Genomic DNA, 72,089 nt, shown 5'->3' with positions numbered 1-72,089 from the left:
CAAGTATCTCTACACACTGCACACATACAGTAATCTGTATATACCAGACTATATGGAGACATTACACAGGTATCTCTACACACTGCACACATACAGTAATCTGTATATACCAGACTATATGGAGGCATTACACAAGTATCTCTACACACTGCACACATACAGTAATCTGTATACACCAGACTATATGGAGACATTACACAAGTATCTCTACACACTGCGCACATACAGTAATCTGTATACACCAGACTATATGGAGGCATTACACAAGTATCTCTACACACTGCACACATACAGTAATCTGTATACACCAGACTATATGGAGACATTACACAAGTATCTCTACACACTGCGCACATACAGTAATCTGTATACACCAGACTATATGGAGGCATTACACAAGTGTCTCTACACACTGCACACATACAGTAATCTGTATACACCAGACTATATGGAGACATTACACAAGTATCTCTACACACTGCGCACATACAGTAATCTGTATACACCAGACTATATGGAGGCATTACACAAGTATCTCTACACACTGCACACATACAGTAATCTGTATACACCAGACTATATGGAGGCATTACACAAGTATCTCTACACACTGCACACATACAGTAATCTGTATATACCAGACTATATGGAGGCATTACACAAGTGTCTCTACACACTGCGCACATACAGTAATCTGTATACACCAGACTATATGGAGACATTACACAAGTATCTCTACACACTGCGCACATACAGTAATCTGTATACACCAGACTATATGGAGGCATTACACAAGTATCTCTACACACTGCACACATACAGTAATCTGTATACACCAGACTATATGGAGACATTACACAGGTATCTCTACACACTGCACACATACAGTAATCTGTATATACCAGACTATATGGAGACATTACACAAGTGTCTCTACACACTGCACACATACAGTAATCTGTAGACACCAGACTATATGGAGACATTACACAAGTATCTCTATACACTGCACACATACAGTAATCTGTATACACCAGACTATATGGAGACATTACACAAGTATCTCTATACACTGCACACATACAGTAATCTGTATACACCAGACTATATGGAGACATTACACAAGTATCTCTATACACTGCACACATACAGTAATCTGTATATACCAGACTATATGGAGACATTACACAAGTGTCTCTACACACTGCACACATACAGTAATCTGTATACACCAGACTATATGGAGACATTACACAAGTATCTCTACACACTGCACACATACAGTAATCTGTATACACCAGACTATATGGAGACATTACACAAGTGTCTCTACACACTGCACACATACAGTAATCTGTACACACCAGACTATATGGAGACATTACACAAGTATCTCTACACACTGCACACATACAGTAATCTGTATACACCAGACTATATGGAGACATTACACAAGTGTCTCTACACACTGCACACATACAGTAATCTGTATACACCAGACTATATGGAGACATTACTCAAGTATCTCTACACACTGCACACATACAGTAATCTGTATACACCAGACTATATGGAGACATTACACAAGTGTCTCTACACACTGCACACATACAGTAATCTGTATACACCAGACTATATGGAGACATTACACAAGTATCTCTACACACTGCACACATACAGTAATCTGTATATACCAGACTATATGGAGACATTACACAGGTATCTCTACACACTGCACACATACAGTAATCTGTATACACCAGACTATATGGAGACATTACACAAGTGTCTCTACACACTGCACACATACAGTAATCTGTATATACCAGACTATATGGAGACATTACACAAGTGTCTCTACACACTGCACACATACAGTAATCTGTATATACCAGACTATATGGAGACATTACACAAGTGTCTCTACACACTGCACACATACAGTAATCTGTATATACCAGACTATATGGAGACATTACACAAGTATCTCTACACACTGCACACATACAGTAATCTGTATATACCAGACTATATGGAGACATTACACAGGTATCTCTACACACTGCACACATACAGTAATCTGTATATACCAGACTATATGGAGACATTACACAAGTGTCTCTACACACTGCACACATACAGTAATCTGTATATACCAGACTATATGGAGGCATTACACAAGTATCTCTACACACTGCACACATACAGTAATCTGTATACACCAGACTATATGGAGACATTAAACAAGTATCTCTACACACTGCACACATACAGTAATCTGTATACACCAGACTATATGGAGACATTACACAAGTATCTCTACACACTGCACACATACAGTAATCTGTATACACCAGACTATATGGAGACATTACACAAGTATCTCTACACACTGCACACATACAGTAATCTGTATACACCAGACTATATGGAGACATTACACAAGTATCTCTACACACTGCACACATACAGTAATCTATATACACCAGACTATATGGAGACATTACACAAGTGTCTCTACACACTGCACACATACAGTAATCTGTATACACCAGACTATATGGAGACATTACACAAGTGTATCTACACACTGCACACATACAGTAATCTGTATACACCAGACTATATGGAGGCATTACACAAGTGTCTCTACACACTGCACACATACAGTAATCTGTATACACCAGACTATATGGAGGCATTACACAAGTATCTCTTTACACTGCGCACATACAGTAATCTGTAGACACCAGACTATATGGAGGCATTACACAAGTATCTCTACACACTGCACACATACAGTAATCTGTAGACACCAGACTATATGGAGGCATTACACAAGTGTCTCTACACACTGCACACATACAGTAATCTGTATACACCAGACTATATGGAGACATTACACAAGTGTCTCTACACACTGCACACATACAGTAATCTGTATATACCAGACTATATGGAGACATTACACAGGTATCTCTACACACTGCACACATACAGTAATCTGTATATACCAGACTATATGGAGACATTACACAAGTGTCTCTACACACTGCACACATACAGTAATCTGTACACACCAGACTATATGGAGGCATTACACAAGTATCTCTACACACTGCGCACATACAGTAATCTGTATACACCAGACTATATGGAGACATTACACAAGTATCTCTACACACTGCACACATACAGTAATCTGTATATACCAGACTATATGGAGACATTACACAAGTGTCTCTACACACTGCACACATACAGTAATCTGTATACACCAGACTATATGGAGACATTACACAAGTATCTCTACACACTGCGCACATACAGTAATCTGTATATACCAGACTATATGGAGGCATTACACAAGTATCTCTACACACTGCACACATACAGTAATCTGTATACACCAGACTATATGGAGACATTACACAAGTATCTCTACACACTGCGCACATACAGTAATCTGTATACACCAGACTATATGGAGGCATTACACAAGTATCTCTACACACTGCACACATACAGTAATCTGTATACACCAGACTATATGGAGACATTACACAAGTATCTCTACACACTGCGCACATACAGTAATCTGTATACACCAGACTATATGGAGGCATTACACAAGTGTCTCTACACACTGCACACATACAGTAATCTGTATACACCAGACTATATGGAGACATTACACAAGTATCTCTACACACTGCGCACATACAGTAATCTGTATACACCAGACTATATGGAGGCATTACACAAGTGTCTCTACACACTGCGCACATACAGTAATCTGTATACACCAGACTATATGGAGGCATTACACAAGTATCTCTACACACTGCACACATACAGTAATCTGTATACACCAGACTATATGGAGACATTACACAAGTATCTCTACACACTGCACACATACAGTAATCTGTATATACCAGACTATATGGAGACATTACACAAGTGTCTCTACACACTGCACACATACAGTAATCTGTACACACCAGACTATATGGAGGCATTACACAAGTATCTCTACACACTGCGCACATACAGTTATCTGTATACACCAGACTATATGGAGACATTACACAAGTATCTCTACACACTGCACACATACAGTAATCTGTATACACCAGACTATATGGAGACATTACACAAGTATCTCTACACACTGCACACATACAGTAATCTGTATATACCAGACTATATGGAGACATTACACAGGTATCTCTACACACTGCACACATACAGTAATCTGTATATACCAGACTATATGGAGGCATTACACAAGTATCTCTACACACTGCACACATACAGTAATCTGTATACACCAGACTATATGGAGACATTACACAAGTATCTCTACACACTGCGCACATACAGTAATCTGTATACACCAGACTATATGGAGGCATTACACAAGTATCTCTACACACTGCACACATACAGTAATCTGTATACACCAGACTATATGGAGACATTACACAAGTATCTCTACACACTGCGCACATACAGTAATCTGTATACACCAGACTATATGGAGGCATTACACAAGTGTCTCTACACACTGCACACATACAGTAATCTGTATACACCAGACTATATGGAGACATTACACAAGTATCTCTACACACTGCGCACATACAGTAATCTGTATACACCAGACTATATGGAGGCATTACACAAGTATCTCTACACACTGCACACATACAGTAATCTGTATACACCAGACTATATGGAGGCATTACACAAGTATCTCTACACACTGCACACATACAGTAATCTGTATATACCAGACTATATGGAGGCATTACACAAGTGTCTCTACACACTGCGCACATACAGTAATCTGTATACACCAGACTATATGGAGACATTACACAAGTATCTCTACACACTGCGCACATACAGTAATCTGTATACACCAGACTATATGGAGGCATTACACAAGTATCTCTACACACTGCACACATACAGTAATCTGTATACACCAGACTATATGGAGACATTACACAGGTATCTCTACACACTGCACACATACAGTAATCTGTATATACCAGACTATATGGAGACATTACACAAGTGTCTCTACACACTGCACACATACAGTAATCTGTAGACACCAGACTATATGGAGACATTACACAAGTATCTCTATACACTGCACACATACAGTAATCTGTATACACCAGACTATATGGAGACATTACACAAGTATCTCTATACACTGCACACATACAGTAATCTGTATACACCAGACTATATGGAGACATTACACAAGTATCTCTATACACTGCACACATACAGTAATCTGTATATACCAGACTATATGGAGACATTACACAAGTGTCTCTACACACTGCACACATACAGTAATCTGTAGACACCAGACTATATGGAGACATTACACAAGTATCTCTACACACTGCACACATACAGTAATCTGTATACACCAGACTATATGGAGACATTACACAAGTGTCTCTACACACTGCACACATACAGTAATCTGTATACACCAGACTATATGGAGACATTACACAAGTGTCTCTACACACTGCACACATACAGTAATCTGTATACACCAGACTATATGGAGACATTACACAAGTATCTCTACACACTGCACACATACAGTAATCTGTATACACCAGACTATATGGAGACATTACACAAGTGTCTCTACACACTGCACACATACAGTAATCTGTACACACCAGACTATATGGAGACATTACACAAGTATCTCTACACACTGCACACATACAGTAATCTGTATACACCAGACTATATGGAGACATTACACAAGTGTCTCTACACACTGCACACATACAGTAATCTGTATACACCAGACTATATGGAGACATTACTCAAGTATCTCTACACACTGCACACATACAGTAATCTGTATACACCAGACTATATGGAGACATTACACAAGTGTCTCTACACACTGCACACATACAGTAATCTGTATACACCAGACTATATGGAGACATTACACAAGTATCTCTACACACTGCACACATACAGTAATCTGTATATACCAGACTATATGGAGACATTACACAGGTATCTCTACACACTGCACACATACAGTAATCTGTATACACCAGACTATATGGAGACATTACACAAGTGTCTCTACACACTGCACACATACAGTAATCTGTATATACCAGACTATATGGAGACATTACACAAGTGTCTCTACACACTGCACACATACAGTAATCTGTATATACCAGACTATATGGAGACATTACACAAGTGTCTCTACACACTGCACACATACAGTAATCTGTATATACCAGACTATATGGAGACATTACACAAGTATCTCTACACACTGCACACATACAGTAATCTGTATATACCAGACTATATGGAGACATTACACAGGTATCTCTACACACTGCACACATACAGTAATCTGTATATACCAGACTATATGGAGACATTACACAAGTGTCTCTACACACTGCACACATACAGTAATCTGTATATACCAGACTATATGGAGGCATTACACAAGTATCTCTACACACTGCACACATACAGTAATCTGTATACACCAGACTATATGGAGACATTAAACAAGTATCTCTACACACTGCACACATACAGTAATCTGTATACACCAGACTATATGGAGACATTACACAAGTATCTCTACACACTGCACACATACAGTAATCTGTATACACCAGACTATATGGAGACATTACACAAGTATCTCTACACACTGCACACATACAGTAATCTGTATACACCAGACTATATGGAGACATTACACAAGTATCTCTACACACTGCACACATACAGTAATCTATATACACCAGACTATATGGAGACATTACACAAGTGTCTCTACACACTGCACACATACAGTAATCTGTATACACCAGACTATATGGAGACATTACACAAGTGTATCTACACACTGCACACATACAGTAATCTGTATACACCAGACTATATGGAGGCATTACACAAGTGTCTCTACACACTGCACACATACAGTAATCTGTATACACCAGACTATATGGAGGCATTACACAAGTATCTCTTTACACTGCGCACATACAGTAATCTGTAGACACCAGACTATATGGAGGCATTACACAAGTATCTCTTTACACTGCGCACATACAGTAATCTGTAGACACCAGACTATATGGAGGCATTACACAAGTATCTCTACACACTGCACACATACAGTAATCTGTAGACACCAGACTATATGGAGGCATTACACAAGTGTCTCTACACACTGCACACATACAGTAATCTGTATACACCAGACTATATGGAGACATTACACAAGTGTCTCTACACACTGCACACATACAGTAATCTGTATATACCAGACTATATGGAGACATTACACAAGTGTCTCTACACACTGCACACATACAGTAATCTGTATACACCAGACTATATGGAGACATTACACAAGTGTCTCTACACACTGCACACATACAGTAATCTGTATATACCAGACTATATGGAGACATTACACAAGTGTCTCTACACACTGCACACATACAGTAATCTGTATACACCAGACTATATGGAGACATTACACAAGTGTCTCTACACACTGCACACATACAGTAATCTGTATACACCAGACTATATGGAGGCATTACACAAGTGTCTCTACACACTGCACACATACAGTAATCTGTATACACCAGACTATATGGAGACATTACACAAGTGTCTCTACACACTGCACACACACAGTAATCTGTATACACCAGACTATATGGAGGCATTACACAAGTGTCTCTACACACTGCACACATACAGTATTCTGTATACACCAGACTATATGGAGGCATTACACAAGTATCTCTACACACTGCACACATACAGTAATCTGTATACACCAGACTATATGGAGACATTACACAAGTGTCTCTACACACTGCACACATACAGTAATCTGTATACACCAGACTATATGGAGACATTACACAAGTGTCTCTACACACTGCACACATACAGTATTCTGTATACACCAGACTATATGGAGACATTACACAAGTGTCTCTACACACTGCACACATACAGTATTCTGTATACACCAGACTATATGGAGGCATTACACAAGTATCTCTACACACTGCACACATACAGTAATCTGTATACACCAGACTATATGGAGACATTACACAAGTGTCTCTACACACTGCACACATCCAGTAATCTGTATACACCAGACTATATGGAGACATTACACAAGTATCTCTACACACTGCACACATACAGTAATCTGTATATACCAGAGTATATGGAGACATTACACAAGTGTCTCTACACACTGCACACATACAGTAATCTGTATACACCAGACTATATGGAGACATTACACAAGTATCTCTACACACTGCACACATACAGTAATCTGTATACACCAGACTATATGGAGGCATTACACAAGTATCTCTACACACTGCACACATACAGTAATCTGTACACAACAGACTATATGGAGGCATTACACAAGTGTCTCTACACACTGCACACATACAGTAATCTGTATACACCAGACTATATGGAGGCATTACACAAGTATCTCTACACACTGCACACATACAGTAATCTGTATACACCAGACTATATGGAGGCATTACACAAGTGTCTCTACACACTGCACACATACAGTAATCTGTATACACCAGACTATATGGAGACATTACACAAGTGTCTCTACACACTGCACACATACAGTAATCTGTATATACCAGACTATATGGAGGCATTACACAAGTATCTCTACACACTGCACACATACAGTAATCTGTATACACCAGACTATATGGAGACATTACACAAGTATCTCTACACACTGCACATATACAGTAATCTGTATACACCAGACTATATGGAGACATTACACAAGTATCTCTACACACTGCACACATACAGTAATCTGTATACACCAGACTATATGGAGACATTACACAAGTATCTCTACACACTGCACACACACAGTAATCTGTATACACCAGACTATATGGAGGCATTACACAAGTATCTCTACACACTGCGCACATACAGTAATCTGTATACACCAGACTATATGGAGACATTACACAAGTATCTCTACACACTGCGCACATACAGTAATCTGTAGACACCAGACTATATGGAGACATTACACAAGTATCTCTACACACTGCACACATACAGTAATCTGTATACACCAGACTATATGGAGGCATTACACAAGTGTCTCTACACACTGCGCACATACAGTAATCTGTATACACCAGACTATATGGAGGCATTACACAAGTGTCTCTACACACTGCACACATACAGTAATCTGTAGACACCAGACTATATGGAGGCATTACACAAGTATCTCTACACACTGCGCACATACAGTAATCTGTATACACCAGACTATATGGAGGCATTACACAAGTGTCTCTACACACTGCACACATACAGTAATCTGTATACACCAGACTATATGGAGACATTACACAAGTGTCTCTACACACTGCGCACATACAGTAATCTGTATACACCAGACTATATGGAGGCATTACACAAGTACCTCTACACACTGCACACACACAGTAATCTGTATACACCAGACTATATGGAGACATTACACAAGTATCTCTACACACTGCACACATACAGTAATCTGTATACACCAGACTATATGGAGACATTACACAAGTATCTCTACACACTGCACACATACAGTAATCTGTATATACCAGACTATATGGAGACATTACACAAGTGTCTCTACACACTGCACACATACAGTAATCTGTATATACCAGACTATATGGAGACATTACACAAGTGTCTCTACACACTGCACACATACAGTAATCTGTATACACCAGACTATATGGAGACATTACACAAGTATCTCTACACACTGCGCACATACAGTAATCTGTAGACACCAGACTATATGGAGACATTACACAAGTATCTCTACACACTGCGCACATACAGTAATCTGTATACACCAGACTATATGGAGACATTACACAAGTGTCTCTACACACTGCGCACATACAGTAATCTGTATACACCAGACTATATGGAGGCATTACACAAGTGTCTCTACACACTGCACACATACAGTAATCTGTAGACACCAGACTATATGGAGGCATTACACAAGTATCTCTACACACTGCACACATACAGTAATCTGTATACACCAGACTATATGGAGACATTACACAAGTATCTCTACACACTGCACACATACAGTAATCTGTATACACCAGACTATATGGAGACATTACACAAGTATCTCTACACACTGCACACATACAGTAATCTGTATATACCAGACTATATGGAGACATTACACAAGTGTCTCTACACACTGCACACATACAGTAATCTGTATACACCAGACTATATGGAGACATTACACAAGTGTCTCTACACACTGCACACATACAGTAATCTGTATACAGCAGACTATATGGAGGCATTATACAAGTATCTCTACACACTGCACACATACAGTAATCTGTATACAGCAGACTATATGGAGGCATTACACAAGTATCTCTACACACTGCACACATACAGTAATCTGTATATACCAGACTATATGGAGACATTACACAAGTGTCTCTACACACTGCACACATACAGTAATCTGTATACACCAGACTATATGGAGACATTACACAAGTATCTCTACACACTGCACACATACAGTAATCTGTATATACCAGACTATATGGAGACATTACACAAGTGTCTCTACACACTGCACACATACAGTAATCTGTATACACCAGACTATATGGAGACATTACACAAGTATCTCTACACACTGCACACATACAGTAATCTGTATACACCAGACTATATGGAGACATTACACAAGTGTCTCTACACACTGCACACATACAGTAATCTGTATACACCAGACTATATGGAGACATTACACAAGTATCTCTACACACTGCACACATACAGTAATCTGTATACACCAGACTATATGGAGACATTACACAAGTGTCTCTACACACTGCACACATACAGTAATCTGTATACACCAGACTATATGGAGGCATTATACAAGTATCTCTACACACTGCACACATACAGTAATCTGTATACACCAGACTATATGGAGACATTACACAAGTATCTCTACACACTGCGCACATACAGTAATCTGTATACACCAGACTATATGGAGACATTACACAAGTGTCTCTACACACTGCACACATACAGTAATCTGTATACACCAGACTATATGGAGACATTACACAAGTATCTCTACACACTGCGCACATACAGTAATCTGTAGACACCAGACTATATGGAGACATTACACAAGTATCTCTATACACTGCACACATACAGTAATCTGTATACACCAGACTATATGGAGGCATTACACAAGTGTCTCTACACACTGCACACATACAGTAATCTGTATACACCAGACTATATGGAGACATTACACAAGTGTCTCTACACACTGCACACATACAGTAATCTGTATACACCAGACTATATGGAGACATTACACAAGTATCTCTATACACTGCACACATACAGTAATCTGTATACACCAGACTATATGGAGACATTACACAAGTATCTCTACACACTGCGCACATACAGTAATCTGTATACACCAGACTATATGGAGACATTACACAAGTGTCTCTACACACTGCACACATACAGTAATCTGTATACACCAGACTATATGGAGACATTACACAAGTATCTCTACACACTGCGCACATACAGTAATCTGTATACACCAGACTATATGGAGACATTACACAAGTATCTCTACACACTGCACACATACAGTAATCTGTATACACCAGAATATATGGAGACATTACACAAGTATCTCTACACACTGCACACATACAGTAATCTGTATACACCAGACTACATGGAGACATTACACAAGTGTCTCTACACACTGCACACATACAGTAATCTGTATACACCAGACTATATGGAGACATTACACAAGTATCTCTACACACTGCACACATACAGTTATCTGTATACACCAGACTATATGGAGGCATTACACAAGTATCTCTACACACTGCACACATACAGTAATCTGTATACACCAGACTATATGGAGACATTACACAAGTGTCTCTACACACTGCACACATACAGTAATCTGTATACACCAGACTATATGGAGACATTACACAAGTGTCTCTACACACTGCACACATACAGTAATCTGTATACACCAGACTATATGGAGGCATTACACAAGTATCTCTACACACTGCACACATACAGTAATCTGTATACACCAGACTATATGGAGACATTACACAAGTATCTCTACACACTGCACACATACAGTAATCTGTATACACCAGACTACATGGAGACATTACACAAGTGTCTCTACACACTGCACACATACAGTAATCTGTATACACCAGACTATATGGAGACATTACACAAGTATCTCTACACACTGCACACATACAGTAATCTGTATACACCAGACTACATGGAGACATTACACAAGTGTCTCTACACACTGCACACATACAGTAATCTGTATACACCAGACTATATGGAGGCATTACACAAGTATCTCTACACACTGCACACATACAGTAATCTGTATACACCAGACTATATGGAGACATTACACAAGTATCTCTACACACTGCACACATACAGTAATCTGTATACACCAGACTATATGGAGACATTACACAAGTATCTCTACACACTGCACACATACAGTTATCTGTATACACCAGACTATATGGAGGCATTACACAAGTATCTCTACACACTGCACACATACAGTAATCTGTATACACCAGACTATATGGAGACATTACACAAGTGTCTCTACACACTGCACACATACAGTAATCTGTATACACCAGACTATATGGAGACATTACACAAGTGTCTCTACACACTGCACACATACAGTAATCTGTATACACCAGACTATATGGAGACATTACACAAGTATCTCTACACACTGCACACATACAGTTATCTGTATACACCAGACTATATGGAGGCATTACACAAGTATCTCTACACACTGCACACATACAGTAATCTGTATACACCAGACTATATGGAGACATTACACAAGTGTCTCTACACACTGCACACATACAGTAATCTGTATACACCAGACTATATGGAGGCATTACACAAGTGTCTCTACACACTGCACACATACAGTAATCTGTATACACCAGACTATATGGAGACATTACACAAGTGTCTCTACACACTGCACACACACAGTAATCTGTATACACCAGACTATATGGAGGCATTACACAAGTGTCTCTACACACTGCACACATACAGTATTCTGTATACACCAGACTATATGGAGGCATTACACAAGTATCTCTACACACTGCACACATACAGTAATCTGTATACACCAGACTATATGGAGACATTACACAAGTGTCTCTACACACTGCACACATACAGTATTCTGTATACACCAGACTATATGGAGACATTACACAAGTGTCTCTACACACTGCACACATACAGTATTCTGTATACACCAGACTATATGGAGGCATTACACAAGTATCTCTACACACTGCACACATACAGTAATCTGTATACACCAGACTATATGGAGACATTACACAAGTGTCTCTACACACTGCACACATACAGTAATCTGTATACACCAGACTATATGGAGACATTACACAAGTATCTCTACACACTGCACACATACAGTAATCTGTATACACCAGACTATATGGAGACATTACACAAGTGTCTCTACACACTGCACACATACAGTAATCTGTATACACCAGACTATATGGAGACATTACACAAGTGTCTCTACACACTGCACACATACAGTAATCTGTATACACCAGACTATATGGAGACATTACACAAGTATCTCTACACACTGCACACATACAGTAATCTGTATACACCAGACTATATGGAGACATTACACAAGTGTCTCTACACACTGCACACATACAGTAATCTGTATACACCAGACTATATGGAGACATTACACAAGTGTCTCTACACACTGCACACATACAGTAATCTGTATACACCAGACTATATGGAGACATTACACAAGTATCTCTACACACTGCACACATACAGTAATCTGTATACACCAGACTATATGGAGACATTACACAAGTGTCTCTACACACTGCACACATACAGTAATCTGTATACACCAGACTATATGGAGACATTACACAAGTGTCTCTACACACTGCACACATACAGTAATCTGTATACACCAGACTATATGGAGACATTACACAAGTGTCTCTACACACTGCACACATACAGTAATCTGTATATACCAGACTATATGGAGGCATTACACAAGTGTCTCTACACACTGCACACATACAGTAATCTGTAGACACCAGACTATATGGAGACATTACACAAGTATCTCTACACACTGCACATATACAGTAATCTGTATACACCAGACTATATGGAGACATTACACAAGTATCTCTACACACTGCACACATACAGTAATCTGTATACACCAGACTATATGGAGACATTACACAAGTATCTCTACACACTGCACACACACAGTAATCTGTATACACCAGACTATATGGAGGCATTACACAAGTATCTCTACACACTGCGCACATACAGTAATCTGTATACACCAGACTATATGGAGACATTACACAAGTATCTCTACACACTGCGCACATACAGTAATCTGTATACACCAGACTATATGGAGACATTACACAAGTGTCTCTACACACTGCGCACATACAGTAATCTGTATACACCAGACTATATGGAGGCATTACACAAGTATCTCTACACACTGCACACATACAGTAATCTGTATACAGCAGACTATATGGAGGCATTATACAAGTATCTCTACACACTGCACACATACAGTAATCTGTATACAGCAGACTATATGGAGGCATTACACAAGTATCTCTACACACTGCACACATACAGTAATCTGTATATACCAGACTATATGGAGACATTACACAAGTGTCTCTACACACTGCACACATACAGTAATCTGTATACACCAGACTATATGGAGACATTACACAAGTATCTCTACACACTGCACACATACAGTAATCTGTATATACCAGACTATATGGAGACATTACACAAGTGTCTCTACACACTGCACACATACAGTAATCTGTATACACCAGACTATATGGAGACATTACACAAGTATCTCTACACACTGCACACATACAGTAATCTGTATACACCAGACTATATGGAGACATTACACAAGTGTCTCTACACACTGCACACATACAGTAATCTGTATACACCAGACTATATGGAGGCATTATACAAGTATCTCTACACACTGCACACATACAGTAATCTGTATACACCAGACTATATGGAGACATTACACAAGTATCTCTACACACTGCGCACATACAGTAATCTGTATACACCAGACTATATGGAGACATTACACAAGTATCTCTACACACTGCACACATACAGTAATCTGTATACACCAGACTACATGGAGACATTACACAAGTGTCTCTACACACTGCACACATACAGTAATCTGTATACACCAGACTATATGGAGACATTACACAAGTATCTCTACACACTGCACACATACAGTAATCTGTATACACCAGACTATATGGAGACATTACACAAGTATCTCTACACACTGCACACATACAGTAATCTGTATACACCAGACTATATGGAGGCATTACACAAGTATCTCTACACACTGCACACATACAGTAATCTGTATACACCAGACTATATGGAGACATTACACAAGTATCTCTACACACTGCACACATACAGTAATCTGTATACACCAGACTATATGGAGGCATTACACAAGTATCTCTACACACTGCACACATACAGTAATCTGTATACACCAGACTATATGGAGACATTACACAAGTATCTCTACACACTGCACACATACAGTAATCTGTATACACCAGACTATATGGAGACATTACACAAGTATCTCTACACACTGCACACATACAGTAATCTGTATACACCAGACTATATGGAGACATTACACAAGTATCTCTACACACTGCACACATACAGTAATCTGTATACACCAGACTATATGGAGACATTACACAAGTATCTCTACACACTGCACACATACAGTAATCTGTATACACCAGACTACATGGAGACATTACACAAGTGTCTCTACACACTGCACACATACAGTAATCTGTATACACCAGACTATATGGAGACATTACACAAGTATCTCTACACACTGCGCACATACAGTAATCTGTATACACCAGACTATATGGAGGCATTACACAAGTATCTCTACACACTGCACACATACAGTAATCTGTATACACCAGACTATATGGAGACATTACACAAGTATCTCTACACACTGCACACATACAGTTATCTGTATACACCAGACTATATGGAGGCATTACACAAGTATCTCTACACACTGCACACACACAGTAATGTGTATACACCAGACTATATGGAGGCATTACACAAGTATCTCTACACACTGCACACATACAGTTATCTGTATACACCAGACTATATGGAGGCATTACACAAGTATCTCTACACACTGCACACATACAGTAATCTGTATACACCAGACTATATGGAGACATTACACAAGTATCTCTACACACTGCACACATACAGTAATGTGTATACACCAGACTATATGGAGACATTACACAAGTATCTCTACACACTGCGCACATACAGTAATCTGTATACACCAGACTATATGGAGACATTACACAAGTATCTCTACACACTGCACACATACAGTAATCTGTATACACCAGACTATATGGAGACATTACACAAGTATCTCTACACACTGCACACATACAGTAATCTGTATACACCAGACTATATGGAGACATTACACAAGTATCTCTACACACTGCACACATACAGTAATCTGTATACACCAGACTATATGGAGACATTACACAAGTGTCTCTACACACTGCACACATACAGTAATCTATATACACCAGACTATATGGAGACATTACACAAGTGTCTCTACACACTGCACACATACAGTAATCTGTATACACCAGACTACATGGAGACATTACACAAGTATCTCTACACACTGCACACATACAGTAATCTGTATACACCAGACTATATGGAGACATTACACAAGTATCTCTACACACTGCACACATACAGTAATCTGTATACACCAGACTATATGGAGGCATTACACAAGTGTCTCTACACACTGCACATATACAGTAATCTGTATACACCAGACTATATGGAGGCATTACACAAGTGTCTCTACACACTGCACATATACAGTAATCTGTATACACCAGACTATATGGAGACATTACACAAGTATCTCTACACACTGCACATATACAGTAATCTGTATACACCAGACTATATGGAGGCATTACACAAGTGTCTCTACACACTGCACACATACAGTAATCTGTATACACCAGACTATATGGAGACATTACACAAGTATCTCTACACACTGCACATATACAGTAATCTGTATACACCAGACTATATGGAGGCATTACACAAGTATCTCTACACACTGCACACATACAGTAATCTGTATACACCAGACTATATGGAGGCATTACACAAGTGTCTCTACACACTGCACATATACAGTAATCTGTATACACCAGACTATATGGAGGCATTACACAAGTGTCTCTACACACTGCACATATACAGTAATCTGTATACACCAGACTATATGGAGACATTACACAAGTATCTCTATACACTGCACACATACAGTAATCTGTATACACCAGACTATATGGAGGCATTACACAAGTATCTCTACACACTGCACACATACAGTAATCTGTATACACCAGACTATATGGAGGCATTACACAAGTGTCTCTACACACTGCACATATACAGTAATCTGTATACACCAGACTATATGGAGGCATTACACAAGTGTCTCTACACACTGCACATATACAGTAATCTGTATACACCAGACTATATGGAGACATTACACAAGTATCTCTACACACTGCACATATACAGTAATCTGTATACACCAGACTATATGGAGGCATTACACAAGTGTCTCTACACACTGCACACATACAGTAATCTGTATACACCAGACTATATGGAGGCATTACACAAGTATCTCTACACACTGCACACATACAGTAATCTGTATACACCAGACTATATGGAGACATTACACAAGTATCTCTACACACTGCACACATACAGTAATCTGTATACACCAGACTATATGGAGGCATTACACAAGTATCTCTACACACTGCACACATACAGTAATCTGTATACACCAGACTATATGGAGGCATTACACAAGTGTCTCTACACACTGCACACATACAGTAATCTGTATACACCAGACTATATGGAGACATTACACAAGTATCTCTACACACTGCACACATACAGTAATCTGTATACACCAGACTATATGGAGGCATTACACAAGTATCTCTATACACTGCACACATACAGTAATCTGTATACACCAGACTATATGGAGACATTACACAAGTGTCTCTACACACTGCACACATACAGTAATCTGTATACACCAGACTATATGGAGGCATTACACAAGTATCTCTATACACTGCACACATACAGTAATCTGTAGACACCAGACTATATGGAGACATTACACAAGTGTCTCTACACACTGCACACATACAGTAATCTGTATACACCAGACTATATGGAGACATTACACAAGTATCTCTACACACTGCACATATACAGTAATCTGTATACACCAGACTATATGGAGACATTACACAAGTATCTCTACACACTGCACACATACAGTAATCTGTATACACCAGACTATATGGAGGCATTACACAAGTATCTCTACACACTGCACACATACAGTAATCTGTATACACCAGACTATATGGAGACATTACACAAGTATCTCTACACACTGCACATATACAGTAATCTGTATACACCAGACTATATGGAGGCATTACACAAGTATCTCTACACACTGCACACATACAGTAATCTGTATACACCAGACTATATGGAGACATTACACAAGTATCTCTACACACTGCACACATACAGTAATCTGTATACACCAGACTATATGGAGACATTACACAAGTATCTCTACACACTGCACATATACAGTAATCTGTATACACCAGACTATATGGAGACATTACACAAGTATCTCTACACACTGCACACATACAGTAATCTGTATACACCAGACTATATGGAGACATTACACAAGTGTCTCTACACACTGCACACATACAGTAATCTGTATACACCAGACTATATGGAGACATTACACAAGTGTCTCTACACACTGCACATATACAGTAATCTGTATACACCAGACTATATGGAGGCATTACACAAGTATCTCTACACACTGCACATATACAGTAATCTGTATACACCAGACTATATGGAGACATTACACAAGTGTCTCTACACACTGCACACATACAGTAATCTGTATACACCAGACTATATGGAGACATTACACAAGTATCTCTACACACTGCACATATACAGTAATCTGTATACACCAGACTATATGGAGACATTACACAAGTATCTCTACAAACTGCGCACATACAGTAATCTGTATACACCAGACTATATGGAGGCATTACACAAGTATCTCTACACACTGCACACATACAGTAATCTGTATACACCAGACTATATGGAGGCATTACACAAGTATCTCTACACACTGCGCACATACAGTAATCTGTATATACCAGACTATATGGAGACATTACACAAGTGTCTCTACACACTGCACACATACAGTAATCTGTATAAACCAGACTATATGGAGGCATTACACAAGTGTCTCTACACACTGCACACATACAGTAATCTGTATACACCAGACTATATGGAGACATTACACAAGTATCTCTACACACTGCACACATACAGTAATCTGTATAAACCAGACTATATGGAGGCATTACACAAGTGTCTCTACACACTGCACACATACAGTAATCTGTATACACCAGACTATATGGAGACATTACACAAGTGTCTCTACACACTGCACACATACAGTAATCTGTATACACCAGACTATATGGAGACATTACACAAGTATCTCTACACACTGCACACATACAGTAATCTGTATACACCAGACTATATGGAGGCATTACACAAGTGTCTCTACACACTGCACACATACAGTAATCTGTATACACCAGACTATATGGAGGCATTACACAAGTATCTCTACACACTGCACACATACAGTAATCTGTATACACCAGACTATATGGAGACATTACACAAGTGTCTCTACACACTGCACACATACAGTAATCTGTATAAACCAGACTATATGGAGACATTACACAAGTGTCTCTACACACTGCACACATAGAGTAATCTGTATACACCAGACTATATGGAGACATTACACAAGTATCTCTACACACTGCACACATACAGTAATCTGTATACACCAGACTATATGGAGACATTACACAAGTATCTCTACACACTGCACACATACAGTAATCTGTATAAACCAGACTATATGGAGACATTACACAAGTGTCTCTACACACTGCACACATAGAGTAATCTGTATACACTAGACTATATGGAGACATTACACAAGTATCTCTACACACTGCACACATACAGTAATCTGTATACACCAGACTATATGGAGACATTACGCAAGTGTCTATACACACTGCACACATACAGTAATCTGTATACACCAGACTATATGGAGACATTACACAAGTGTCTATACACACTGCACACATACAGTAATCTGTATATACCAGACTATATGGAGACATTACACAAGTGTCTATACACACTGCACACATACAGTAATCTGTATACACCAGACTATATGGAGACATTACACAAGTGTCTATACACACTGCACACATACAGTAATCTGTATACACCAGACTATATGGAGACATTACGCAAGTGTCTCTACACACTGCACACATACAGTAATCTGTATACACCAGACTATATGGAGGCATTACACAAGTGTCTCTACACACTGCACACATACAGTAATCTGTATACACCAGACTATATGGAGACATTACACAAGTGTCTATACACACTGCACACATACAGTAATCTGTATACACCAGACTATATGGAGACATTACACAAGTATCTCTACACACTGCACACATACAGTAATCTGTATACACCAGACTATATGGAGACATTACGCAAGTGTCTCTACACACTGCACACATACAGTAATCTGTATAAACCAGACTATATGGAGACATTACGCAAGTGTCTCTACACACTGCACACATACAGTAATCTGTATATACCAGACTATATGGAGACATTACACAAGTGTCTATACACACTGCACACATACAGTAATCTGTATACACCAGACTATATGGAGACATTACACAAGTGTCTATACACACTGCACACATACAGTAATCTGTATATACCAGACTATATGGAGACATTACACAAGTATCTCTATACACTGCACACATACAGTTATCTGTATACACCAGACTATATGGAGACATTACACAAGTATCTCTACACACTGCACACATACAGTAATCTGTATACACCAGACTATATGGAGACATTACACAAGTATCTCTATACACTGCACACATACAGTAATCTGTATACACCAGACTATATGGAGACATTACACAAGTATCTCTATACACTGCACACATACAGTAATCTGTATACACCAGACTATATGGAGACATTACACAAGTATCTCTACACACTGCACACATACAGTAATCTGTATACACCAGACTATATGGAGACATTACACAAGTATCTCTATACACTGCACACATACAGTAATCTGTATATACCAGACTATATGGAGACATTACACAAGTATCTCTATACACTGCACACATACAGTTATCTGTATACACCAGACTATATGGAGACATTACACAAGTGTCTCTACACACTGCACACATACAGTAATCTGTATACACCAGACTATATGGAGACATTACACAAGTATCTCTACACACTGCACACATACAGTAATCTGTATACACCAGACTATATGGAGACATTACGCAAGTGTCTCTACACACTGCACACATACAGTAATCTGTATATACCAGACTATATGGAGACATTACACAAGTGTCTCTACACACTGCACACATACAGTAATCTGTATACACCAGACTATATGGAGACATTACACAAGTGTCTCTACACACTGCACACATACAGTAATCTGTATAAACCAGACTATATGGAGACATTACACAAGTGTCTCTACACACTGCACACATAGAGTAATCTGTATACACCAGACTATATGGAGACATTACACAAGTATCTCTACACACTGCACACATACAGTAATCTGTATACACCAGACTATATGGAGACATTACACAAGTATCTCTATACACTGCACACATACAGTAATCTGTATACACCAGACTATATGGAGGCATTACACAAGTATCTCTACACACTGCACACATACAGTAATCTGTATTCACCAGAGTATATGGAGGCATTACACAAGTATCTCTACACACTGCACACATACAGTAATCTGTATACACCAGACTATATGGAGACATTACACAAGTATCTCTACACACTGCACACATACAGTAATCTGTAGACACCAGACTATATGGAGGCATTACACAAGTATCTCTACACACTGCACACATACAGTAATCTGTATACACCAGACTATATGGAGACATTACACAAGTGTCTCTACACACTGCACACATACAGTAATCTGTATACACCAGACTATATGGAGACATTACACAAGTATCTCTACACACTGCACACATACAGTAATCTGTAGACACCAGACTATATGGAGACATTACACAAGTATCTCTACACACTGCACACATACAGGATGGCACAGCCGCAGCCTCCTCCCGGCCGCACACTGTGACTCTGTTTTGCAGCTTTGATTATTAAAAGCAAAACTGAAAGTAAAGACAAAAGAGAAAAACAAACTGCAGAAAGAAGACGACGATGGAAAGAAAGGACATAAAAAGAGGTAAGAAATCCCAGAACTAAATAGAAAAATAGAAAAGAAACCTATAACTATATAGTAATCATATAACTGAAGAGAGCAATGCTGTAGCTATACAAATAGCGATCCTATTACTATATAGAGAGGAATCCTATAACAAAACAGAGTGATCCTATAACTATACAAAGAGGATCATATAACTATAGAGTGATCCTATCACTATATAGAGAAGAATCCTACAACTATATAGAGAGTGATCCTGTGACTATATAGAGAGTGATTCTATAACTACATAGAAAGGGATCCTGTAACTATATAAAAAGGGATCCTGTAACTATATAGACATCATATAACTATATAAAGAGGGATCCTATAACTAAATAGAGAGGGATCCTATAACTAAATTGAGAGGGATCCTATAATTATATAGAAAGGGATCCTATAACTATATTGAGAGGTATCATATAACTATATAGCAAGGGATCCTATAACTATATAGAGAGGGATCGTATAACTATATAGAAAGCGATCCTGTAACTATATAGAAAGGGATCCTGTAACTAAATAGAAATCATATAACTATATAGAGAGGGATCCTATAACTAAATAGAGAGGGATCATATAACTATATAGTGAGGGATCATATAACTATATAGAGAGGGATCCTATAAATATATAGAGAGGGATCCTATAACTATATAGTGAGGGATCCTATAAATATATACAGAGGTGTGTAAAAGTGTTCGCCCCCTTCCTGACTTCTTATTCTTTTCCATGTTTGTCACTTAAATGTTTCAGATCACAAAACAAATGTAAATATTAGATAAAGAAATACAAGTAACATTCAGGCTTTGTGCCCACGATGCAGAAATGCTGCATATTTTTTCCGCTTCTCCCCGGCAGGAATAATGCATGCGGATTTTCCATGCGTTTTTCCCGCCAGGTAGAAGCGTTCTTCACATGCATTTCTGGATGCGGGTTATCAAGCGATTTTAGCATCACTTGGAAAGTGCTTGACAACTTGTTCACACTATATAAATCCATGCAACCGGCAACCGGCAGATATAGTGTGACCAAGTTAGTTAAAAAAAAAAGAATAAGAATGGTGAAAAATAAAAAAATAAAGTTTATACTCACCTTCCGATGTTCTCCCGGTATTCTCTCTGCCGCGTCCAGTGTGTTGCGTGGCTCACGGTGGTGTGAAGGACCTGCGGTGACGTCATTGAGTCATGTGATGGGTCACATGACTCAGTGACATCATGGCAGGTCCTTCACAACAGTGCGAACATTGCAAGAGACCGAGCGGCGTGGACAAAACACCGGGAGGACATCGGAAGGTGAGTATAAACTTTATTTTTTATTTTAAATTCTTTTTTTTACAGATTCTATGGTACCCGGGTATGGATGAGAGTCTCCTGTCCTCCAGACCTGGGTACCATCCGCACATAGAAACGCATAATATCCGTGTGTACAAATGTACTGACACGAATATTATGTGTTTCAATGCAAGTCAATGGGGGCGATTACGCTGCGTGTCCGCAAAATTAATGGACATGCTGCGGATTTTTGAGCGTAGCATAAATGCTGCGGAAAAATCCGCAGCATGGGCATTGACATTACGGCTTGTCATTGGGGACCATGGGGGGCGGATTACCAAGCGTTTCCCAAGCATTTACGCTGCGTAAATTCCGCAGCATAAACGCTTGGAAAACGCATAATGGGCACACAGCTAAAGTGCAGTTTATAAATGAAGGTCTTTATTATTAAGGGAAAAAGAAATCCAAACCTACAGGACCCTGTATGAAAAAGTGTTTGCCCCCTAAAACTAATAACTGGTTGGGCCCTTAGCAGCAACAACTGTAATCAAGCATTTGCGATAACAGGCAATGAGTCTTTACAACACTCTGCAGGAATTTTGGCCGCTCATTTTTGCAGAATTGTTGTAATTCAGCCACATTGGAGGGTTTCCGAGCATGAACCGCCTTTCTAAGGTCTGGCCACAGCATCTCTTGCTGGTGTGTTTTGGATCATTGTCCTGCTGCGTAACCCAAGTGCGCTTCAGCTTGAGGTCACTTACAGATGCCCGGATATTCTCCTTTAGAATTTTTTGGTAGACAGCAGAATTCTTGGTTCCATTTACCACAGCAAGTCTTCCAGGTCCTGAAGCAGCAAAACTGCCCCAGATCATCACACTACCACCACCATATTTTACTGTTGGTATGATGTTCCTTTTCTGAAATGCTGTGTTACTTCTGCGCTAGATGTAATGGGACATACACCATCCAAAAAGTTCAACTTTTGTCTCGTCAGTCCACAGAATATTTTTCCAAGAGTCTTGGCGATCATCAAGATGTTTTCTGGCAAAACTGAGACAAGCCTTAATGTACTTTTTGCTCAGCAGTGGGTTTCGTCTTGGAACTCTGTCATGCATGCCATTTTTGCCAAGTCTCTTTCTTATGGAGGAGTCATGAATACTGACCTTAACTGAGGCAAGTAAGGCCTGCAGTTCTTTAGATGTTGTTGTGGGGTCTTTTGTGACCTCTTGAATGAGTTGTTTCCGCGCTCTTGGGATAATTTTGGTCAGCCGGCCACTCCTGGGAAAGTTCACCGATGTTCCATGTTTTCACCATTTGTGGATAATGGCTCTCACTGTGGTTTGCTGAACTCTCAAAGCTTTAGAAATGGTTTGGTTTTAGAACTTCCCAAAGATTTGATTAACTACAGTTAAAACATAAATTAAGGGGGAACAATCACTATTTCACACAGGACCCTGTAGGTTTGGATTTCTTTTTCCCTTAATAGTAAAGACCTTTATTTAAAAACTGCATTTTGTGTTACTTGTGTTATCTTTGTCTAATATTTATCTTTGTTTTGTGATCAGAAACATTTAAGTGACAAACATGTAAAAGAATAAGTAATCAGGAAGGGGGCAAACAATTTTTTCACAAAATTGTAGAGAGGGATCCTATAACTATATAGAGAGGGATCTTATAACTATATAGAGAGGGATACTATAACTATATAGATAGTGATCATATAACTAAATAGAGAAGGATCCTATAACTATATAGCGAGTGACCCTATAACTATATAAAGTGGGATCCCATAACTACATAGAGAGGGATCCTATAACTACATAGAGAGGGATCCTATAACTACATAGAGAGGGATCCTATAACTATATAGAGAGTGATTCTATAACTATACAGAGAGTGATCATATAACTATATAGAGAGGGATCCTATAACTATATAGATAGGGATCATATAACTAAATAGAGAAGGATCCTATAACTATATAGAGAGGAATCCTATACCTACATATAGAGGGATCTTGTAACTACATAGATAGGCATCCTATAACTATATTGAGAGTGATCTTGTAACTATATAGTGACCCTATAACTAAATAGAGAGGGAACATATAACCATATACAGAGGGATCCTATAACTAAATAGAGAGGGATCCTATAACTATATAGTGATCCTATAACTATATAGAGAGTGACCCTCTAACTATATAGTGACCCTATAACTGTATAGAGAGTGACCCTATAACTAAATAGAGAGGGATCCTATAACTATATAGAGAGTGATCCTATAACTATATAGAGAGTGATCCTATAACTATATAGAGAGCGATCCTATAACTATATAGAGAGTGATCCTATAACTATATAGAGAGTGATCCTATAACTATATAGAGAGTGATCCTATAACTATATAGAGAGTGATCCTATATCTATAGAGAGGTGAGATTACAGATTGTTCCTCTGATATTTGATGCACTGGACTTTTTTGGTTTCAGTTTTATGAGCTTCAGAGCAGAAATCTCATCACCCAGATAATTCTCAGCATCTAATCTATATTTTTCATGTCTCATTCTGGGGTGAAGGATCTGAGATGATAAATTTGGAGAGTGAAGAAGAATCAGCAGCAAAACAACCAAAACTCTCAGGTAGGACGTCATCTGCGTGCTTGTTATACAGAAGAGAGTCTAAGGGGGAAAGGTTCTCCTCAAGGGGAGCGCCAAGCTGCTATAACAAAACTTTTAGGCCATGCAATGCTCCTCTGAGAAATTAAAAATGCAAATTGCCTCTTCAGAGAGGAAGAAGACGTGAACTCTAGCTCCTCGTATTTGAAGAAAAAATCCTAACAGTCAATATCGACCCTTTATCAAGCCTTGCCACATGACTTAGGGTAGATGCCAAGCTAGAAACTCCATTTGCAGACATGTTTCATGATGTTTACCCCTCATCAGTGCAAAGCACTCTCCAAAAGCAGAAACGTTCCTCTTTAGAACCTTATTAGAGGCCTTTTATCCAGCCAAATATAGCTTTGCACTGAGGAGGGACTAACACCTCCAAACAAATGTTGACAAATGGAGTGTCTGGTTTGGCTTCTTATTCTTAACTGTGGGTCAAGACTCGTAAAATGGTCAATACTGACTTTTAGGATTCCTATATCCAATAGGTGGCGCTAGAGTTCTAGACCTACTAATCTCTGAAGAGGATATTGGTACACAGAAAAGAGGAATGATCGAAATGCAGGGAAATGATGCTGCTCCTCAGGAGGAGCATAGTGTTCATGCCCCTCCACTGTGTTCTGAGCACCCAGAGGTTACTTGCTGTGTGTCACCGACATGTTCACATTGCATCCACATTTCTTACTGGTTCTCAACATAATGGAAAATGTAATTAATCAGAAGAGACGGCCTTCTATTGCTCCATGGTCCAGGTGTAATCGTCACCTGCTCAATCAAGGTGCCTTTCATGGAGCACAGGAGCCATATGGCATTCTTACGTTATCAATAGAGATCAATGCACCTTGTAAAATGTGAGACAGCTTTGATAAATGATTCCCCAAAGCTTCATTTACTGTGAATCCAGGAAGCTCCGATTGCCCTGGGAAGACTAGTGTAACACTCTTAGGTCTCCTAGGACTGGATACAACCCCTTTCAAGCTTGCAAACATATATATGACTATATGTAAACAGGTAGTAGCTGTTTATCAGTGCTGTGCTGTCATACACCATCTGCAAAGTTTCTTCAGTGTTTTGTGGCCTTCTACCCTACTGCTGAGGTTTGAGCTGTGACATCCACTCACTATCCACGGTCATATAATGGCAGCTGCATTCCCAGCTTTGGCTTTTGTAGAGACCCTGACAGTTCTTTCTGACTATACCATGTGATAGCTGAAAGGCATTATGGGGAAGCTCGCGTGGCCTCATTTGGGGTCATTTAAGCCTTTTCTATGTATTGTATAAGATAGCACTGGACATTTTTAGCTATTCGGACAGATTGAATCACAAATTGTTTGAATTTGTCAGGCCTAGTGAATTTCCAAAGTTTCGACATGAATCAAATTTTCATCGAATAGATTCAATCTTCCCTAATTATCAGTAATTTGGGGTATAGCGACTATTCTGTGGGAATGGACCTGATGCCTTATCTTTCACCACCCACACGTATCAATGAACCTTGGGTGCCCGCGATCCTGACATGGTTCACCTATTGTCATCATTTTTATGACCACATTATGGAGGCACTAATTAAGGATAAGACGTTCTGCCAAAATTTGGATTCTGTAGTTCGTCCAACGTAGGCCGGAAATTCAGTTCGGAAAGAGTTTTTTTTAATTGTGAATTGAATGTACATTATTTTGATTTGAGATCTCTCCGATTGCCGGAATATAATAAACAGGTAAAAAATAATTATATCTACACGGCCCCGGTCCTCATCTGTCCTGCTGCGGCGCCCCGCTCTGGTCCTGTTATCTTCTTCTGCTCGGTCATTGATGTGTTGTCTCCAAAGACATCTTCAGAGTCTGTGGTACTTGGAATTTTCAGTACCTCCAACATGGCGATGCATGATAACTAGTCCTCAAGTGATGGTGTGACATACTTCACGAGGTGCAGTCGACAATGGTGGCATGGAAGATGCCTTTGAAGAGACTGCACAACTGGCTTGACAGAAGAAGACAACAGGACTGGAGAAGGGCTGTGGCATGGGACAGGTGAGGGCCAGGTAAGTAATTCTTTTATATTTTTTAACCATTCTTTCCTCTATACTCCAACAAGATGGCAGCTGAAGACTATATTGCTGAAAAGAATAACTAAAAATTAAAGGCAATTTTTTCTCTTCAAACCCATTCCCTCATCTCCAGCTCTAATAATTGCACATCGGGATTACACCACCAGATCTGCCATGGAATGGGAGAAGAAAACTTACACCATGTCCCCAATGTCCTAGTTGACTGGACCGCAAAATTTGGAGTCGCTCAGATCCTTAAATTTGCGCATTTTTCCTCAACTCCAAGAACTCCTTAGTTTCATCTCCACCCAAGCTTGGACTGACCCACAGGAGAACAGGAGAATCCTCTGATGGGCCCCTGTGCAAGACTGGGCCCCTACCCTCTTATGAGCAGTACTTGGCACAATATACTTGAATCACTATGTACAGACAAAGGCGGAATCTTATTCATCTAACAATCTACCCAGATCATTGTTATATACATTTGTGATTGAGGATAATGTCACATTTGCATATAGCTGAAAAGTGTGGCCCTGGAGTTGGTTACTGGTAGGCTCTTGGCACCCCAGTCCGACACTGTTTCCACCAACCCGACGGGTACCATTGTCACCCGATAATCAGTGTCACTCACTTCACCAGTCAGCGGTATTCTAGTTATGGCTGATGGATGTTTGGACACATTACTTTGTGAAAGTTTTTTTGTGGAACCCTAAATCCCCAAAAGTATATGTAAAGCCTGGATTGTACTCAAGTTTGGCAGCTGCTGATGTCAGGCTTCCTACTCTTCTTTATTTTTTAGAAATTGGAAAGGTGAAAACAGATGAAGATGATTTTGAAGATTTGACTTCAGAATGTCCTGAACGACCAGGTAGGAGATTTCTTACTCAGAATCCTTAGAGCGATGGTTACTGATCATACAGAGCTGTGGGAATCCTAGAATGTTCTCTTGGATGAGACCTACAGGGTCATCTGGTCCAATCCCCTCTCAATGCAGGAGTCACTAAATCATCTCAGACAGATATCTGTCCAGCCTCTGTGTGAAGACGTCCATTGAAGAAGAACTCACCACCTCTCGTGGCCAAATGTTCCACTCATTGATCGCCCTCATTGTCAAAACGTGTCTTCTGATCTGTATCTCCTGCCATTCAGTTTCATTACATTGCTTCTCATGTTTCCATGTGCAAATGAGAATAAAACTGATCTCTCTACAATGTGGTAGCCCTTGAGATATTTGAAGACAGCTATTAAGTCTCCTCTCAGTCTTCTCTTTTACAGCTAAACATTCCCAGATCCTTTACCGTTTCTCGTAGGACATACTTTGCAGTCCTTGTTGCTCTTTTCTGAACTTGCTCCAATTTTTCAATGTCTTTTTTACAATGTGGTGCCCAGAACCGTACACATAGTATTCCAGATGAGGTTTAACCAAAGAGGAGTAGAGGAAGATAATTACTTCACGTTATCTAGACTGTATGCTTCTCTTAATACATCCCAGAACCGTGTTTGCCTTTTTTTCCTGGTGCATCACACTGTTGACTCCTGTGCAGTCTGTCATCTGTTAGTATACCCAAGTCTTTTTAACACGTGCTGTTGCTTAGTTTTATTCCTTCTATTCTGTAGATGTAATTTTCATTTTTCTTGCCCAGATGTAGAATATTGTATTTCTTCCTGTTAAATGCTATTCTGTTAGTCGTTTCCCATTGTTCAAGCTTATCTAGATCCTTCAGAATACTTTCTCTGTCTTCTCTAGTGGTAGCTATCCCTCCTAGCTTTTCACTCTCTGCAAATTTGATTAGTTGACCTTCTGTTCCCTTATCTAGATCATTTATAAAAATGTTGAACAACACTGGGGCTAGGACAGAGCCTTGTGGTCCCCACTTAAAACACTCTTCCAATTGGATGTGCCACCATTTATTACCACTCTTTGAGCACGATCACTGAGCCAGCTGTGAACCCATCTAACCATAGCCTTGTCAATCCCATACTTGGTCATTTTTTCAATAAGGATAGTATGAGATACTTTATCAAATGCTTTGCTGAAGTTGAGAGGATGCTTGCACCGGGGAAAGGGAAACCTACCTCTTTTGAGACATGACATATGGGGGGATGAGCTTGGGACCTCTCAGACTTCGCTGTTACAGACAGTCGTCTTCTGATAGATCATCTGCTCATTGTTTGGTGTCTGTGCCCTGTGAAACCTATTGATTGACTGAACAAAGGGGTTGTGACAGTCATAGAAGCCGTACAGATGTGAAATCTTCAGGGTAGAACTTTGGCCCCTTGGTTTAGTCTTTTATAAGGGCATCAGATCCAAACCTTCCACACATCCCTTCTTCTGACTGTTGTAACAGTGAAATGTGTGGACACGTGGGACATCATATCATGGAACTGGATTCTGGGTATTTCAGTTCTATGTTATTATGAGTGACCTCCATCATGAAGGATATTTCTAGCAGCTGGTGGTCTCTCAGCTCTGTTTGGGGTGTTGCACTGTTTCGTAAGGTGGGGCGGGGGGGCAGTAGGCGGTAGACATGCTCCTACTTGCTGGGTCTTCGTATGAAGGGGTGAAGACTTCTGCCTCCATTATTTGTTAATTTATTTGTTTATTTTACTCTTAGGGCTTGTGCAGACAACAACATTTTCAGTCTGAGTGTGATACGACAAAACATTGGATCATACTTGGACCAGTGTTAGCGTATGTGCACATATCCAATTTTTTCCTTGGACAGAGTTTATCTGAAGAAAAAATTGTGGCGTGCTTGATTTGCATCCATAAATCGGATTGCATGCAAGTCAACGAGCAATGAGTCCATGTAAAAAAAAATAGTTTTGCATTCGGATGACGGGAGAAGGGCGAGTCAGCTCACCGGTGAATAAAGCGATCCTTCGTTGAGAATGATATCGCACGGAGACGCCCTGGTTCGGGTTGGGCAAATGCGCAGGGAAAAAAAAGGAAATGTCCAGCGATAAAATTAAAGTATCTTCCTTCATTGATTCCTTATAAATAATCCTAAGTAGGACAAACCACACCAACACACTACAGCTCGATCGACGCGTTTCGAATTTAGTAAGTCTTAGTCCTCCTACGAAACATGAAGTACGTACAGTATAGAGAAGAACAATCAGTCGTATCTATAAGATTTATCAGATAATATATTTCTCTATTATAGAAAATGTTATAGAAGATCCTCCGCTGCCAGGTAAAATATCTATAAATAAATAGAGTGATTTCACAACTATAAAAGCAGAAATAGTAACAGAATATTCCAGGAGATAACATCTATTTTACTTTATATTTTAGTTTCAGGTGAAGGATCTGAGATGATGAATCTGGAGAGTGAAGAAGAAACATCAGAGAAACAACCAAAACCCAGAGGTAAGAAATCAGCTACTTGTGTGTTCCAGTTGGTATTGTTTTTGCTCAGGGCCACAGTGGTTAACACTCGCCTGTTTTTGTCTGTACCTGGATGACATCTGAGTGCAGACCGATTTCCATGCACTCACAGAATGGAGAAGATGGAGACACATTTTTCTCAAATCTTCTTTTCACACTCTGACCACACTCTGACCACACTCCGACCACACTCTGACCACACTTTGACCACACTCCGACACCACACTCTGACCACACACCGACCACACTCTGACCACACTCTGACCACACTCTGACCACACTCTGACCACACTCTGACCACACTCCGACACCACACTCTGACCACACTCTGACCACACTCTGACCACACTCTGACCACACTCCGACACCACACTCCGACCACACTCTAATCACACTCTGACCTCACTCTGACCACACTTTGACCACACTCCGACACCACACTCTGACCACACTCTGACCACACTCCGACACCACACTCCGACCACACTCTAATCACACTCTGACCACACTCTGACCACACTATGACCACACTCTAATCACACTCTGACCACTCTCTGACCACACTATGAACACACTCTGACCACACTCTGACCACACTCTGACCACACTCTGACCACACTCTGACCACACTCCGACACCACACTCCGACCACACTCTAATCACACTCTGACCTCACTCTGACCACACTTTGACCACACTCCGACACCACACTCTGACCACACTCTGACCACACTCCGACACCACACTCTGACCACACTCCGACACCACACTCTGACCACACTCTGACCACACTCCGACACCACACTCCGACCACACTCTAATCACACTCTGACCTCACTCTGACCACACTTTGACCACACTCCGACACCACACTCTGACCACACTCTGACCACACTCCGACACCACACTCCGACCACACTCTAATCACACTCTGACCACACTCTGACCACACTATGACCACACTCTAATCACACTCTGACCACTCTCTGACCACACTATGAACACACTCTGACCACACTCTGACCACACTCTGACCACACTCTGACCACACTCTGACCACACTCCGACACCACACTCCGACCACACTCTAATCACACTCTGACCTCACTCTGACCACACTTTGACCACACTCCGACACCACACTCTGACCACACTCTGACCACACTCCGACACCACACTCCGACCACACTCTAATCACACTCTGACCACACTCTGACCACACTATGACCACACTCTAATCACACTCTGACCACTCTCTGACCACACTATGAACACACTCTGACCACACTCTGACCACACTCTGACCACACTCTGACCACACTCTGACCACACTCTGACACCACACTCTGACCACACTCCGACCACACTCTAATCACACTCTGACCTCACTCTGACCACACTCTGACCACACTCTGACCACACTCCGACACCACACTCCGACCACACTCTAATCACACTCTGACCACACTCTGACCACACTATGACCACACTCTAATCACACTCTGACCACTCTCTGACCACACTATGAACACACTCTGACCACACTCTGACCACACTCTGACCACACTCTGACACCACACTCTGACCACACTCCGACACCACACTCCGACCACACTCTAATCACACTCTGACCTCACTCTGACCACACTCTGACCACACTCTGACCACACTCCGACACCACACTCCGACCACACTCTAATCACACTCTGACCACACTCTGACCACACTATGACCACACTCTAATCACACTCTGACCACTCTCTGACCACACTATGAACACACTCTGACCACACTCTGACCACACTCTGACCACACTCTGACCACACTCTGACCACACTCCGACACCACACTCCGACCACACTCTAATCACACTCTGACCTCACTCTGACCACACTTTGACCACACTTTGACCACACTCCGACACCACACTCTGACCACACTCTGACCACACTCCGACACCACACTCCGACCACACTCTAATCACACTCTGACCACACTCTGACCACACTATGACCACACTCTAATCACACTCTGACCACTCTCTGACCACACTATGAACACACTCTGACCACACTCTGACCACACTCTGACCACACTCTGACCACACTCTGACCACACTCCGACACCACACTCCGACCACACTCTAATCACACTCTGACCTCACTCTGACCACACTTTGACCACACTCCGACACCACACTCTGACCACACTCTGACCACACTCCGACACCACACTCCGACCACACTCTAATCACACTCTGACCACACTCTGACCACACTATGACCACACTCTAATCACACTCTGACCACTCTCTGACCACACTATGAACACACTCTGACCACACTCTGACCACACTCTGACCACACTCTGACCACACTCTGACCACACTGTGACCACACTATGACCACACTCCGACCACACTCCGACCACACTCTAATCACACTCTGACCTCACTCTGACCACACTCTGACCACACTCTGACCACACTTTGAACACACTCCGACCACACTCCGACCACACTCTAACCACACTCACTCTAATCACACTCTGACCACACTCTGCCCACACATTGACCAGGATGTGAAGTCCATTTTCTTGGAGCAGAGAATCTACAGCCTTGTACACCTGCCCTTTTGACAGGCCATTATTGTCTGATCTGTGGGGGTGTGACACCTGCCGCCTCTGCCAATCAGCTGTCCTCGGCACTGGCGTAGGCCGCAAGTGATAAATTACAAAGTGGAGCAGCACAGCTCCATCAATGGCACAGTTGTGCTCAAAAGTTTACATACCCCGGCAGAATTTTTGCTTTCCTGGCCTTGTTTCAGAGAATATGAATGATAACAAAAAAACTTTTCCTCCACTCATGGTTATTGGTTGGGTGAAGCATTTATTGTCAAACTCCTGTGTTTTCTCTTTTTAAATCTTAATGACAACCAAAAACATCCAAATGATCAGGGCCGGCTCCAGGTTTTTCTGGGCCCCGGGCGAAAGAGTCTCAGTGGCCCCTTTAACACATACCACGATTCATGATGCAGAGATACGGCGGAGAAATATATATATATATCTTACAATGCAAAGATTTCACTTCTTACATTACATGAGTGATATCTATTGTAAATTCCACAATAGCTCAGAAACCGGCGAATCGCTCCACACAGAATACTGGCCCCCATATAAGGCTCCATACGGAATACTGGCCCCCATATAACGCTTCATACGGAATACTGGCCCCCATATAACGCCCCATACGGAATACTGGCCCCCATATAAGGCCCCATAAGGAATACTGGCCCCCATATAAGGCCCCCTTACGGAATACTGGCCCCCATATAAGGCTCCATACGGAATACTGGCCCCCATATAAGGCTCCATACGGAATACTGGCCCCCATATAAGGCCCCATACGGAATACTGGCCCCCATATAAGGCTCCATACGGAATACTGGCCCCCATATAAGGCTCCATACGGAATACTGGCCCCCATATAAGGCTCCATAAGGAATACTGGCCCCAATATAAGGCTCCATACGGAATACTGGCCCCCATATAAGGCTCCATACGGAATACTGGCCCCCATATAAGGCTCCATACAGAATACTGGCCCCCATATAACGCTCCATACAGGATACTGGTCCCCTTATAAAGCTCCATACAGGATACTGGTCCCCTTATAAAACTCCATACAGGATACTGGCCCCCATATAACGCTCCATACAGGATACCGGTCCCCTTATAACGCTCCATACAGGATACTGGCCCCCATATAATGCTCCATGCAGGCTGTTACCCCCCACATAATGCCCCATACAGGCCCCCCCCTTTTAATGCTCCATGCAGGCTGTTACCCCCCACATAATGCCCCATACAGGCTGGCCCCCCCTTATAATGCTCCATGCAGGCTGTTCCCCCCCACATAATGCCCCATACAGGCCCCCCCTTTTAATGCTCCATGCAGGCTGTTACCCCCCACATAATGCCCCATACAGGCTGCCCCCCGTTTATAATGCCCCATGCAGGCTGTTCCCCACCTTATAATGCCCCATGCAGGCTGTCACCCCTCCTCTTTATAATGCCCCATGCAGGATGTCCCCCCCTCTTTATAATGCCCCATGCAGGATGTTCCCCACCTTATAATGCCCCATGCATGCTGTCACCCCTCCTCTTTATAATGCCCCATGCAGGATGTGCCCCCTTCTCTTTATAATGCCCCATGCCTCCATACATTAAAAAAAAAAAATCAAATACTCACCTCCCTTCTCCTCACCTGCTACCTGCTGCCCGCTGCCCGCTGCTCGGGTCCGAACTCCAGCGTTGTCGGTGTCTTCCCGCTCAGCGCTCCCTGTGACGGCTCAGGGGAGGGCGCGGTGTAAAGGCATCACAAGGAGCGCAGAGCAGGAAGACAGCTGATCTGCGGAGGCACGGGGAGAGGTAAGTATCCAGCTGCCGGGGCCCTGAGCAAGCGGCGGAGAAGGGCGGGCACTGACACCGCTCTCCTCCGCCCATAGCCCGGCGGGGTGCGCGACCGCTAGTGGGCCCCTCTGCCTGCTCAGGGCCCCGGCATTTGCCCGGGTGCGCCGGGTGCTGACGCCGGCCCTGCAAATGACCCTGATCAAAAGTTCACATACCCCAGTTCTTAATACCGTGTATTGCCCCCTCTAGCATCAATAACAGCTTGACTTCTTTTGTGGTAGTTGTGGATGAGATTCTCTAATTTCTCAGATACTAAAGCAGCCCACTTCTTGGCAAAAAGCCTCCAGTTCCTGTAAATTCCTGGATTGTCTAGCATGAACTGGCGCTTGAGATCTCCCCAGAATGGCTCAATGATATGGAGGTCAGGAGACTGAGATGGGGCCAGGACAGAGCCTTGTGGTCCCCACTTGAAACACTCTTCCAATTGGATGTGCCACCATTTATTACCACTCTTTGAGTACGATAACTGAGCCAGCTGTGAACCCATCTAACCATAGCCTTGTCAATCCCATACTTGGTCATTTTTTCAATAAGGATAGTATGAGATACTTTATCAAATGCTTTGCTGAGGTTGAGAGGATGCTTCCTCCGGGGGAAAGGGAAACCGACCTCTTTTGAGACATGAGATATGGGGGGATGAGCTTGGGACCTCTCAGACTTTGCTGTTACAGACAGTCATCTTCTGATAGATCATCTGCTCATTGTTTGGTGTCTATGCCCTGTGACACCTATTGATTGACTGAAAAAAGGCGTTGTGACAGTCATAGAAGCCGTACAGATGTGAAATCTTCAGGGTAGAACTTTGGCCCCTTGGTTTAGTCTTTTATAAGGGCATCAGATCCAAACCTTCCACACATCCCTTCTTCTGACTGTTGTAACAGTGAAATGTGTGGACACGTGGGACATCATATCATGGAACTGGATTCTGGGTATTTCAGTTCTATGTTATTATAAGTGACCTCCATCATGAAGGACATTTCTAGCAGCTGGTGGTCTCTCAGTTCTGTTTGGGGTATTGCACTGTTTCGTAAGGTGGGGCGGGGGGGCAGTAGGCGGTAGACATGCTCCTACTTGCTGGGTCTTCGTATGAAGGGGTGAAGACTTCTGCCTCCATTATTTGTTAATTTATTTGTTTATTTTACTCTTAGGGCTTGTGCAGACAACAACATTTTCAGTCTGAGTGTGATACGACAAAACATTGGATCATACTTGGACCAGTGTTAGCGTATGTGCACATATCCAATTTTTTCCTTGGACAGAGTCTATCTGAAGAAAAAATTGTGGCATGCTTGATTTGCATCCATAAATCGGATTGCTTGCAAGTCAACGAGCAATGAGTCCATGTAAAAAAAAATAGTTTTGCATTCGGATGACGGGAGAAGGGCGAGTCAGCTCACCGGTGAATAAAGCGATCCTTCGTTGAGAATGATATCGCACGGAGACGCCCTGGTTCGGGTTGGGCAAATGCACAGGGAAAAAAGAGGACATGTCCAGCGATAAAATAAACGTATTGTCCTTCATTGATTCCTTATAAATAATCCTAAGTAGGACAAACCACACCAACACACTACAGCTCGACCGACGCGTTTTGACTTTAGCAAGTCTTAGTCTTCCTACGAAACATGAAGTACGTACAGTATAGAGTAGAACAATCAGTCGTATCTATAAGATTTATCAGATAATATATTTCTCTATTATAGAAAATGTTATAGAAGATCCTCCGCTGCCAGGTAAAATATCTATAAATCAATACAGTGATTTCACAACTATAAAAGCAGAAATAGTAACAGAATATTCCAGGAGATAACATCTATTTTACTTTATATTTTAGTTTCAGGTGAAGGATCTGAGATGATGAATCTAGAGAGCGAAGAAGAAACATCAGAGAAACAACCAAAACCCAGAGGTAAGAAATCAGCTACTTGTGTGTTCCAGTTGTTATTTTTTTGCTCAGGGCCACAGTGGTTAACACTCACCTGTTTTGGACTTTACCTGGATGACATCGGAGTGCAGACTGATTTCTATGCACTCACAGAATGGAGAAGATGGACACACATTTTTCTCAAATCTTCTTTTCACACTCTGATCTTAATGAAAACCAAAAACATCTGTGGCGCCCCTGAGGGTTCGACCGCCACAGGAATGCTACACTTCTCCAATGGAGTGTGGTGTTCCTCCTCTGAGGTAAGGCCAGTGTGATGGTTGTGACCTAACTTTTTGCATCCAACATCACATTTCCAACAGAGGGAGCTAGTATGCACTAGGTGCAAGTCCCCTGGTTACAGGGAGACTGGGGAACACAAAGTGGTAGGAACCAGTTAGTGGGTGTGGGTGGAGGAACAACTAGTTAGTGACACTTCAAATCTAGTATATATTAGAATGCCATCTTTGATCTTGGTCTCTGGCAGTCTGTCTGTCAAGTGGTCCGTCCTTCTGCTAATTCTCCATAGTGATGAGTTGGTCGTGCTGTGCTGTCAAACTACTGTGTGCAATGTGACTTCCCTCCGGGAGCGCAGATCCTGTGTGGGCCTGCACCGGCATGGGACACAGCCCTCATACCCCGATCTTTGGGACGAGAGGTAGGTTGCAGACAAGAAATGTCTCAACCCGGCCAAGGACCAGGATCAAGAAGGCCCGGGAGCTTTAGAGTGTGGCTCCGTAGCAAATGGGTCCTGGGGAGGATGCAGACGGAGCGGAGCATGCCACCTGTCCTCACCTACCTGATCTAGTCAGAGGGATTCCGGCTGCAAGAGGGGCACCGGCCCCCGACGCCCGACCTTGTACTCCACATCCAGGACGGGAAAGCCCAGTTAGGCCCTGAGGATCCCACCGGGCGTCGGATGGAGAGGAATTGCCACCAGAGCCCTACACCTGAGAGGAGCTCAGAGAGAGACCTGGCCTATCTACACACGCACAGACGGGAAAGGGTGAAGTCTGTAGTGCAGGAACACTGGTGTAGGGTCGCTACCGAACACTGGACTTCCTCGGAGGTAGTCGGACCCCCGTCCCTGGTGGCCGTAGGACTCCGCGAGGAGCAGGGAGTCGCCTTCCCGCTAACATCTCTGAGTGAGTAAAGCCTTGGAAGTTCACCCCTATGGCCTCCGGACAGTTCATTACGCACCATACAACGCGACGCGGTGCCCGTACTACCCGCACTACTACTCCCTTCATCCTGCCTGGCTTACCCTGAGGCCTTGCTCCGCCTGTGGGGAGCAGCGAGAACTTTAGCCGCCATGACGGTCCTTCACCAGACACCACAGTTGGCGTAGTCATTAATTAGCCACTCAACCCGGAATAGCCCACACCATCTCTTTCTAATGTGATGGCCCTGAGCACGGGTCGGGCCCGGGCCACGGCTGCATCCCATCTCTTTGACGCAAGGCCCGACTCCGAGTCCCCCAACACCCAGGGTAAAACACGGGCTTTCTGAGTAGAGGCGTCACAACCTGGCGTAGTCGGCAGGATATCGTGCCCGCAGCAATGGAGAAGAGTGCCCATTGCTATCGGGTACTGTGTGCCTTACACCTTGAACTGTTGTTTTACACTTAAAATGGCGCCCGCCCAAGAAGAACTGGTGCCATAACGCTGTAAAAAGACTGTCTTTGAGCGCCTCCCATCGTGGGCTGGGCTTTTGGTGCCAAAAATGTTGACTGCCCCTTCCATCAGAGACTGTCCGCGGGGTAATGCCCGTCAAACTGGATGGGCTGAACGAAGGCGGGCCTGTCAGCATTCCGCCCAGGAACCGCCCCGAAAGAGGAGGAAGAAGAAAAGCTACAAGGTGCGGCCATGTCAGTCGGAGCTTGGCAGTCAATGGAGGCAGACATGGATGCCTCTGGGGAGCAAGGCCATGTAACTACTGAACCCGTTTCAGGCCCTTCACCCGGCAGAGAGCAAGGCGGCAGCGTGTTAACCTTGGGAGATATTGTATTTCTCCAGCAAGAAGCTCCAGAACTCCCAAGAAGGCAGAGAGAGGCCCAGGAGGCGGCGACAGCTGCGTGGCGGGAAGAGATGCTGCTGCGTATCCGGGACCACCGCCAAGGAGTAGAGGTTCCAGGACCAGTCGACTCGGAGATCGAGGTCGAGGATGACCTCGTGGCGGGTGAGTGTGCAACCTCTGCCCCGGCTGCAGAGCCAACAGAGACTATCCTGGACCTCATGGTGGAGTACTTAGTTCCCCACGTGGTCACCTGGGAGCAAGCGTTAGCTCCTGAGCTGCAATCGGCAGCCATCGGTGGGGACCTGCGATGCTGCCCAAATTCTGATACGGAGGTGCCTGAAGCAGCGGAGGAGGCTACCGGCTCCAACCCGGACTGGTCCGCATCAATCGAGGACTCGCAGCAACCCATCCTCACCCCGCTACCCACACCAGTAGTAACCTGGCCCGAGGCTGAGGAGTGGGCTTGGGAAAACCAGGGGGGCGACCTAATGGGCTTCCCTCGGGAGACCCGATCTGAAGCGTGAAGGAAGAGCCAGTGATGCAGCGACCATATCTTTCAACTCGCAAGGGAGCAACGTCGGCGGGAGCAGCGCTGCGAGCGCCTCGAGGTCAGGACCAAGGCTGCAAAGACTCGGGCGCATCAGGAGGAGGCCACCCGTCCCAGCCCCTGGTACAAAGGCAAAGTCGTCCGCTTTCATCATGGGGCGGGGTGGGGGTTCATCCGGTGTCCCCTGTTCCAGGACGATGTGTTCGTCAGCCGGTGGGACATCGAGCCGCGCCTCAAGAAGGGACATCCCGGTCGGAACCTCCTCCCGGGCGACACGGTGACTTTCACTCGCCACCAGGGGGAGCGTGGGTGGTACGCCCTGGATGTCCACAAAGTGTCTGTGAGCGACGCCACTCCATCCTCAGCCTCAGGTGACTGGCTAGCCTCCGTCGGGAGGAATGAGCCTTTTCCTAGACGACAACCCGAAGTCTAAAGCAGCCCCCGGCTGCTGTTGCAGTTTGAAAGTTTAATTGTTGTGTTTTATATGTTTTACCCCTACTTCTAGAGACATTGGTCCCTGTGGAATATGGCAGGCGGCAGACTTTCCTTGTAAAAAGTTATGCATCTATTTAGGTGCTTCCTATTGGTTTTATGCAAAACAGTGCCTTTCTTTCTACCTCAGACCTCAGAAGCAAAACTTGTCTGGAGTGGCTTTTGTGGAGGTCCAACTCCGGATCTTCATGCCCTGCTGCCACCCCAGGGCCCACATAGAGGGTTTAGGGCAGGTCCCTCTTGCTACTGAACTGACCGTCGCCACTTCTAACCAGTCTGCTGCCATTGTCAAAAGTCTCTTGTCCTAATTTATGCTTTGTACTTTTATAATTTTGTACTTTTGCACTTTTACACTTTTATACCTTGTTATGCAACGTTTAAGAAATGTGCCTCCCATAAAGGGATGATAGTTTTGCTTGTTATTATAAAAAGAAAATTTCCTGGGTGTTGCTTCCTTTGCAGCCCGCGGACGTGCTGTGTTTTACCAGAGGGGAATGTGGCGCCCCTGAGGGTTCGACCGCCACAGGAATGCTACACTTCTCCAATGGAGTGTGGTGTTCCTCCTCTGAGGTAAGGCCAATGTGATGGTTGTGACCTAACCTTTTGCATCCAACACCACATTTCCACCAGAGGGAGCTAGTATGCACTAGGTGCTGCTCCCCTGGTTACAGGGAGACTGGGGAACACAAAGTGGTAGGAACCAGTTAGTGGGTGTGGGTGGAGGAACAACTAGTTAGTGATACTTCAAATTTCATATTTAATAGAATGCCATCTTTGATCTTGGTCCTTTGTTCTTTTTGGTCCTTGTTAGTTGTTCTTCTCTGGTCCTTCAGTCTAGACTTTGCTAGTCTGTCGGCTGTCACTGTGCTGTCAAACTACTGTGTGTAATGTGATATTTGGGACGAGAGGTAAGTTGCAGACAAGGAATGTCTCAACCCGGCCGAGGACCAGGATCAAGAAGGCCCGGGAGCTTTAGAGTGTGGCTCCCTAGCAAATGGGTCCTGGGGAGGATGCAGACGGAGCGGAGCACGCCACCTGTCCTCGCCTACCTGATCTATTCAGTGGGATTCCGGCTGCAAGAGGGGTACCCACCCCCGACCTTGTACTCCACGTCCAGGACGGGAAAGCCCAGTTAGGCCCTGAGAATCCCACCGAGTGTCGGATGGAGAGGAATTGCCACCCGAGCCCTACACCTGAGAGGAGCTCAGAGGGAGACCTGGCCTATCTACACACGCACAGACGGGAAAGGGTGAAGTCTGTAGTGCAGGAACACTCTGGTGTAGGGTCGCTACCGAATACTGGACTTCCTCGGAGGTAGTCGGACCCCTGTCCCTGGTGACCGCAGGACTCCGCGAGGAGCAGGGAGTCGCCTTCCCGCTAACATCTCTGAGTGAGTAAAGCCTATGACCTCCGGACTGTTCATTACGTGCCAAACCATGTGACGCGGTGCCTGTACTCCCCGCACTACTACTCCCTTCATCCTGCCTGGCCTGCCCTGAGGCCTTGCTCCACCTGTGGGGAGCAGCGAGAACTTTAGCCGCCTTGACATCGAGCCTCAGCGGACTGCTAACGGCGCTGGTGGTCCTTCACCAGACACCACAGGTGGCGTAGTCATTAATCAGCCACTCAACACGGAATAGCCCACACCATCTCTTTCTAATGTGACGGCCCTGAGCAGGGGTCGGGCCCGGGCCACGGCTGCATCCCATCTCTTAGACGCAGGGCCCGACTCCGAGTCCCCCAACACCCAGGGTAAAACACGGGCTTTCTGAGTAGAGGCATCAAACATCCAAATGACCCTGATCAAAAGTTCACATACCCCAGTTCTTAATACCGTGTATGGCCCCCTCTAACATCAATGACAGCTTGAAGTCTTTTGTGGTAGTTGTGGATGAGGTTCTTTAATTTCTCAGATGGTAAAGCTGCCCATTCTTCTTAGCAAAAAGCCTCCAGTTCCTGTAAATCCCTGGGCTGTCTAGCATCAACTGCGCGCTTGAGATCTCCCCAGAGTGGCTCAATGATATTGAGGTCAGGAGACTGAGATGGCCACTCCAGAACCTTCACTTTGTTCTGCTGTAGCCAATGACAGGTCGACTTGGCCTTTTGGATGTTTTTGGTTGTCATTAAGATTTAAAAAGAGAAAACACAGTAGTTTGACAATAAATGGCTTCACCCAACCAATAATCATGAATGGAGGAAAAGTTTTTTGTTATCATTCACATTCTCTGAAACAAGGCCAAGAAAGGAAAAATTCTGCCGGTGTATGTAAACTTTTGAGCACAACCGTATACTGGCCGCAACCGGGTACTGCAGATCCATCCCTTATTTATTCCACTCTTTATTAAATGATATTAAACAAGAAAATAAGAAACCTATATTCAACACCCTCTTAAGGCAATTTAAAGGCTCCCGCTCATGCGCAGTGACGAGTGTCGGCACAAACCGGGGACAATTCAAATTGAGTGGGCGGCAACAAGTCAGACTGAGAAAAGGGAAGACCACCCCTATGACTAAATGAGCAAGTAAGAAATAATTATATAAAGTGGATTTTACAAAAGATTATAGCACCGATTTTAAGGCAAAAAGCGTGTTAGTGATGCACATAAAAAATATTATATTTCATTACCTATATTACATCAAGATAACATTCTGAAAGAAATAGTTGACAGTGGTTGCAATATTGTTGGGAAAAGAGGTAAATCTCTGGGAGACATTATATCTCCCAGCCTTTATGTTTTATAAAATACCCGTAGTACCCGGCTAGCTGATCTATGTAAAGACATAATCCGTGAGTGCATCACATGGCGGGGATCGCTATACAGAACAGCTCATCCATAGATTCACCATCTGATTTATTGCATACAAAGTGATCTTTCCATAACCAGATATATAGGATTTACCATTTGTAAATTGTAGAAAGGAATGGAAGAACATTTATGTGATATTGACAATAAAGTCTCATATTATGGGGCAGTTAAACATATCTTGGAACAACATGGTGGTAACATTGATTCATTTATATTGGAAAAGTTCCTGGATCATCCTTTAGAGGGTAATTGGTGGAGGCAGATATGGCTGAGGGAGACATACCGGATGTTGGAACTCGGCAGAAGACAGGCAAACAGAATGAATTTCACACGTGATCTAACATTCATTTACTAATATAAGTGGAGACGCAATCATGTGACATAATAGTTTCCAATTACAATCCATTACGTGTCTATTTTTTATTGGTTCTTTGTCTTATAAATTGTCTTCTGTAATTTTCATTGTCTAGATTATGACTAAGGGTGATACCACGGCCAGAGATGCGTCAGTATATGGCATTATGTATTATGTGAAGCTATCTGTGCTTTATGGATTTGTAACTAATAAAAATGAATTTACAATGTTTATTCCACAGAGAGAATGCATTAGCAGCCATGGAATTTTAGTTGCAGAGCAAGCAATTGTAATAATCTTTCAAAAATATCTTATCAATGAAATCCAAAAGAAAACCTTTCAAAAACCAGCTAGTAGATGTCCCCCTATGCTGCTTCTGGAGAAAATCTGAATATAGCTTCATACACGCTGAATACGGCCTCTAAGGGTGGGGCCGGAGCATGTACAGTGTGCGCTCTCCTTGCTGGACCCCATGCACTGTATAGCGTGATTCACACAGTGCACAGTGCAGAGCTCTGTCAGCTGTTGATTGTCCACAGACTGCTCCTTCTGTCCTGTCAGCTGGTTCCTGTGTGCTCAGTGACATCAGCACTTTCCCTCAGTGTTTACTACACTGCTCCTTCTGTCCTGTCAGCTGGTTCCTGTGTGCTCAGTGACATCAGCACTTCCCCTCAGTGTTTACCACACTGCTCCTTCTATCCTGTCAGCTGGTTCCTGTGTGCTCATTGACATCGGCACTTTCCCTCAGTGTTTACTACACTGCTCCTTCTGTCCTGTCAGCTGGTTCCTGTGTGCTCAGTGACATCAGCACTTTCCCTCAGTGTTTACCACACTGCTCCTTCTGTCCTGTCAGCTGGTTCCTGTGTGCTCACTGACATCGGCACTTTCCCTCAGTGTTTACTACACTGCTCCTTCTGTCCTGTCAGCTGGTTCCTGTGTGCTCAGTGACATCAGCACTTCCCCTCAGTGTTTACCACACTGCTCCTTCTGTCCTGGCAGCTGGTTCCTGTGTGCTCAGTGACATCGGCACTTCCCCTCAGTGTTTACCACACTGCTCCTTCTGTCCTGTCAGCTGGTTCCTGTGTGCTCAGTGACATCAGCACTTCCCCTCAGTGTTTACCACACTGCTCCTTCTGTCCTGTCAGCTGGTTCCTGTGTGCTCAGTGACATCAGCACTTCCCCTCAGTGTTTACCACACTGCTCCTTCTGTCCTGTCAGCTGGTTCCTGTGTGCTCAGTGACATCAGCACTTCCCCTCAGTGTTTACCACACTGCTCCTTCTGTCCTGTCAGCTGGTTCCTGTGTGCTCAGTGACATCAGCACTTCCCCTCAGTGTTTACCACACTGCTCCTTCTGTCCTGTCAGCTGGTTCCTGTGTGCTCAGTGACATCAGCACTTCCCCTCAGTGTTTACCACACTGCTCCTTCTGTCCTGTCAGCTGGTTCCTGTGTGCTCAGTGACATCAGCACTTCCCCTCAGTGTTTACCACACTGCTCCTTTTGTCCTGTCAGCTGGTTCCTGTGTGCTCAGTGACATCAGCACTTTCCCTCAGTGTTTACCACACTGCTCCTTCTGTCCTGTCAGCAGGTTCCTGTGTGCTCAGTGACATCAGCACTTTCCCTCAGTGTTTACCACACTGCTCCTTCTGTCCTGTCAGCTGGTTCCTGTGTGCTCAGTGACATCAGCACTTTCCCTCAGTGATTACCACACTGCTCCTTCTGTCCTGTCAGCTGGTTCCTGTGTGCTCAGTGACATCGGCACTTTCCCTCAGTGTTTACCACACTGCTCCTTCTGTCCTGTCAGCAGGTTCCTGTGTGCTCAGTGACATCAGCACTTTCCCTCAGTGTTTACCACACTGCTCCTTCTGTCCTGTCAGCTGGTTCCTGTGTGCTCAGTGACATCAGCACTTCCCCTCAGTGTTTACCACACTGCTCCTTCTGTCCTGTCAGCTGGTTCCTGTGTGCTCAGTAGCATCAGCACTTTCCCTCAGTGTTTACCACACTGCTCCTTCTGTCCTGTCAGCTGGTTCCTGTGTGCTCAGTGACATCAGCACTTCCCCTCAGTGTTTACCACACTGCTCCTTTTGTCCTGTCAGCTGGTTCCTGTGTGCTCAGTGACATCAGCACTTTCCCTCAGTGTTTACCACACTGCTCCTTCTGTCCTGTCAGCAGGTTCCTGTGTGCTCAGTGACATCAGCACTTTCCCTCAGTGTTTACCACACTGCTCCTTCCGTCCTGTCAGCTGGTTCCTGTGTGCTCAGTGACATCAGCACTTTCCCTCAGTGTTTGCCACACTGCTCCTTCCGTCCTGTCAGCTGGTTCCTGTGTGCTCAGTGACATCGGCACTTTCCCTCAGTGTTTGCCACACTGCTCCTTCTGTCCTGTCAGCTGGTTCCTGTGTGCTCAGTGACATCAGCACTTCTCCTCAGTGTTTACCACACTGCTCCTTCTGTCCTGTCAGCAGGTTCTTGTGTGCTCAGTGACATCAGCACTTCTCAGTGTTTACCACACTGCTCCTTCTGTCCTGTCAGCAGGTTCTTGTGTGCTCAGTGACATCAGCACTTTCCCTCAGTGTTTACCACACTGCTCCTTCTATCCTGTCAGCTGGTTCCTGTGTGCTCAGTGACATCAGCACTTTCCCTCAGTGTTTACCACACTGCTCCTTCTATCCTGTCAGCTGGTTCCTGTGTGCTCAGTGACATCGGCACTTCCCCTCAGTGTTTACCACACTGCTCCTTTTGTCCTGTCAGCTGGTTCCTGTGTGCTCAGTGACATCAGCACTTTCCCTCAGTGTTTACCACACTGCTCCTTCTGTCCTGTCAGCAGGTTCCTGTGTGCTCAGTGACATCAGCACTTTCCCTCAGTGTTTACCACACTGCTCCTTCTGTCCTGTCAGCTGGTTCCTGTGTGCTCAGTGACATCAGCACTTCCCCTCAGTGTTTACCACACTGCTCCTTTTGTCCTGTCAGCTGGTTCCTGTGTGCTCAGTGACATCAGCACTTTCCCTCAGTGTTTACCACACTGCTCCTTCTGTCCTGTCAGCAGGTTCCTGTGTGCTCAGTGACATCAGCACTTTCCCTCAGTGTTTACCACACTGCTCCTTCTGTCCTGTCAGCTGGTTCCTGTGTGCTCAGTGACATCAGCACTTTCCCTCAGTGATTACCACACTGCTCCTTCTGCCCTGTCAGCTGGTTCCTGTGTGCTCAGTGACATCGGCACTTTCCCTCAGTGTTTACCACACTGCTCCTTCTATCCTGTCAGCTGGTTCCTGTGTGCTCAGTGACATCGGCACTTTCCCTCAGTGTTTACCACACTGCTCCTTCTGTCCTGTCAGCAGGTTCCTCTGTGCTCAGTGACATCAGCACTTTCCCTCAGTGTTTACCACACTGCTCCTTCTGTCCTGTCAGCTGGTTCCTGTGTGCTCAGTGACATCAGCACTTCCCCTCAGTGTTTACCACACTGCTCCTTCTGTCCTGTCAGCTGGTTCCTGTGTGCTCAGTGACATCAGCACTTCCCCTCAGTGTTTACCACACTGCTCCTTCTGTCCTGTCAGCTGGTTCCTGTGTGCTCAGTGACATCAGCACTTCCCCTCAGTGTTTACCACACTGCTCCTTCTGTCCTGTCAGCTGGTTCCTGTGTGCTCAGTAGCATCAGCACTTTCCCTCAGTGTTTACCACACTGCTCCTTCTGTCCTGTCAGCTGGTTCCTGTGTGCTCAGTGACATCAGCACTTCCCCTCAGTGTTTACCACACTGCTCCTTTTGTCCTGTCAGCTGGTTCCTGTGTGCTCAGTGACATCAGCACTTTCCCTCAGTGTTTACCACACTGCTCCTTCTGTCCTGTCAGCAGGTTCCTGTGTGCTCAGTGACATCAGCACTTTCCCTCAGTGATTACCACACTGCTCCTTCCGTCCTGTCAGCTGGTTCCTGTGTGCTCAGTGACATCAGCACTTTCCCTCAGTGTTTGCCACACTGCTCCTTCCGTCCTGTCAGCTGGTTCCTGTGTGCTCAGTGACATCGGCACTTTCCCTCAGTGTTTGCCACACTGCTCCTTCTGTCCTGTCAGCTGGTTCCTGTGTGCTCAGTGACATCAGCACTTCTCCTCAGTGTTTACCACACTGCTCCTTCTGTCCTGTCAGCAGGTTCTTGTGTGCTCAGTGACATCAGCACTTCTCAGTGTTTACCACACTGCTCCTTCTGTCCTGTCAGCAGGTTCTTGTGTGCTCAGTGACATCAGCACTTTCCCTCAGTGTTTACCACACTGCTCCTTCTATCCTGTCAGCTGGTTCCTGTGTGCTCAGTGACATCGGCACTTTCCCTCAGTGTTTACCACACTGCTCCTTCTATCCTGTCAGCTGGTTCCTGTGTGCTCAGTGACATCGGCACTTCCCCTCAGTGTTTACCACACTGCTCCTTTTGTCCTGTCAGCTGGTTCCTGTGTGCTCAGTGACATCAGCACTTTCCCTCAGTGTTTACCACACTGCTCCTTCTGTCCTGTCAGCAGGTTCCTGTGTGCTCAGTGACATCAGCACTTTCCCTCAGTGTTTACCACACTGCTCCTTCTGTCCTGTCAGCTGGTTCCTGTGTGCTCAGTGACATCAGCACTTACCCTCAGTGTTTACCACACTGCTCCTTTTGTCCTGTCAGCTGGTTCCTGTGTGCTCAGTGACATCAGCACTTTCCCTCAGTGTTTACCACACTGCTCCTTCTGTCCTGTCAGCAGGTTCCTGTGTGCTCAGTGACATCAGCACTTTCCCTCAGTGTTTACCACACTGCTCCTTCTGTCCTGTCAGCTGGTTCCTGTGTGCTCAGTGACATCAGCACTTTCCCTCAGTGATTACCACACTGCTCCTTCTGCCCTGTCAGCTGGTTCCTGTGTGCTCAGTGACATCGGCACTTTCCCTCAGTGTTTACCACACTGCTCCTTCTATCCTGTCAGCTGGTTCCTGTGTGCTCAGTGACATCGGCACTTTCCCTCAGTGTTTACCACACTGCTCCTTCTGTCCTGTCAGCAGGTTCCTGTGTGCTCAGTGACATCAGCACTTTCCCTCAGTGTTTACCACACTGCTCCTTCTGTCCTGTCAGCTGGTTCCTGTGTGCTCAGTGACATCAGCACTTCCCCTCAGTGTTTACCACACTGCTCCTTCTGTCCTGTCAGCTGGTTCCTGTGTGCTCAGTGACATCAGCACTTCCCCTCAGTGTTTACCACACTGCTCCTTCTGTCCTGTCAGCTGGTTCCTGTGTGCTCAGTGACATCAGCACTTCCCCTCAGTGTTTACCACACTGCTCCTTCTGTCCTGTCAGCTGGTTCCTGTGTGCTCAGTAGCATCAGCACTTTCCCTCAGTGTTTACCACACTGCTCCTTCTGTCCTGTCAGCTGGTTCCTGTGTGCTCAGTGACATCAGCACTTCCCCTCAGTGTTTACCACACTGCTCCTTTTGTCCTGTCAGCTGGTTCCTGTGTGCTCAGTGACATCAGCACTTTCCCTCAGTGTTTACCACACTGCTCCTTCTGTCCTGTCAGCAGGTTCCTGTGTGCTCAGTGACATCAGCACTTTCCCTCAGTGTTTACCACACTGCTCCTTCCGTCCTGTCAGCTGGTTCCTGTGTGCTCAGTGACATCAGCACTTTCCCTCAGTGTTTGCCACACTGCTCCTTCCGTCCTGTCAGCTGGTTCCTGTGTGCTCAGTGACATCGGCACTTTCCCTCAGTGTTTGCCACACTGCTCCTTCTGTCCTGTCAGCTGGTTCCTGTGTGCTCAGTGACATCAGCACTTCTCCTCAGTGTTTACCACACTGCTCCTTCTGTCCTGTCAGCAGGTTCTTGTGTGCTCAGTGACATCAGCACTTCTCAGTGTTTACCACACTGCTCCTTCTGTCCTGTCAGCAGGTTCTTGTGTGCTCAGTGACATCAGCACTTTCCCTCAGTGTTTACCACACTGCTCCTTCTATCCTGTCAGCTGGTTCCTGTGTGCTCAGTGACATCAGCACTTTCCCTCAGTGTTTACCACACTGCTCCTTCTATCCTGTCAGCTGGTTCCTGTGTGCTCAGTGACATCGGCACTTCCCCTCAGTGTTTACCACACTGCTCCTTTTGTCCTGTCAGCTGGTTCCTGTGTGCTCAGTGACATTAGCACTTTCCCTCAGTGTTTACCACACTGCTCCTTCTGTCCTGTCAGCTGGTTTCTGTGTGCTCAGTGACATCAGCACTTTCCCTCAGTGATTACCACACTGCTCCTTCTGTCCTGTCAGCTGGTTCCTGTGTGCTCAGTGACATCAGCACTTTCCCTCAGTGTTTACCACACTGCTCCTTCTGTCCTGTCAGCTGGTTCCTGTGTGCTCAGTGACATCAGCACTTCCCCTCAGTGTTTACCACACTGCTCCTTCTGTCCTGTCAGCTGGTTCCTGTGTGCTCAGTGACATCAGCACTTCTCCTCAGTGTTTACCACACTGCTCCTTCTGTCCTGTCAGCTGGTTCCTGTGTGCTCAGTGACATCAGCACTTTCCCTCAGTGTTTACCACACTGCTCCTTCTATCCTGTCAGCTGGTTCCTGTGTGCTCAGTGACATCAGCACTTTCCCTCAGTGTTTACCACACTGCTCCTTTTGTCCTGTCAGCTGGTTCCTGTGTGCTCAGTGACATCGGCACTTTCCCTCAGTGTTTACCACACTGCTCCTTCTATCCTGTCAGCTGGTTCCTGTGTGCTCAGTGACATCAGCACTTCCCCTCATTGTTTACCAAACTGCTCCTTCTGTCCTGTCAGCTGGTTCCTGTGTGCTCAGTGACATCAGCACTTTCCCTCAGTGTTTACCACACTGCTCCTTTTGTCCTGTCAGCTGGTTCCTGTGTGCTCAGTGACATCGGCACTTTCCCTCAGTGTTTACCACACTGCTCCTTCTATCCTGTCAGCTGGTTCCTGTGTGCTCAGTGACATCAGCACTTCCCCTCAGTGTTTACCACCCTGCTCCTTCTGTCCTGTCAGCTGGTTCCTGTGTGCTCAGTGACATCAGCACTTCCCCTCAGTGTTTATCACACTGCTCCTTCTGTCCTGTCAGCTGGTTCCTGTGTGCTCAGTGACATCAGCACTTTCCCTCAATGTTTACCACACTGCTCCTTTTGTCCTGTCAGCTGGTTCCTGTGTGCTCAGTGACATCAGCACTTTCCCTCATTGTTTACCACACTGCTCCTTTTGTCCTGTCAGCTGGTTCCTGTGTGCTCAGTGACATCAGCACTTCCCCTCATTGTTTACCACACTGCTCCTTTTGTCCTGTCAGCTGGTTCCTGTGTGCTCAGTGACATCAGCACTTCCCCTCATTGTTTACCACACTGCTCCTTCTGTCCTGTCAGCTGGTTCCTGTGTGCTCAGTGACATCAGCACTTTCCCTCAGTGTTTACCACACTGCTCCTTCTGTCCTGTCAGCTGGTTCCTGTGTGCTCAGTGACATCAGCACTTCCCCTCAGTGTTTACCACACTGCTCCTTCTGTCCTGTCAGCTGGTTCCTGTGTGCTCAGTGACATCAGCACTTTCCCTCAGTGTTTACCACACTGTTCCTTTTGTCCTGTCAGCTGGTTCCTGTGTGCTCAGTGACATCAGCACTTCCCCTCATTGTTTACCACACTGCTCCTTCTGTCCTGTCAGCTGGTTCCTGTGTGCTCAGTGACATCAGCACTTCCCCTCATTGTTTACCACACTGCTCCTTCTGTCCTGTCAGCTGGTTCCTGTGTGCTCAGTGACATCAGCACTTCCCCTCAGTGTTTACCACACTGCTCCTTTTGTCCTGTCAGCTGGTTCCTGTGTGCTCAGTGACATCAGCACTTCCCCTCATTGTTTACCACACTGCTCCTTCTATCCTGTCAGCTGGTTCCTGTGTGCTCAGTGACATCAGCACTTCCCCTCATTGTTTACCACACTGCTCCTTCTGTCCTGGCAGCTGGTTCCTGTGTGCTCAGTGACATCAGCACTTCCCCTCATTGTTTACCACACTGCTCCTTCTGTCCTGGCAGCTGGTTCCTGTGTGCTCAGTGACATCAGCACTTCCCCTCAGTGTTTACCACACTGCTCCTTCTGTCCTGTCAGCTGGTTCCTGTGTGCTCAGTGACATCAGCACTTCCCATCAGTGTTTACCACACTGCTCCTTCTGTCCTGTCAGCTGGTTCCTGTGTGCTCAGTGACATCAGCACTTTCCCTCAGTGTTTACCACACTGCTCCTTCCGTCCTGTCAGCTGGTTCCTGTGTGCTCAGTGACATCAGCACTTCCCCTCAGTGTTTATCACACTGCTCCTTCTGTCTTGTCAGCTGGTTCCTGTGTGCTCAGTGACATCAGCACTTTCCCTCAGTGATTACCACACTGCTCCTTCTGTCCTGTCAGCTGGTTCCTGTGTGCTCAGTGACATCAGCACTTTCCCTCAGTGCTTACCACACTGCTCCTTCTGTCCTGTCAGCTGGTTCCTGTGTGCTCAGTGACATCAGCACTTTCCCTCAGTGTTTACCACACTGCTCCTTCCGTCCTGTCAGCTGGTTCCTGTGTGCTCAGTGACATCGGCACTTCCCCTCAGTGTTTACCACACTGCTCCTTCTGTCCTGTCAGCAGGTTCCTGTGTGCTCAGTGACATCGGCACTTCCCCTCAGTGTTTACCACACTGCTCCTTCTGTCCTGTCAGCTGGTTCCTGTGTGCTCAGTGACACCGGCACTTTCCCTCAGTGTTTACCACACTGCTCCTTCTGTCCTGTCAGCTGGTTCCTGTGTGCACAGTGACATCGGCACTTTCCCTCAGTGTTTGCCACACTGCTCCTTCTGTCCTGTCAGCTGGTTCCTGTGTGCTCAGTGACATCGGCACTTTCCCTCAGTGTTTACCACACTGCTCCTTCTGTCCTGTCAGCTGGTTCCTGTGTGCACAGTGACATCGGCACTTTCCCTCAGTGTTTGCCACACTTCTCCTTCTGTCCTGTCAGCTGGTTCCTGTGTGCTCAGTGACATCAGCACTTCCCCTCAGTGTTTACCACACTGCTCCTTCTGTCCTGTCAGCTGGTTCCTGTGTGCTCAGTGACATCAGCACTTCCCCTCAGTGTTTACCACACTGCTCCTTCTGTCCTGTCAGCTGGTTCCTGTGTGCTTAGTGACATCAGCACTTTCCCTCAGTGTTTACCACACTGCTCCTTCTGTCCTGTCAGCTGGTTCCTGTGTGCTCAGTGACATCAGCACTTCCCCTCAGTGTTTACCACACTGCTCCTTCTGTCCTGTCAGCTGGTTCCTGTGTGCTTAGTGACATCGGCACTTTCCCTCAGTGTTTGCCACACTGCTCCTTCTGTCCTGTCAGCTGGTTCCTGTGTGCTCAGTGACATCAGCACTTTCCCTCAGTGTTTACCACACTGCTCCTTCCGTCCTGTCAGCTGGTTCCTGTGTGCTCAGTGACATCGGCACTTCCCCTCAGTGTTTACCACACTGCTCCTTCTGTCCTGTCAGCAGGTTCCTGTGTGCTCAGTGACATCGGCACTTCCCCTCAGTGTTTACCACACTGCTCCTTCTGTCCTGTCAGCTGGTTCCTGTGTGCTCAGTGACACCGGCACTTTCCCTCAGTGTTTACCACACTGCTCCTTCTGTCCTGTCAGCTGGTTCCTGTGTGCACAGTGACATCGGCACTTTCCCTCAGTGTTTGCCACACTGCTCCTTCTGTCCTGTCAGCTGGTTCCTGTGTGCTCAGTGACATCGGCACTTTCCCTCAGTGTTTACCACACTGCTCCTTCTGTCCTGTCAGCTGGTTCCTGTGTGCACAGTGACATCGGCACTTTCCCTCAGTGTTTGCCACACTTCTCCTTCTGTCCTGTCAGCTGGTTCCTGTGTGCTCAGTGACATCAGCACTTCCCCTCAGTGTTTACCACACTGCTCCTTCTGTCCTGTCAGCTGGTTCCTGTGTGCTCAGTGACATCAGCACTTCCCCTCAGTGTTTACCACACTGCTCCTTCTGTCCTGTCAGCTGGTTCCTGTGTGCTTAGTGACATCAGCACTTTCCCTCAGTGTTTACCACACTGCTCCTTCTGTCCTGTCAGCTGGTTCCTGTGTGCTCAGTGACATCAGCACTTTCCCTCAGTGTTTACCACACTGCTCCTTCTGTCCTGTCAGCTGGTTCCTGTGTGCTCAGTGACATCAGCACTTCCCCTCAGTGTTTACCACACTGCTCCTTCTGTCCTGTCAGCTGGTTCCTGTGTGCTCAGTGACATCGGCACTTCCCCTCAGTGTTTACCACACTGCTCCTTCTGTCCTGTCAGCTGGTTCCTGTGTGCTCAGTGACATCGGCACTTCCCCTCAGTGTTTACCACACTGCTCCTTCTGTCCTGTCAGCTGGTTCCTTTGTGCTCAGTGACATCAGCACTTCCCCTCAGTGTTTACCACACTGCTCCTTCTGTCCTGGCAGCAGGTTCTTGTGTGCTCAGTGACATCAGCACTTTCCCTCAGTGTTTACCACACTGCTCCTTCTGTCCTGTCAGCTGGTTCCTGTGTGCTCAGTGACATCAGCACTTCCCCTCAGTGTTTACCACACTGCTCCTTCTGTCCTGTCAGCTGGTTCCTGTGTGCTCAGTGACATCGGCACTTCCCCTCAGTGTTTACCACACTGCTCCTTCTGTCCTGTCAGCTGGTTCCTGTGTGCTCAGTGACATCGGCACTTCCCCTCAGTGTTTACCACACTGCTCCTTCTGTCCTGTCAGCAGGTTCTTGTGTGCTCAGTGACATCAGCACTTTCCCTCAGTGTTTACCACACTGCTCCTTCTGTCCTGTCAGCTGGTTCCTGTGTGCTCAGTGACATCAGCACTTCCCCTCAGTGTTTACCACACTGCTCCTTCTGTCCTGTCAGCTGGTTCCTGTGTGCTCAGTGACATCAGCACTTCCCCTCAGTGTTTACCACACTGCTCCTTCTGTCCTGTCAGCTGGTTCCTGTGTGCTCAGTGACATCAGCACTTCCCCTCAGTGTTTACCACACTGCTCCTTCTGTCCTGGCAGCTGGTTCCTGTGTGCTCAGTGACATCAGCACTTCCCCTCAGTGTTTACCACACTGCTCCTTTTGTCCTGTCAGCTGGTTCCTGTGTGCTCAGTGACATCAGCACTTCCCCTCAGTGTTTACCACACTGCTCCTTCTGTCCTGTCAGCTGGTTCCTTTGTGCTCAGTGACATCAGCACTTCCCCTCAGTGTTTACCACACTGCTCCTTCTGTCCTGGCAGCAGGTTCTTGTGTGCTCAGTGACATCAGCACTTTCCCTCAGTGTTTACCACACTGCTCCTTTTGTCCTGTCAGCTGGTTCCTGTGTGCTCAGTGACATCAGCACTTCCCCTCAGTGTTTACCACACTGCTCCTTCTGTCCTGTCAGCTGGTTCCTGTGTGCTCAGTGACATCAGCACTTCCCCTCAGTGTTTACCACACTGCTCCTTCTGTCCTGTCAGCTGGTTCCTGTGTGCTTAGTGACACCGGCACTTTCCCTCAGTGTTTACCACACTGCTCCTTCTGTCCTGTCAGCTGGTTCCTTTGTGCTCAGTGACATCGGCACTTCCCCTCAGTGTTTACCACACTGCTCCTTCTGTCCTGGCAGCTGGTTCCTGTGTGCTCAGTGACATCAGCACTTCCCCTCAGTGTTTATTACACGGAGCCTTCTGCTCTGTCAGCTGGTTAATTTAAATATTTCTAAAATAAAAATTAAATGTCATCTTTCTCTTTATGCCTCTTAGAGATCATTTCTTCTTCAACTTGCTTAACTGTTCACAATAATAGTAATTTTGACCAGGGGTGTCTAAAGTTTTATATTAATCTATCTATCTATCTGCCTACAGTATCTACCTCTCTATTATCTATCATCTCTCTAGAAAGCATAGCGAATCTTAAATAAAACCAAAATTATTAGATGGAAAATTAGTTAATTGTGTGTTATATAGAAATGAGGAACCGATGTTGACCATAGGAGTAGCACACGGCCCCCCACCTCACCTCAGGAGCCCCCAGATGTAACCAGCTGTGTCACTGAGATGTTTCTATTGTATTTCCATTACTGAAATGTTACATGATAAGAGGGTACATGAATAACTGTATCTTACAATCTCATCTAGGAGAGGATCACGGCTTTGTTCTTGTCTACCCTCCAATCTCCGGTGAGTGCTTACTGTATATAGATCTGTCCTGATCCTTTAACCCTTTGTGTGGCATCAATCATGGTCTTCACTTTTCTTCTTTATTTTTCAGATAATTGGAAATATGTCAAATGGCAGAAATGTGCTTCGTCTTTGTGGGTGAGATCTATTACTTAGTATTGGATGATAACCTCACTGTCCTACAGAATAAGTTGTTATGTGCTCCATGGAGTACAAGGTCCTCACCCCTGAGGGTCCATAGTAGTGATTTTCTTGTTAAAGCATTGCACACTTGAGAGAAGTCATAGGGTGAGGTTGTGCGTGTCTCGCCACGTCCTTTACATCTCTCCTATGGAGAAGGGATGGAGTTTTTCCTCATTTTCAAGTATTTTTCTACTCCGGACACCATGTTGCTCCCATCACCTCACGCCAGTGGACTAACTATATTTGCATCATTCTTTGATGATTTTTTCTTCTTTTTAGCATTAGAGGAAAAATATTAAACCAGAAGAATCTGGAGTGTAGGTCGAGGGGGTGCAGAGGTGGTAGTCACAGTCGGGCTGTGGGGCCAAAGGCATAAGAAGACCAAATCTTAGAATGGCCATGATAGATGGGGTGGTCTGGTACAGAGGTGTCTCTGTGGCTGAGGAGCTTCAAGTTCTGTTTTGTATCAAAGTAAATGTAAACCTCAAGATGTTTATGGCCTGATACGTCAACGGGAATATCCAATTCCAAGTAATGCTTCGGGTACTGGCGTTGTGTGATGGGGCTGTCTGACAGCTAAACCAGCCTCTTTGTCCGACATGTTTGGTCATCAATAGAGACAGAGGAGAGCACTATCTTAGATATTCTCTTCACACAGAGAATTATTGATATTTTGAAACTGGAAACATTTTCTTGTTGGCGTCCAATCCTACTGTTGATGAATGATATGTCCTCCACACTTTCTGTTCTGATGCTGTTACTTCTTACGAGTCGCAGGTTGTGACTAAGTCTCCGTACCTATGTGACTGGATTAAGGACGTGCTGAAATCAGAAATCTTCAATGAGTATAAAAGTGATGAAACAGTTGAAACATTTCCAATTGTTGGAGACTGGAAATTCAGGAAAAGCGTTTCCTCCTGCTCTTGTGTCATGTTCTGTTTTGAAAGTGATGGACGAAATTCAGAATCATTACGAGAAGTGAAGAAGTTGTCTACTTCTTATGGTAAAGGAGTTTTTGTGTGTAGTTGGCTATATCCATACATGTCTAGTATTGTATATCACAGGTGTAACTGGTGCGTGTGATGTAGACTATACGTCCAGGTTACTGAGAACAGCCCGTATCCAGAACTTGCTGATTTTATCAGAAGAAGTTATTCCGATTATATAAGAAGTTTCCAAAGTAGAGACTGTTTAGACTTGCGGCTTACAGTGAGTATTTCTGATTATTACCTTTTGCTCTTTGACTTCCAGGCCTGAAAAATGTCATAGTTTTGCTGAGTGAAAATACTCCAGACAATTGGCCTCCTGGTCAGATGAACGATCAGCACAAATTACCAGTTCTAAATTTCTCAAAACACCAAATCACCTGGTATAAAGACAATCTCAAGTTTTACTGCACAAAGATCGAGAAAATGAAGAGGATTTTAAAAGGTACCAAGAGTCTAAGTCTAAAATCCTTCCACAGAATAAGATTAGGAATTGAGATCTCCCTCAACGCCCATAGTGAATTTCTGCTTTTCTGTACTTTTATTCCAGGTTCATCCTCCTGGACGGTAAGAGACGACTCTTTGTAATACTGCTACATGGACATACATGAGAAATGTAATGGGGATCACATGAGACGTCTACAAGGGCGAAGGGGGATATGCAATGAGAAGAAAGGACCTCTGACGATCCATAGACAATATTCTAAGTGTTGTCAGCATGTCTCAATACTAAGGAATAACTTCATCCAAATAATTAGAATAGTTGTTGTAACGGGGCCGGGAGGTGGAACCTCTGAGCTGCAATACAAAGGGGAAGTCCTTGTAAGGAAGCGGGTGACTCCCAGGGAAGGCAAGCAGGTAGCCACAACAAGTAACGGGGACAGCCTCTGGGTAAGCAGGCAGGTGGTCACGGCAAGTGATGGGAACAGTCTCTGGGTAGACAGGCAGGTGGTCACGGCAAGTGACGGGGACAGTCTCTGGGTAGACAGGCAGGCAGGTGGTCACGGCAAGTGACGGGGACAGTCTCTGGGTAGACAGGCAGGTGGTCACGCTTAGTGACCGGGACAGTCTCTGGGTAGACAGGTGAGGCGGATACCTGACAGGTAACTGGCGGGCGCTCCCAGGTGAGTGAGCTGACGGAGACAGCAGGTAACAGGCAGGTAACTGGTGGACGCTCCCAGGTGAGCGATCTGACAGACGAGGCAGGTGACAGGCAGGTAACAGGCAGGTAACTGGTGGACGCTCCCAGGTGAGCAGTCTGACAGACAAGGCAAATAACAGGCTGGCAGGCAGGACTAGAAGTCAGTCTAGCAGCGTAACCTGAGGGCTGAAGCACAGGTGAGACACAGTGCAAACAACTTTGCTCGGGCACCTCCATTTTGGAGGAGGTGCCTTACATATGGGAGATCCTCCGGGGACTCATTAGGACGGCGCGCGTGACCCCTTTAAGAGAGAGGGCGCCCTAAGCACAGTACCTGGGAAGCAGCACGTGCTGCCAGCAGCGCGGGAGGAGGACGCCGAGCACGGAGCAGAGAGGTGAGGGGAACGGCGTCTCTGCCTAGCAGGGGGCAGAGACGCTGATGTTACAGTTGTCCATTTTATTGGAAAATTTGAATTGGAAAAGTTCATCTTTCAAAAATGTAAAATTGACAAAAAAATGCACAAAGTTGTCACATGAATATAATGTTTTGAAATGTACCAACTTCACCAAATTTACCCAACAATTCATTTTTCGGAGCATTTAAAGTACCACAAAGCCTCCAATTTCCCTGAAAAGACGTCTATGACAACCAGAGGTCTCCTAGGATTTGTATACAACACTTTTCAAGCTTCTTAGTGCAAACACCAAAGCCTTGGTCATGTCAAATTGACCTTGACATATCTGGCTCTGGGTAAACGTTCCTCACTGATGGGCCGTCACTTACTCTCTGGACAGTTTTTTTACTATTATTAGTTATTATTTCTTTTTAGAGCGGCATTGATCCTGGTCCTGTATATGAGAAGGGGTTACACACAAAATACAAATATAACTTACAGAAAACAAATTAACAATGATAAACAGGTATATAGGGGTACATGTAGACAGGTAGAGGACCCAGCCCTTGTGGGATTATATTCTACCATTTTTTTCAGTGTTTATGGCTTTCCCTCCCTATTATATTGAGCTGTGATGTCATTTCTCTATCCAGACTCTCCATATAAAGGCTGCTGCATTCCCTACCGCAGCTTTCATAGAGGCTATGTTGGCTTCCAATCTAGGTGACTTTCAAGCATCATGTACTGTTCAAAGTTACTGAGTTCAGCAATTTTTTAAAACTTCAACTCAAATTGATTAGTATCAAATTGATTTGCTTCTCCCTAAACATGATTGATTTATTTAGCTAGTAGGGAATCCGGCCACACTCTTTCTATGGTATACAGCTGACAATATTGAGTATAATTCTGTAAGTGGTGCATACTTTAGACACATTTATAGCAGAACTGCAAGAAATAAGATTTCTCAATTGGCAAATTCTCACTGTAGAAAAGAATAACAAATCTCATAAAGGATCTGTAGTTGATGTTTTTTCTGTCGCTCATGTCCTACACTTTTCTCTATGGTCTTTCTGACTTTCTCAGGGCCACAAGGTTGGAATCTTTTCAAGATCTTCAGAAAGTGAATATGAATGGCTGAAGAGGGAGCTGGAATCTGAATATTTCCGAGGTGCGGTAGAAAACGTCCAGCCTTATTATATTTCCAACAGAGGCTTTCAACAGTTCATGACTAACGTCTCGAATTCTACCTTTGGAATCTTGTATCACACCAAAAACCGAGGGAGGATCAATATCACCAATGTCACTGATTCTCTGTATGACGAGGAGCTGGACTACATGTCCCAGATGATGAGTAAGTGAGCATGGCACAGGCTATTTACCGGTTGTTATAGAAGTTCTCCAACCCAAAAAAATCTGCATACATTTTGGAAAAACATTAAGATACTAATAAGTGCAGGTTCTTCAATCCCCTTTGGTCACAGGTTGGCCATTTTCATGTTGGCTCCGATGCTCAACACATCAGAAAGTTTCCTTTGTTGGCAGATGGCCATTGCCTTGTGTAATGGGGTTGTCTGACTGCTCATTTCCATCTCTTAGTGACCCCCTCTTCTTGGTCAATACTTTGGTCATGAAAGAGAAGGAGACTGGCTTAGTTGTTGAAATGAGCAGTAAGTCGGCTCCCTTCACACAAAGACCTGATTATTATTGTTACTATTATTCATTATTATAGCTCCATTTATTCCATTATGCTTTACATGTGATAGGGGTATACATAGCGCAAACAATTACAATAATCTTGAACAAAACATGACGGCGACTGGTACAGGAGTAGAGAGGACCCTGCCCGCGAGGGCTCACAATCTACAAGGGATGGGTGAGGATACAGTAGGTGAGGGCAGAGCTGGTCGTGCAGCAGTATGGTGGAGCGAGGGTTACTGCAGGTTGTAGGTTTGTCGAAAGAGGTGGGTCTTCAGGTTCATTTTGAAGGTTTCCACATTAGACGAGAGTCTGATGCTTTGGGATAGAGAGTTCCAGAGTAGGGGGGATGCACGGGAGAAATTTTGTATGCGATTGTGGGAAGAGGAGATAAGAGGTGAGTAGAGAAGGAGATCTTGTGAGAATCGGAGGTTGCGTGCAGGTATTTACCGGGAGACTAGGTCACAGATGTAAGGAGGAGACAGGTTGTGGATGGCTTTGTATGCCATGGTTAGGGTTTTGAACTGGATTCTCTGGTCAATGGTGTGCCAGTGAAGCGATTGTCGCGATACGATAGTCGGACAGCAGAGTTTAGGATAGATTGGAGGGGTGTGAGAGTGCTGGAAGGGAGGCCACAGAGCAAGAGGTTGCAGCAGTCGAGGCAGGAGATGATGAGGGCATGCACTAGTGTTTTTGCAGATTCTTGGTTGAGGAATGTGAAGATCCGGGAGATGTTTTTGAGTTGGAGTCGGCAGGAAGTGGAAAGGGCTTGGGTATGTGGTGTGAAGGAGAATTTCGAGTCCAGGGTTGCCCCAAGGCATCGAGCTTGCGGGACTGGGGAGAGTGGACAGCCATTGTCATTGATGGATTGGTCAGACGGGGGAGATGAATGAGATGGTGGAAAGATGATGAGTTCTGTTTTGTTCATGTTAAGTTTTTAAATCTAGCAGAGAAGAAGGATGAGATGGCGGACAGACATTGTGGGATTCTGGTTAGTAGGGAGGAGATATCGGGTCCAGAGAGGTAGATTTGTGTGTAATCAGCATAGAGGTGATACTGAAAGCCATGAGACTCTATGAGCTGTCCTATGCCAAAGGTGTAGATGGAGAAGAGCAGGGGTCCTAGGACGGAACCTTTGGGGGACACCGACAGATAGAGGGCGAGGTGAGGAGGTGGTATATGAGTGGGAGACACTGAATGTCCGGTCTGTTAGGTATGAAGAGATACAAGATGGGCCAAACCCAAACATACACTCCCACATAGGGGACAAGTTGAAAGTGGAGCTGCCGACCTAATAACAGAGGGGATCGGCCACCAGACATAACTGAAGTATTGAAGTAAGTTACTTCGAAATTGTTTATTTTTTTTTTGATTAGACAACCCCTTTAAAGGGGCTTTAGTGACTCTTGTTGGAGGCTTCAATAGTAACTTGGTTACTTAGCAAGTTATTTAGAATTTTTGGTTTGGTTGTTAATGTTTGACATATTGGTCTTAGATTGGGATTTTGTTCCTCAGCGTTCGGGTCTTCAGAGTGAAGGTCACATCTACAGTATAAATCTTCCAAGATAAAAATGTATAAATATGAATCAATTATCACCGTACTTTGAGGTATTTTATGCTCCAAGTGGTTTTATAGGTTATATATTAAGGTCATGAATTAACTCGTTGGGGATTTTTTATATTTTTTTTAGATAGACAAGTGATTGTGGTGGTCGATGACCTAAACATTGGTGACGATGAGGAGAAATCGCGGATCTTATGCAGCCAGCCCTCTATCGAAGAGAAAGCTCTAGATCTGTTCCTGATCACCACAGAGGAGAAGAAACTCTTAGAGCCCCTGGTGAAGATGAGAAACTATATAAATGGAGGTAAGATGATTAGTAATGATGAGGGTTATCCTTTAAAGGGGTTTTTCCATGAATATAAAACCTTTCTATTGAATAAAACATGACTGGTGTAACAGACTTTGCCTTGAGTAGTCAGTCATTTCTGTCTGAAACAGAAGAGCAACTAGAGGCAGCGAACTCAGGGAAACAAAGTGTGTCAAAAGTTGGTGCAGTGGGTCAAGTTTGCAGTTCAGTTGTTATAAAGTTACACCTGTCCATCTTCCTAAGAGTTTGGTTTCTCATCAATCAAATCCATCACCAGATTTCCCTTTATATACTGAGTATTGACTGACATCTCCTAAGTGTCCTCCTTCTTGGGGCTCTTGAAGCCTGACTGACAGCTCCTCAGTGCCCCTCCTCCCTGCTGATGCTGTATTCTCACATTGCTCAGAACAAGCTGCAGTCAGGCTCAGTGATTGGAGATTGAATACACATTGAATTTATTGATTTTTGAAACGTACAGTGAAAAAGAATAATTCTTTCCTGACTCCACATGGTGATTCACTGAATCCATATCCAACCAAGACTCAATACTTGTACCTAAGCCTTTGTGTTATACAGGCAGGACCACAACAAGAACACAACTCCATCATAATCTCGGGTTATTTTACTTCCTACGACATTATAGCATTGTAGAGAGCAGTCAGGTAAAAATCTGGGCATATGGGCTCCAAGGACGACCGGTAATGAGATTTATCAATAAAATATGTTGAATTCGCGCTGAACAGCTGGATAAATGAGCTAAAAAATGAATAATTAAAAATAAAAGGCACTTTATTAATATAGAATCATACAATTAAAATTGATAAAAATATAATTTAGGATGAAATAGAAGAAAGATTTGTCCTCCGATGCTAAAGAGTTGAGTGCATCCGACTTGATGAGTTTAGGTCCTGTTGCTCGGAGTGGTGCTGTAGATTGGGAGCTAGTGGTGAGTGGTGGTAGGCCCTAGATAGAGGGAGGAAGCTTTTAGATAAGAGGATAGTGGTTACTCCGGATAAGAGTCCTAAGTATGAGCACGTGCTGTACTTACTCGTATGGGGTAGTGAGAGGAAAGTCCTCGTAATTGTGCCTGGTGTTGCCGAGCCATGCGATAGGTTCAGAAAGGGGACTGTGGGTAGAAGGAGTATTAGAAACAATATCCTGATATGTACCTGATTGGGTAGAGAGCATTTACCTAGTTGGTGAGGGTTCTGCGTGATGTCCTATGGAAGTCTCAGGGGACTGAGGTTAATTAAAGTTCAGAAGTGCTGAATGCTGGAATATGAAAGGTGCAACGTTGGTTGATAGGGTACAGGGGTGTGTTTGTGGCAGAATGCCTATTGATGTGGTAATACTAATACCTGACCGTGTGTGCGGTGGTGTGTAATAGGCAGATAAGGTATTACAAAAATTGGGGTTCCTCCTTCGGAGGCGGTGGTTTATGCTGAGGGAATCCACGTGGATCCTTGCAGATATATTGAGAGTATGTTCAGTCAATATGGTATGGCCCTATTTTCAAGATTGTCAATGCAGGTATAAATTGTTCCTAGCGGACCCTTGTAGCAGCGTAATACTGTTGCGGCTGCTGATGGAGAGAGAGGTGCGCTGGGGAATTTTCCAAGATCAGATGCTGCGGTCTAGATACACTGCGCAGTCATCAGTATTGGCGAGGCCTGTGAAAAGAGTCTTACCTCCGACAGTGTCCGAGAGTCCTCAGAGAAGGCACGTGAGGCGATTCTGGCTGGTAGTGTGGTGAAGCAGAGTCCCGGTCGGTGACTCGTTTTTTGGTGGTATACTGCTCATTGGCGCGCTTGCTTTTGGTGAGGCAGGCGGAACGAGCAGGACCAGACATGATGTCATGGTCATATGACGATCACGTGATGAAGCAGCTAAGGATAGCTAAGAGGACCAAAATTCCAACGCGTTTCGGAAACAAATGCGGTATCCTTCTTGAGGGATGGTCCAGGATGGTGTCCCGGCTTCTTATATAATGTAATGAGATTTAGGCAGAAGGTTTCGGTCAAGAAAATACTTCATATTGATGTGATGATACGGTATCAGATCAGCGAGGTTCCAATAATCTGAGGTTTCTTTTATCTGCCACCCCTGAGTTTAATTCCAGCGTGTACAAGTGTTGACGTATCCAGACACAACATCACTGCACCTAATCATTCATCTCATTTATTTTCTTGATTTTCTTTTCAGAAACTATGAAATAAAATAAATGAAGTTTATGTGAAAACTGGAGGGAAGGTCTGGAGAACATTGGAGCTGCAGATAAGGAGTCCAGTGTTGTGGTTCCTGGTCATGCTGATCCTCACTCTGTACTTGGTGGACGTTGTTGGCTTTTGGCTTCATCTATGAAGCTTATATTATTACGTTTTTGACATTTTTACGTCTCTTTATGTTATAAGACTTTCCTCTCGCCTCCTGCACCATGGTCGGCAGCTCATCATGAGTATAAATATATCCGATGCTGCACCGGGTGCTACGCTGTCGCTCTGTAGAGATTTATGAGCTGAATAAAGAAAAGTCTCCAATGAAATCTCCAGAATTAAATATATTCACGGTTAAAAAGAACGCGTCGGTGTGCCGGGAGGTAATGGTCAGCATCCTTCCAACTGCTGACATCATTACAAACGGAACAGAGAGTCCAATGTGTAGGTGATACTGGTATATACTGGCTCCATTAATCCATCTATGCAGATGAACAGACGGCTGTGGCCAAAGAAATTGTATTCATGCCGAGCTGCCAAAACGGTAAAGCTCTGGTTTGGCAAATCGCACTTGATACCTGGGGTGGCTCCTGTATTACTGTATGACCTGGATGTGGTTTCTGCTTTCTAACAAGACTTGGGTAGAACTTCATTCGTTTTTTTCCGGGGAAGGTATCATTCTTCTTCTATGACTTTGACATGCCTTGACCTAGCTGGGTCTTCTGCTTTGTCCTACTACATGGGCGTACTTCTGCACTATGCTGTGTCTGGTCGGGTCATCCTTATTTAAAGAGAATTTGTCACCAGGTTTTTGCTACCATGTCTGGGAGCAGCATAATGTAAGGGCAGAGACATTACATTAACGAGTGGAACTGGCGGCCACGAGAGGTGTTGAGGTCTCCTTCAATGGAAGTCTTCAGAGGCTGGACAGACTTCTGTCTGAGATGACTTAGTGACTCCTGCATTGAGCAGGGGATTAGACACGAGGACACTGGAGGTACCTGTGGTGCCCCTGCGGGTCCAGTTGCCACAGAGGTACTACATCTCACCCAGAGGTGTGGTACCCCACTCCCAGGTAAGGAAGGAACACTACCTGGGACCCATACACCTGCATCCAGCACTACACCACTCCAGACCAGCAGACGGGGCAAGATGCACTTGGTCACAGCTGAGCCCTGTCCCTGGCTGGAGGGGGGAAGACCAAGAGAGAGGGAACCATGTAGTGGGTGTGGGTGGAGGAAGCAGCAAAGAGGAGCACCCAGCAGAGGGCATAAGAAGAAGGGGAACCTTCTAGAAGGGGTTCCATCAGGGCCGTAAGCCCAGGAGGGAGGTCCTGCTTGTGACAGGTCCAGACAGGAGGGAGCCCAGAGTAAGGGGCCCAGAAGAAGGAAGAAGGGACAGAGGGGGTCTCAGGGGCACGGGAGCATGGACACTCTCCGTGGGACCCGCATCCACCCGACCAACAGCGAGTGGAGGGACCAAGTCGCAGAAGGGGACCGGCCGCAGACTAGTGGAGAACAACCAGGCTCAGCTAGCCAACCAGAGGCCACAGCATTTTCAAGGTATTGCAGCCGAAATCCACAATTACATCGCCGAAAAGGTGGCCACATAGGGTCCAGGGGACTGAGAGTAAGTCGCCTGACAAGGCCCAAGGCCACTGGCTTGGGACACTGATTGTGAGGCGCAGGGCAGGAGTGTGAGAGCCAGCGCAGGGAGACGGCCAGAGAGGCACATAAGAAGGGGATCCCGACTAAGTGTACCTGAATTGTCTGGGAGTTGGCTGGATCCCTTCCTTTGAGAACACAGGATGACGTGAACGGTTATAACCGGCTGCAGTGATAACCTGGAACTGCTCAAGAACTGTGAGTAAAGCCTGAAGACTGCACCCCACTGTGTCCTTGATTTATTGCTGCGTCACCGGCCCTACACAAGACTGTCCCTGCCAACAACATCTACCTCATCAAGTCCTATATACTGCCCTGGGGCTTAGCTCTGCCCGTGGAGAGCTGCACTATCTCCGCTACATCATCATCAGCTCCAGAGGATCTGCACCGCAGCGGCAGCCCCCTGTAGCAGCATACCACGGGTGGCATCACAAACATTATCCCCAAATATTTATTTCCCCAATTGACTCTTCACTTTATTTTATTGACCGCCCTGGGCCATGGACTGGGTCACTGCCACCGTGACCACCCCAATAGAAAAGGACCGGCCCGGCTACCGAGTACCCCACGACCCAGGGGGCGCGTCATCCCCTCCAATTCTAACATCCCATGATTCTATGATTCCAGTGACTGGGTAAAGCAGATTTCCTAAAATCATTGCTTCTCTGATGCAGGTCTAGCAGAGCTCATAATGCTGAGCTTTGTTCCCCACCCATACCACTGATTGACAGATCTCTGTGTACACTGTGCATAGGCAGAAAACTGCCAATAAGTGCCTGGGTTGGATTGGGAGACATGAGACACCTAGTCATGTAGTGATAATCTCCTGCTGATAAAACACTGATTTTATTGAACCTATAGTAAAGAACATGATAAGTGATACATCACTGTAATCAGGGTCTCTGTCCCTACATCATGCTGCTCTCACATTACATAGCAAAAATCAGCTGACAGTTCCCTTTAATCTATAACCTAGATGGGGTTTCCTACTTACTCTTTGACCTGGATGGAAAGTATCATGAGGCAGATGTCATTCACAATGAATACACAATGTCATATTAGTGTTTGGTCACATTTACTGATTATCAATCACAATATTAAATCTGTAAGGGGGTCCTCGGCTATTGCACCAGATGTGCAACATGTTACCCCCTAACATCACACCTCTGTCATTTGTAATCTTTGTAGTTGTTGTAGTAGAGAAGTTGTTGTTGTAATAGAGATATTGCTGGGATTAGTAGTTGTTGTAGGAGAGATATTGCTGGGATTAGTAGTTGTTGTAGGAGAGATATTGCTGGGATTAGTAGTTGTTGTAGTAGAGATATTGCTGGGATTAGTAGTTGTTGTGGCAGAGATATTGCTGGGATTAGTTGTTTGTGGTAGAGATATTGCTGGGATTAGTAGTCGCTGTGGTAGAGATATTTCTGGGATTAGTAGTTGTTGTAGTAGAGATATTGCTGGGATTAGTAGTTGTTGTGGTACATATATTTCTGGGATTGGTAGTTGTTGTGGTAGAGATATTGCTGGGATTAGTAGTTGTTGTGGTAGAGATATTGCTGGGATTAGTAGTTGTTGTAGTAGGGATATTGCTGGGATTAGTAGTTTTTGTGGTAGAGATATTGCTGGGATCAGTAGTTGTAGTAGAGATATTGCTGGGATTAGTAGTTGTTGTGGTACAGATATTTCTGGGATTAGTAGTTGTTGTGGTAGAGATATTGCTGGGATTAGTTGTTGTAGTAGAGATATTGCTGTGATTAGTAGTTGTGGTAGAGATATTGCTGGGATTAGTTGTAGTAGAGATATTGCTGGGATTAGTAGTTGTAGTAGAGTTATTGCTGGGATTAGTAGTTGCAGTAGAGATATTGCTGGGATTAGTAGTTGTTGTGGTAGATATATTGCTGGGATTAGTTGTTATGGTAGAGCTATTGCTGGGATTAGTAGTTGTTGTAGTAGAGATATTGCTGGGATTAGTAGTTGTAGTAGAGATATTGCTGGGATTAGTAGTTGTTGTGGTAGAGATATTGCTGGGATTAGTAGTTGTTGTAGTAGAGATATTGCTGGGATTAGTAGTTGTTGTGGTAGAGATATTGCTGGGATTAGTAGTTGTAGTAGAGATATTGCTGGCATTAGTAGTTGTGGTAGAGATATTGCTGGGAATAGAAGTTGTTGTGGTAGAAATATTGCTGGGATTAGTAGTTGTTGTGGTAGAGATATTGCTGGGATTAGTAGTTGTTGTGGTAGAGATATTGCTGGGATTAGTCGTTGTTGTGGTAGAGATATTGTTGGGATCAGTAGTTGTAGCAGAGATATTGCTGGGATTAGTAGTTGTTGTGGTAGAGATATTGCTGGGATTAGTAGTTGTTGTGGTAGAGATATTGCTGGGATTAGTAGTTGTTGTAGTAGAGATATTGCTGGGATTAATAGTTGTTGTAGTAGAGATATTGCTGGGATTAGTAGTTGTTGTGGTAGAGATATTGCTGGGATTAGTAATTGTTGTAGTAGAGATATTGCTGGGATTAGTAGTTGTTGTGGTAGAGATATTGCTGGGATTAGTAGTTGTTGTGGTAGAGATATTGCTGGGATTAGTAGTTGTTGTAGTAGAGATATTGCTGGGATTAGTAGTTGTGGTAGAGATATTGCTGGGATTAGTTGTTGTAGTAGAGATATTGCTGGGATTAGTAGTTGTTGTGGTAGAGGTATTGCTGGGATTAGTAGTTGTTGTAGTAGAGATATTGCTGGGATTAGTAGTTGTTGTGGTAGAGATATTGCTGGGATTAGTAGTTGTGGTAGAGATATTGCAGGGATTAGTAGTTGTGGTAGAGATATTGCTGGGATTAGTAGTTGTTGTGGTAGAGATATTGCTGGGATTAGTAGTTGTTGTAGTAGAAATATTGCTGGGATTAGTAGTTGTGGTAGAGATATTGCTGGGATTAGTTGTTGTAGTAGAGATATTGCTGGGATTAGTAGTTGTTGTAGTAGAGATATTGCTGGGATTAGTAGTTGTAGTAGAGATATTGCTGGGATTAGCAGTTGTTGTGGTAGAGATATTGCTGGGATTAGCAGTTGTTGTAGTAGAGATATTGCTGGGATTAGTAGTTGTGGTAGAGATATTGCTGGGATTAGTAGTTGTTGTGGTAGAGATATTGCTGGGATTAGTAGTTGTTGTGGTAGAGGTATTGCTGGGATTAGTAGTTGTTGTGGTAGAGATATTGCTGGGATTAGTAGTTGTTGTGGTAGAGATATTGCTGGGATTACTAGTTGTTGTGGTAGAGATATTGCTGGGATTACTAGTTGTTGTGGTAGAGATATTGCTGGGATTAGTAGTTGTTGTGGTAGAGATATTGCTGGGATTAGTAGTTGTTGTGGTAGAGGTATTGCTGGGATTAGTTGTTGTGGTAGAGATATTGCTGGGATTAGTAGTTGTTGTGGTAGAGATATTGCTGGGATTAGTAGTTGTTGTGGTAGAGGTATTGCTGGGATTAGTTGTTGTGGTAGAGGTATTGCTGGGATTAGTTGTTGTGGTAGAGATATTGCTGGGATTAGTAGTTGTTGTGGTAGAGATATTGCTGGGATTAGTAGTTGTTGTGGTAGAGGTATTGCTGGGATTAGCAGTTGTTGTGGTAGAGATATTGCTGGCATTAGTAGTTGTAGTAGAGATATTGCTGGGATTAGCAGTTGTTGTGGTAGAGATATTGCTGGGATTAGTAGTTGTTGTAGTAGAGATATTGCTGGGATTAGTAGTTGTTGTGGTAGAGATATTGCTGGGATTAGCAGTTGTTGTGGTAGAGATATTGCTGGGATTAGTTGTTGTAGTAGAGATATTGCTGGGATTAGTAGTTGTTGTGGTAGAGATATTGCTGGGATTAGTAGTTGTTGTAGTAGAGATATTGCTGGGATTATTAGTTGTAGTAGAGATATTGCTGGGATTAGTAGTTGTTGTGGTAGAGATATTGCTGGGATTAGTTGTTGTAGTAGAGACATTGCTGGGATTAGTAGTTGTTGTAGTAGAGATATTGCTGGGATTAGTAGTTGTTGTAGTAGAGATATTGCTGGGATTAGTAGTTGTGGTAGAGATATTGGTGGGATTAGTAGTTGTTGTGGTAGAGATATTGCTGGGATTAGTAGTTGTTGTGGTAGAGATATTGCTTGGATTAGTAGCAGACTCATTATCTCACTCCTCACACTTGAAGGATGATTTGTACAATGTAACAGAAACCGACCGCAGTTTGAATAACAAAACTGGTGATTTACATAACTATCAACTACAGACAAGAAGGCAAAGTGACGGTTTAGCTGAATCCTCGGATTTTACGTATGGAAATCACTTGTGACTGGGAATTATAAGGACGTGAACATGAAAGCTCCAACATCTGCACAATCCTCCTCTGATAGACCCGTGGCGATCATCACATCAGAACTAAAGCTAAAACATGGAAAAAAATGTCCGTACATCTCATCACATCCTCAGATATTAAAAATCCATGAATAAAAAAATCTCAAAGTGGAAAAGGTTTTTTCAGTATCTCTAATGGGTTCACCAATGCCTTCTTATCACTTCCATGGTCTTCTGGGGTCTTAATGGAAGCGATAATCAGAAAAGCACCTATTGTTTCCATAAGCTTTTTGAGTTATTTTTTTATTTTTGTCAATGTTTTTTTATG

At 44.1% G+C, this 72,089-nt stretch overlaps 1 protein-coding gene across 9 annotated transcripts; it reads left to right on the top strand.

Annotated features, from left to right (window-relative positions):
* The first annotated feature begins 22,985 nt into the window (after positions 1-22,985).
* On the top strand, positions 22,986-66,096 carry LOC141162641 (uncharacterized). Of its 9 annotated transcripts, none has more exons than XM_073648934.1 (15): positions 22,994-23,146; positions 27,017-27,079; positions 29,953-30,021; positions 32,321-32,350; positions 32,452-32,526; positions 38,715-38,744; positions 38,846-38,920; positions 57,239-57,280; positions 57,372-57,418; positions 58,241-58,466; positions 58,715-58,894; positions 59,000-59,016; positions 61,069-61,336; positions 63,372-63,548; positions 65,754-66,086. In XM_073648934.1, the coding sequence occupies exons 1-15, from the start codon at positions 23,122-23,124 to the stop codon at positions 65,765-65,767; spliced, it is 1,338 nt and encodes a 445-aa protein (XP_073505035.1). In that variant the 5' UTR covers positions 22,994-23,121; the 3' UTR covers positions 65,768-66,086. The 9 variants fall into 9 exon arrangements, with proteins under 9 accessions (XP_073505043.1, XP_073505040.1, XP_073505035.1 ...); XM_073648937.1 differs by having other exon boundaries at positions 23,044-23,146; positions 26,930-27,079; positions 65,754-66,093; XM_073648936.1 differs by lacking the exon at positions 38,715-38,744 and having other exon boundaries at positions 65,754-66,087.
* The last annotated feature ends 5,993 nt before the right edge of the window (positions 66,097-72,089 follow it).

The sequence above is a fragment of the Phyllobates terribilis genome, unplaced genomic scaffold, assembly GCF_046119375.1.
Source record: "Phyllobates terribilis strain yellow unplaced genomic scaffold, ASM4611937v1 Scaffold_9__5_contigs__length_417890890, whole genome shotgun sequence".
NCBI classification, from domain to species: domain Eukaryota; kingdom Metazoa; phylum Chordata; class Amphibia; order Anura; family Dendrobatidae; genus Phyllobates; species Phyllobates terribilis.
This window is presented reverse-complemented; position numbering and strand designations above follow the sequence as displayed.

Excerpts from the sequence above, each read along its gene's own strand:
- LOC141162641 (XM_073648934.1), top strand. The coding sequence starts at position 23,122 with ATGGAAAGAAAGGACATAAAAAGAG. Across the intron at positions 32,351-32,451 it reads AGAAGATCCTCCGCTGCCAG|TTTCAGGTGAAGGATCTGAG; the intron begins GTAAAATATCTA and ends TTTATATTTTAG. Across the intron at positions 38,921-57,238 it reads GAAACAACCAAAACCCAGAG|GAGAGGATCACGGCTTTGTT; the intron begins GTAAGAAATCAG and ends AATCTCATCTAG.